Genomic DNA, 72,089 nt, shown 5'->3' with positions numbered 1-72,089 from the left:
CTAAGATCAGATTTTCTTAAAAATATTAAGATGACCAAATTAATCAGAGGGTCCATCCACATGTCCATTTTCTTTGAATTTTATCATGATTCATGCACTTTGAATTTTCACCTGCAAATTCTTTGTCACCTAATGTTGTGCACTTCTTTCAACTACGGCGGCCTACTTTCTTTTGCTCCCTCATCATCACATTCAAATACCCATGAAAGAAATTTTTAATGTACCACTATTCGTTAATTAAAACTAATATAACAACTATTTATTAATAGTCTTATTTATGGTTTTCATGATCAACTCATTCGCAACACTTAGTAAATTACAGTTGAAATATATAGTAGGATATAGAAAATTTAGGTCATAATGGGTGTGAATATACCACTCAGCGCTGCCCACAATAAAAATAACTGATCGATATCTCAAGTCACCTTCAACTAGTACTAACAACGAAACTAACTAATCAGTGAACTTTAAGATACGGAAACATACACAAAACTATCACTCCCTGTTAACATAACAACTATATGCAAAACTAATTCCGACCCAGTTATTAATTCGCAATGGAATCACATCATTTTCACTTGCATATTGTAACACTCCAAAATTCTTATTTTTGAATTGTGAAATTATGATAAGTAAATTAATTTGCTTTGGTGGATTAGAATTCTATTTATGTGCCTAAGGTCTTGTGTTTAAATTTCTTTTCTTGAATTTTTATTAATTTAAGGCTTCAACTTGCCTAGAGGTTTTGTGTTTGAATCTTGTGCAAGTAAAGCAACAATATTTTTGCTAATTCCTCTCTATGCCACTTAGGAGGGTAAAATTAGGTTGAATTTGAATTCTGAGAAATTTGGATAAGTGAGATTTGATCAGATTTTATTTTAAAATTTTTTTATAGTTGACAAAATCCCAAAAATTGCTCCTTGTTTTTCATCCCTCTTTCTCCGTCTTTCATTTTGGTTGATTTTTCAAGACTAATTCTCTTTTTGTTGTCAAAAGTTTCTTCAATTTTTCTTTTACAATTTTCCTTCCTTCCTCTTTTTCTCTTTTTCGAAATTGCTCTTTTTCTCTCTAGTTGATCCTACTTCTGTTGCGATGTCAATCATTCCGTTATTCCTTCTGCTGTGTATTTTGGGTGTGGAGTTAACGGGTTCGTCACTATGTAAGTGTTATTTGTGTTGCCTCTTTCCTATAGTATGTTATTATCTATTAATATCGTGAAAGGTGGGTGTTTAGTGTGGTTGTTAATTTTGTTTTGATCATTATTAGGTCATTGTAGGTCAAGACTGTATAGCAGTCACTTCTCTAGCAAATTGATATACTTGGCCATCTTTGCAATAAAAAGGTGAGTAATCGAATGCCATATTAAGGACTATTTTGGCTGCTAAGGCCGAATGCCCTACTATTTTGGTCGGATTCTTTTTAAAGAAGGGATCGTTTTCTTTTAGTGATTGCTTATCCGATTAAGTTGGATGTCATTTTAGGTTCTGAAATTACTGTTGTTGTGTCAGCATTGAAAAACAATCAGACGTGTAACTTCAATGTCAAAAATCTGTGAATGGCGCGAAGCCGAAAAGATTACTGTCGATGCCAACGGGTTGGGCCAAGTAGACTATGTGGGCCCATTTTCTATAAAATTTAGTTAGGGCCGTGTTTGAAGTGTGTTTCGAGGTTAGGTACTTCGTAGGGTCTGTTATGTGATATATATGACTTCGATATATGAAATCTGTTGTAATGATATTGAATGCGAACATTTGAAAGCATATCTATAGTGTAAATTTTGCATTTGATTTGTAAATTTGAAAATTCTGTTAGTATGTTTCTGGTTTGTTAAAGCATGATTCATTTATGTGCATTTGAGTATGTATTATATTTCAGCATGTGTATTGGGGTGGGATAATTATGTGACGGAGAAAGTGTTGGCAGTTTAATGATTTGTCCTATTTGTTGGCTTAACCACATTTATTTGATTCTGGCGGATTACCACATTATTTTTGGCAGCTTTGATTGCATATTTCTGTACAGTGACATATGATTACTTATTTTAGTGTGTGGGGTTGGATGAGTATTTATTACCTTAATTGGTGTGTAGAGATGGACAAAAATGGTGTGTAGCGGATGGGGGTAGTATTTGTATCTGATATGTGAAATATGTTGCATCGTATGTTATTTCATGTCATCTGTATTTGATATGCTTATAATGTTGCATTGCATAAAATTACCACGTCAACTGTGTCTGTTCAATTATTAAATCTGTATGATATACATTATATGAATGAGGGCTAAGTTGCACATTGAGCTTTGTTACCTCACCCTATATTTATAGTCTTTTTGGGAAATCAGCAAACTTAGGATCGGACGATGTGCAGGAGCTAGGGTTGGATTCTCAGTAATAAAATGGTTTTTAAGAGACTTATTGTTTAATATGGATTTTTGGACTGTTGGTGCTTTTGGACTTGTTTTTTGGTTTATTTCGTTAGACTCTTTGATATAATTAGCATCGTTAAATTGTAAATTACGTGTTTTCACAAGCTAAAACTACAATTTTCAAAATTAACAACTTAGAAATTTTCGTTGCAAAAATAAAATAATCACTTACGTATTTTCTATAAAATAAATAACTTGAATGAGAATTTTTTTAAAAACTTGTAAGAGATTTGCCAAGTTAATATTGTCGAAACTCGCGTCTTTCTAGTTAAAATCTAGAGTTCTAAAAAGAGATTTTGTAATACCTCAAGTTTCGACTATAATGTCTAGGCCGGGTGTGGGGTGTTACATTTAGTGGTATCAGAGCCTGGTTCAAAACTCGGGCTGTGGTTTTTAGGTTTAAAATCTCATGAAAAATTGTTTTAAAAATATACAACCAGATTTTGACTATTTTAATGTTTAAGCTTGTAAAAAGAGAATTCGAGACTCCGATATTGATCTAGTAAGTTACTTTTACATTAGCTATACTAGACAAACTAGTAAAACTGTAGTGCTAATATTACTTTGCTTTAACTAAAGACTGAGATAACTCCGATAAAACCCTAGAATTAGGATTTTTAATAACCTAAGCTAATCCATAAAATTTCTAAATTGTAGATAATTAAAGATATTGAATACATGAGGTGTATGAGGTCACGGTACTCGAGGGCATAGTGGATGTCATCGAGAGACTCGAGTTAAGTCATCTTCTCTAGGTAGCATGCCCAATTTAAAAACTAGTGAGACAATAGAGACATCTACCACAGAGATTGAAATTCAAACTCAGAATGTAGGGGACGACACATTGTCCAAAGCTATGTTAAGGGTTCTGCAGAGGGTCGCTAGGACCTAGTCTAGATCTAAGAGCCGAAGGTCGGTAATGGAGTGACTTCGGTCTAATAGGGCCCAATTGTTTCGGGGTGTCACTGAGATTACCCCCACTATGATCGAGTATTGGTTAAAGGCCACTAAAAGAATTATGGATGATTTGGACTGCACCCTAGAGTAAAAACTAAAAGGTACAGTATCTCTGCTTCGTGATGAGGCGTACTAGTAGTGGTAGTCAGTGGTGCGAGGCACACAGGCTAAACATGTGACCTGGGCATTTTTCTAGAGCGCCTTCCAAAAGAAATATCTGGGGTTGAGGTACATTGAGGTTCGTAAACTAGAGTTTATTGGGCTTAAGCAGGGAGAGATGACTGTGGCTGGTATGAGGCTGAGTTTTTTAGGCTAAGCAAGTACGCTTAGAGTCTGGTTGCAACTAAATACGATAAGAGTGTCCGTTTTTGAGGACAGACTTCAATATAACTTGAAGGATTTGGTAGCTCAGCAATAAGATCGGGTCTTTGAAACGTTAGTGGTGAAGACTAAGATCATTGAATAGATTAAGCACGTGGATCGCGAGAGGAGTGTAACATCTTGCCCAACAAAGTGTGGTACTTGAGTATTGTTAATCGAACTAAGGCTTATAGTGTGACCCTCGAGTAAGGAAAGGGTTAGAAATTTATTAAGTACTTAAGCTTTGCAAATGCGCCATTGGGCGAAGCCTTGATTAAGGTGATGTAATGCCCCAATTTTCGGGAATTCTGTGAATGTTGGCATAGGTTTAATTATGTTAGTGGGCCTCTAGAAGGCCCAAGCCTAAGATAGAACCCGGTAATTTTAGTTAATTTTTGTTCCATAAGAAAAATGGAGTGAAATTATGAAATAAGACCTATGTGAAAATGTTTGAAAATGCTATAGGCTAAATTGAAGTGGCCAAATAAATAGGAGTGCAAAATAGGAGGATTTGCATGACAAACCTCCCATTTTACATGAAGTGGCCAGCCATCATGTTGTTGTAGACAATATGAGCACTTGATATCCATAATTCATGGTACAAATTGATAATGGGTTAGGTAAATGTTCCATGATAATGGATTAGGTAAATATTTCATGATAATGGGTTAGGTAAATGTTCCATGATAATGGTTTAGGTAAATGTTCCATGATGGGCATTTCATGTCTTTTGTATTAAAGAATTAAATGGATGAAATATGAAATTTTATTAAAAGAAAAAGGGGTGAAAAGAACAAAGTTTTGTCCATCTTTGTTCATCATAGCCTAAAGTTAGAGAAGAGAAAGGAGAGGAGAAAACTCTTGAATGTTCGGTCACTTGGGGAAGAAAATTGAAGGTAAGTTCATGGTAGTTTGCTTCTATCTTGATGTTCATGAGTTCTTCTTGATTCCACCTTAACTCTTGAAGCATATTTTGGTTTTTAGTTGTGTTGTGAGCATTTAGTCATGAATTAGAATGAAGGAAATGGTTGTTGTTTCATGTTCTTTTGATGAAAAATGGAAGATAGGTGAAGTTGAGCCAAACAAATGAGCATGCATGTGCCTTAGATGTTAAAGGGAAAAATCAGCTAACATGTTGCGCTTTAAAATGATGAAATGGAGATTATACTTAAGTAAAATCATAGATATGTGATGATTGATTGGTGATATACATGTTTAAATAATAAGCATGCAAGTTAGGTGTGAAAGAGTGATTTGGTAATAAATCTGCTTAGGACAGCAGCAGTAACGTGACTTTGGAAAATCAACATAAATTGTGGGAGATGAGTTAGAAGCTGCATAAATTATGTAATTAAATCTTAATGAGTCTAGTTTCAAATAGAATAAACGAGAACATATTTTGAATTCTGTACAATGAGAAATTTGATTCGTAATGAAGAGTGGTCAGATTAGTCAAATAGTGAAACATGGGAAACTTTGAGAAAAATCTGGTATTGATTGGCTAAACCAAAAATTTTGAAAATTTTATGGATAGAATATATATGAGTCTATTTTCAAGGAAAATTAACGGAACTTGATTTGGAGTTTCGTAGCTCCAGTTATAAATGATTTAGTGACTGTTGCTCAGGAAGACAGCTTGCAGTGAAATTATGATTATGTGGTAAACATTGACAAAAATTTGTTAATGAGTTGCTTATTGTTTTCTTATAAGCTTACTATGATCTGTAGGTGTGGTTGGCCGAATATTGTAAGGGGTTAATACGTAGTTTGTATTTGAATAGTTAGATTAACGTGTTAGTAATCCAATTGTAGGCAGTTCGTGTGTGGATTTCGTCAGCATATCGTCGCAAACAGGTGTGTAACTAACACCCTCTTTCTTAGTCTGGATCGGCAAAAGTCGAAAAGCCGAAATGACGAAAACCGGTATTTTGTAGATTTGCGAGTGTGCGAATGCTCGTGAGGTAAATCGATTAATGTTTTTGGTAAGCTGCAAAATTTGGACTGCAAAGTGCATGATTTTTGTGCCCTCGATATTTTTGGGCTTAATGGGCCAAAATTGGAATGATGGGCCAACGGGCCCAATTTGATAAGAACCCTCGGTACATGATTCTGTAGTACGTGAAAGGTAGGAATATGCATGAAAAACCCTAAAATAGAAAAATTACTGAAATACCTTTAAAAATAGAAAATTTACAGTTTTACCCCTAGTAGATAAATTACCGAAATACCCCTAGGGTTAAATTGACCTAAATGCATGTTTGACTGTTGTTATTTACTGCATGCCATGTTGTTATTATTTGATGCATGGGATTGGGATATTGACGGAGGAAGTACTGAAAGTGGCTTGTCCACGTACTGGAGGCTTTGCCTCAATTTACTGTTAACTGAGCAGCAAGGCTGCAATTGTGGAGTGTTGGGCTGGGTGGGTTGAGCTATTCCCCACATGGAGTGTAGGGCTGGTACGGGTGGAGTGTAGTGGTTGGTGGGTTGAGTAGTCTCCCCAAATGGGCTTGCATATGTTATTGATGTTACATGTATTTTGAAATGGGCCTATGGGCCATACTGTTATCTAAATAAGGGGCTAAGGCCCAGTTTATTGTAATCTGAAAAGGGTTCTGGTCCAGTACCATTGTTACCTGAATGGGCTTAGGCCCAATAGGCTTGAGCTGACTTGGGCTTTGAATGGGTTTTCCTTACACACTGAGTTTCCCCAAACTCACCCCTTTTATTTTCATCCACGCAGGAAATCCCCAACCATAGTGGGCTTGGAGCTGTGAGGGGATTCGGAGTGGCCACCCGTTCTGAAAGTTTGGTTTTCTTCTGGTGAACTAGACATCCTATTATTTACGTTGAGGTTTGGGTTTTTAAATGTAATAAGGCCGCTTAATTATTTTTGATGGTTTTAATATGTATTACTAAGATAGGTATTACTTATTTTAACTGTTGAAATTGGATAGCTTTAGGGCGCGTTTTCAAAAAAAACAACAATTGATTTCAAAATAACACGACAACAAGCAAAGCTTCCGCAATGAAAGTATTTTCCAAAATTAATCACTTTTCCTAAAAATGACTTAATCAAATCGGTTTCCTAGAAATATACATGACGTTAAGGTGTGGCAATGGCGGTGTGCATGTCTAGGATTGGATCCGAAGGGAGCTTGGTACTTAAGTAGTCCGATAGACTCACCTCCTCTTTTCCAGTTTCCTACCTGGTGCACAGCTTCCATTCACTTTAACCTATAATGAAATTATCTTTTAAAACACTAAGTAGGGACGATAAATATATTGCTATCTTATTCTCTGATTAAATTATTTAGTTGGCCTAATAAGGACTAGTTAGGATTGGACAAAGTTTCTGAAAATGAAAGGACATGCATTTAAGATGAGAGAGAAAACTATTAGTCACGGGTACCCAAGGAAAGTTAATGGAGGGAAATAAGTTTGCCCACTAAGTTTTCCTTTTGTGTGCACTTATATAAAGCCAACCTTAGCTTCCTAAACAAATTTTATACTTTCTTTGGCAATTCTTACTTCCTTTCAAAATTCTCTCTGCGTTTTCTGGGAAAGTGTTAGAGCCAAGGTCTGTTTGAAGGATTAGAGTTTGATGTGATCAGCTAACTTCACAATCATGAAACATGGTAAATAATGATAAAACTCTAACTATTTTCGTGATTATTTATGGGACCATAAGGTTTCATACTTTAGGAATAAATTAAAGATTAAGGGATCTGGGAAAGTGTTGGAGCCAAGGCCTGTTTGAAGGATTAGAGTTTTGTTATGATCAACTAACTTCACCATCGTGAAACATGGCAAATAATAATGAAACTCTAACTGTTTTCGTGATTATTTATGGAACCCTAGGATTTCATGCTTTAGGAACAAATTAAAGATTAAGGGAAGAAAACTTCCAGGATTTTGGGTTTCCTGATTAAATGTTCTTGAAAGCTTGTTTAGTTCTTATAAAAAACATGATATGATAAGTTGAATATTTATGTTATAGTTCAAGAAACTCCCGAAAGCTCTCGAGACAACGGCAATGGACCTGTTGCTTAGTCTCTGCTGCATCTTCTAGTGAGTTCCTTCATACCTCTTACCCGGTCCAATCGTCAGACCCGAGTAATAGAATGCTACGGGCAAAACCTAAACAAATCACATGTACTTAATTAAACAAAATCTCATTTAACTATCATTAAATCACTTATAATTAAATTTAATAATTTGTAATCCACAAGGACCTAATTACGAAAAGCAAGTATGAAATATGGTTAAATTATAAAATTTTAAAATTTTATAGTTGGTATCGATATTTAATTATTTGGTATTGATATCATATCGATACTTTATTTGGTATTGATACCAAATTAAGATTCTGTTTGTTTACAAAACAAGGGTATCAATATTTATTTTTTGGTATTGATATTTTATGAAAAAACATCGATATTCATATAAATATCAATACCATTTTGGCATTCTGCTAGTTTTAAAACTGTTCATATGGTCAAGTATCAATACCAAATGCCAAAATATTGACATTTAAGCCCAGAAATGGTAAAATCTCATTTTAAAAATGTTCATTTCATGCCAAAATCACCTAAACTCAAAAGATATTTCTTAAGTAAAATTATAAACATAAAAATCATTGAACAATGACATACCTATTCAAATCCATCATGCTAACACATCATTTTAACAATCAACCTAAGTGTCTAACCAATATGCCTCAATTGGCACCTTAACAATTCAACCAAAAAAAGTACATACATATATCACTTCAATAGACCTTATATGACACTTTCTCTATATTCTAATCAAACATCAAATGACCATTGAAACAATCTCATGTTTAGTCACCAATCTTACCATTCTCATTCCATAACCAAGCATCAATCAAAACATATCACATAACATATCGTTTTCTCCACCATTAAACATTAAACATATGATCTAAGCTACCTAGCAAAATAATAACATGACTATTTTCATCACATACATAAACACTTATAAACATAACTTCCAAAATGCCAACCAAAATTCTTAATGATCATTATAACCATTAGACATCCTAGGTAGATGCCAAATCCAGATGCCAAATCCAAATTAAAAGCATCACCAACACTTGAGTCCAGGATTGCTGTTGGATGCTGGAATGATGATGGAATCCTTAAATATCTAACTTGCGCGTGAAAAACAAGACTGTACATTGAGTTTAAGTCAGTGGTATTTCTATAACCCGAATATTAAAATTTAACCTAACATAATGATGCATAAATTAAAATAAATAATGAGATGCAAGATAACAATTTTTATATACCAATTCCCTTTCTCTTTCTCAATACTATCACATTATTACCAATATTAAAACAAGGCAAAATCATTTCTTGTATCAATTAGTAATTCAAATAATATACTAGCACATTCCATCCCAAATTCAATTTTCGTGATTTCATAGTACATAAGCAATCTATGATCATATCTCATTCCACAATTTCATTTTTCCATTTCTCATCTCAATTCTATTTTCACAATTTACCATTGAATACTTTCAAATTTCATATTCATCTTTAATTCAAATGTTCCACCATCATGGTTCTGATTTTCATTTTTAATTCCCTATTAACATGTTTTAGACTCAAACGGATATTCAGATCCAACCAACACATCAAATTGCACATAGTGCCTGACAGATAAACTCATAATAATAAATGTTGCCTTGCACTAATCAGTAAAGACTGACAAATAAATGTGCCCAGCAGTGGTCGATATAATTGACAAATGGGGTGCCCAGCACTCCCCGAACTCTTTCTATCTTATGGCATGCGAATTATACTCGACCTTACCCGAATAGTTAATAGGGTAACATGTTTCTCAATTAAATTCAACATACTAAATTTTCAATGTCAAAATCATGTTTCCATCAATTCATAATCCATTATCATGCATTTGTCAACATTTTTCATTTCTCATATCAATTCAATTCAACATATAACTCCATATACATTATTTTCAAAACCATCAATTAAGTCTATTTCCACAACTAACCATTCAACCACATCTATTCAATTCAATTAGTATTTCACACATATTTCCAAAAAAAAAAAATTAACTCACCTTATAATCTTACCATATGATGTAATGTTTTTATGCAACAATTGAAATAGTTCAAATTATAGAAATACAAACCGTGAACTTTGAGCTATTTGTTGACAACTTTATCTTTTCCTTTCTTTTTCAAGGGATCCGAGTCGACGTTAGCTATGGATTAAAACAAATAATACACTTCATCAATACACAACTAAATCCACATTCAATTTCTAATTTATGTAACTCCTGGATTTTATTCAATTTAGTCCCTAAAACAGGGACTAACATAACTTTCACAATTAACCTCAAATTTTTATACTAATTTCACTTTAGACCTAATTTAACTCCCTATTTCTCATTTCTACCCCAAAATTTCAAAATTGGTACAATTTATCCCCTATAACAGAAAATTATCAACTAACTTAACAATTTAGTCTTTTTGTCAATTTTAAACTTAAAATATATCAATTTAACCTTGAGAACTTCAACTATCCATCAATGGCAACATCTTCAATCTTTAAAAGTATCGAAAAATAGGACATGAGTCAACTAACTTAAGCTACCGGGATTCCAAAAACATAAAAATTACAAGAAAATGGACTAAATTGACTAGCCAAATTGAAGCTTGAAATTAAAAGCCCTAAATCGTGCATTGCTTGCTTCTTCTCCCCCATTTGGTTCGATTTTGCATAAAGAAATGAATGAATAAATTTTGATGTTTCCACTATCTTTATTTTATTATACTTTATGTTTTGTTTTATTTATTATCTAATATAATTATAATATTTTTAATAATTAACCTACATATTATCGTCCACTATCCATAATCCAAAGGTTTAATTACCTTATAAGCCTCTTAATCATGTTCTACATTATGATTTAATAACAATTCGTACTTTTAACACTTGCGCGATTTAGTCCCTGTATTTAAATTAAACATTGATTCAACGAAATTACCTAAGCGCAATTCAATTCACTTTAATTATAACTCTGTAAATATTTAATAAAAATATTTATGAGTCTAGTTTACAGAATCGAAATCCAAAAATCTTTACAGAATCGAAATCCAAAAATCACACTTTTCGATACCACTAATTTTTGGGTCGTTACAAAAACTTTCTCTTTCCTCCAAGTTATCATCTTATTTATATGTTAGTTAATGATTAATTAAATTATCAAATCTTAATTAATTAACATAATTTAGTTTTGAACTTCAATTAGTGGAGATGGCCATAATCTTAGGACCATTGGTTATGATTTAATAAAGGTTTAATTATCATTTTAGGACCATTGGTTAATTACTATTTCGATCCCCAATCTTTTTGTCGATTAAAATCCATAGCGATCGAACTTTACAATTTAGTCCATAAGCCTTAATTAATCACTTTTTCAACTAAATTATTTAAACGAATTTCAATATATTTTTATAATAACCCCATAAATATTTTTGTTTAATATTTATGGACTCGGTTTACAGAAATGGGGTTCTAAAATTGTATTTTTGACACCACTGTATTTCAAGTCGTTACAATAAATGATGAAACATATGATTTGAAACTAATTAATAATAACACATTAAATATATACGATATTAAAATTTTAAAAAATAGATTAATTTGTTTCTCATTGTTTTGTGATGAATCTTAAGTCGGTGTCGAGTTAACTTGTAACACCAACTCAATCAAATACATTAATATGCACTAGAAATCCTTCACGCGTATGCGTGTGGAAATCATGGACATAGATAGGTGTTTAAAAATAACATACATAAATAATGAAATGTATGATTTGAACTAATTGGTCATAATAACACATGAAATATGTAAGATATTAAAATAATAATAGATTAAATTGTGAGTAAAATGAAATTTAAACACGTAAATACATCAGATAAACAATACTAAATGCACTACTATTATTTACCATGATTTTGTCAACAATTGTAAGTTAGTGTCAAGTTTTCTTTTGACACCAACTCAATTAACAACAATATAGATATATACAGTGATGCAGTTGTAAACCAACTAAAAATCTGACTAAGGCAAGTGTACTTATCAATTAATAGTATAGCTACGATGAGCAAAGATATTGTTCCCACAAAGACTAAAAGTACTAGTAATTATAGTCTTTCTATTATTTAACCAAAAAATTGAAGTGATTGATTCAAACTAAGGTTAATTAAATTAATTAACTAAAGAACACGACAAAGGCTAAATTAGGAAAATAATCGAATAATAACTAAGAAGCGAAATAATACCAATGAAAGAATTCACCTACATTTCATTTGCCACTATTAATACAAATTACGCAATTTCTTCACTTAGTATCTTAATATGTAGAAATCCCTAAATTATGCTAATATCTCTCTTCAAGACTAAGAGCAACTGACTTTAGGTTGATTAATTGAAATTTCTTTCTAATTAAAACCCCTATTATCGCATTAACTCGATCTATGGATTCCCCTATTAGATTTTACTCTAATCCGATATATTTACGTCGTCCTATTTCTAGGATTGCATGCAACTCCACTTAATTACGCTAGATCTACTCTTAAACATTGTCTATTTCTTCTCTTATTTAAGCACATCAAACATGGATTAATAGCCTAAAAATATTAAACCTAGAATTAACCACACATAATTGAGAACAAAATCCAAGTATTTATTGCGTAAAAATAAAAATCAAATAACAAAATCCATCCTAGGGTTTATCTCCCTAGGTATTTGGAAAATTAGTTCATGATAACAAATAAAAACATCCCAAAGGCAGTATAACCACAAGAAATAAAGAAACTCATAATAAACTTTAAAGAAATCAAAAGGAGACCTTCAATCTTGATGGAAATCTGCTTCAGATTTGGCTTCAATGGTGTTTTTTGAGTTGTTTTCTTGAGTATTCTATGACGGTTCATTCCTCTCTTCTTATTTTTGTCATATATAGGTCTTAAAATGCCCCCAAACACCTAGAAAACACATTTTCCCCAGGTTTGGAGTGCGATTTGCTATTTCGACATGGTCTAACACATGGTAATGTGGCAGCCTGTGTGGCTCACATGGCCATATGTACAGCTCATGTAGCTCTTGAAACTTGCTCCGATTTTTGCTTATTTTTCACTCATTTTACTCCAAAATGCTCTCCTACGTATAAAAACTTGAATTTAAAGGATTATGAGCATCAAATTTACCATTAACATCGAATAATCACCCAAAAACACATTAAGAACGATGTTAAAATATGTTACTTTTAGCACCTATCAAATATCTTCACACTTAAGTGTTTGCTTGTCCTCAAGCAAAATCCTCAACCCACACTCAAGTTAACTTCCCATAATTTATTGTTTCCACTGATAATGTCTTAGGATAATCTACAGATAATCATGCATTGGAAATTCACACTAAAATGACACTAAAAAGCACAAGTAGTCCAAGTAGAAAATTTTAAGCTTTAAAAACATTAGGCATCTCTCTTATCTTAATAATTTCCTGAAATTCAAACTCAACAAGAAATAACATCCTTACTAAAGATTCACTAAAAGCACTCAAAATGTTTAAGGTTCAAATAATATGCACTCAATAGTCGATCAAGAAATGTCATTATCATAGGCTTGCTTGAAAATAAAATCTCCACCACTATAGAATGAGATGACACAATCAATAGGTCTTTATAAGGTTGTAATGAGGCTTAGGTTAAGGCTGTCGAAAAGGTCAAAAAAGTTTATTACAATTGAGGTTGAGTTGATAAGTTACCAAACTAGTAAAAAAATTAGTGGCTGAATTAAAAGAAACTACATCAACAAGAATACTCACAAATGGAAACGAGCTTTTCAATAGAATATAAAACTAATTATTCAAGCTCAATAATTTTTTTTCTCTTTTTTATGTTTTCCTTTTCCTTTTTTTTCTTTCTTTTCGATTTTTTATTCTTTTTTTAGAACAAAAAATTAAAATTTAGCAATTCCAAAAAAAAAATGAAACATAGTTAGGCAACTAACCAAATCAAATCTCGACAAAAAGGGAGTCAATAAAAAGGATAAATTTACAACATATATATGGGAATGGGTTAATAAAAATGGTTATAGAAAAAAAATGTGTTACAAACAACGGGGTTCACTAGGTGTTAATAAAACAGGTAAGCTTTTACATGTTAAATGGGTTAAATCCTAAGTGCCTCTATCATCTCTATATATCAAATCAATAATGTGGTCTCAACATGCATAATCAAAGCAAGTTCTAGAATAACAAATCAAGTTGACATACTCACAACCAAAAACAAAATGAGCACAAATAAATATATGCTCTATAGGATCAAAAGCTCACAAAAAATTATGATTTTGATGTTAAACTTGCAAATTTAAAGTTTCAAAATAATATTTCAATTTAGGGAGACAACCTAAAATTATAATTTCTAAAAAACAACTTATCATGCTTAACTCACTCGTGTCTTAAAGTATAAATCACACAATGCACAAAAATCCACAAATTATTCCAAAAATGAATCAATAAAAACTCCAAATTAAAAGAAATTACTTCAAAGTTAGGTTCGAGAAATTTACTTAAACACAAACAATAATTTAAGGACTATATCACATAAACATATAAAATCCTCCCCACACTTAAAATGTGCATTGCCTTCAATGCACAACCAATTAAAATCACAGAATAAGTATAATATCATAAAGAGGAAGAGAATTGAAATTGCCCTGAATTTGGATGAATTCATCGAAATATTGAAAACCAGAATTGTGGGCGATTCTAAATGAAATGCATGTTTTCTAGTAAACTAATAAGAAAATAAATAAGAAGATAAAGCGATAATAAAATAGAAAAACAAACGAAAAAACAATAAAAGAACAGTGCATAATAAAATAGAAACAAAAAAGAAAAAAATAATATAAAAATAAATGAAATCACTTTGGTTAGGGTAGGAAGGAAACAAAAGAAAAAGAAGAAAAAATTAGCTTTAAAAAGGCAAAAAAAGTATACGGTCATGTGTCAAGCCATGTGAGCCACATGGCTGTGCGGCTAGGCCGTGTGGAATCACCCAACCCATGTGTGTAAGAAATAAGTAAAAACAAGCCCAGTAACCACACGACCATGTGGTAGGCCATGTGCGATGCTTCTTCGCTTCTCCGACGCTCGTGTGCAAGCCCTTGTGAGTCACACGGTCTAACACACACCCGTGTGATAGGTCGCCTGTATCACACGACCATGTTTCCAGCTCGTGTAACTCTCTGTGCCTCTGTGGGTCAAATATGGAGAAAATTATTTCAAGTATGCTCATGGCCTGAGCCACGCCCGTGTGTCCAGGCCGTGTGGATCACTCCAAATAATGTGTACCACTTTTTTACTTTTTTTCTTCTTTTTCTTTCTTTTTTTTTAATTTTTTTCAATTTTTTTCATTGTAAAAAACATGAAAGTAAAATAAATAAAAACAGAAACACTTGGGTTGCCTCCCAAGAAGCGCTTATTTAGAGTCTAAGCTCGACTTCCCCTTTTAAGGTCAAAGTTAAGGCACATCTTGGAGTCGAAACTCCTCTCTCTCATTATCAGTATTACCATTGAAATAAATTTTGAGACGATGACTATTTACCTTGAATGTACCGTAATCAGAGTGTGTTACCTCAACGGTTGTAATAGCCCATTTTTAGTGAAGTTGGAACAGTTGTTTTGGGACCACAAATTCGATATCGTAAAATTTATTTTAATATTATTATGTGGTCCACAACATGTTAGAATTATAACATAAAAATTTTGTTAAGAAATTTTACTGTTTGTATGCTCAATTTGTGAAAAAGGATTAAATCGCGTATAGTGCGAAAGTTGTGTTCTATTAGTTAAAGGGATTAAATAGCTATAGAACCTTATTATAAAGGTCCTTATGTGGTAATTATACCATTTAAGGAGATAGTGGATGTACATGGAGTGTAATCATGAAAAGTCAAAGTTGGTGAGGGTTGGTAATTTGATGATAAAAAGTTAAATAAAATAAAATAAAACTAAATGGTCATATTCCTCCTTCATTTTCAACTGAAAATTTCAGTAAACTAAGAGCATAGGAAAGCTATAATTTTCAGCCACAAATTACCTTGCATGTAAGTTATTTTGGTGGTTGTTTTTGTTGATTTTTGTGTTTTTGGAACCCTTGTAGCTTAAGCTAGCTAATTAGAGGACTAAATTTCATTATAAGTGACAGTCTAGCATTTTTCCATGAGACTATTTTGGTTGTTTTTGGAGTTTAATGGAAGAAAATGAATCTTGGTTGTTAAATAGACAACTTTTGTTAAGTGATTTTTAGTGAAATTGTTATTTGGGGGCTAAATTGAAAAATATGAAATTTATGTGACAAATGTGTGAATTTGTGAATTATATGGGCTACTATAAGCACCTATAAAATTTGACTAGGCTTGGGTGTAGAGAAATTTGCATGAATTTCATTTTACGAGCCTAAGGACTAATTTGTAAAAAGGTCAAAACTATAGGGGCAAAATGGTAATTTTACCATAACATGAAATTTGGATGAATTAATTAGAAATATGGTTAAATGGGTTAAATTTGATTATATAGATCAAGAAAACTTTCAGAACTAAATCGAGGAAAAGATAAAGTCGTGGACTAAACAATCGTATTCTCCGTTTGAGTTTGAGGTAAGTTCATGTAATTAAATTACGTATTGATATGCTTTAATTGAAATACATGAATGTGAATAATTTAATACTACGTATAATTATAAAATGCATAATTAACGTTGTACGAAAAATACCAAGCCCTATTTGAACCTTCAAAATTCGTAGGATACAAATGATAATGTGATTAGGGTTACCGATTTGGTTGAGGTCTTGCATGTATTGCGGATTCACCTTAGCTCGCATGAGCTTACTATTATCCAATTTGGAAGAGCTTACCAATATTCAGATCGGATGAGCTTACCAATATTCAGCTCGAATGAGCTTACCGTTTATCGCTCGTATGAGCATACATGTATAAGAATTGACAGATTACCATTAATACACTTCGTGTGTACTAGTCGTGTATCTTACGATATTCTAAGTGGTTCAACGGACATAGTATTATTACGAGATTATACAAGTTCATACGAACTAGTACAGGTATTTACATGAAAATGGTGTATATATGATATACGGATCTATGGTATATATGTTACATGTACATAGAATTTAATAATTGTTAAAATTCATATATAATTCTATTACGATTTCATATGAAATCGATACGATCTAGCACAGGTGTTTATGTAAATTACATGGAAATGGTTTATGTATGATATATGAATACATGGTATAGATGTTACATGTATATGGAATTTAAATAGTTATTGAATTCATACATGATTCTTGGTTTTTATATGAATACATGGCTAATTTGGTAAATGGTTCAATGGGCAATGTTTTGATAGGATATGACATGAGTTTTATACGAACTACTATAGGTATAGATATGAATTACATGGAAAATGGTATTATATGGTATATTGGTATATGAAATAGATGCTACATTTTATGCAACTTGATTAATTGTTGAATTCATCAGTGATTATTGATTCATAGGTGAATTTACATGACTAACATGGTTGGTGTATATGTGCTTAGGCTTTGGCCAAGTTGTGGTTGGATTATACCACGTTAAACTTTTATGTTATGCATTGTAATGGTAAATGCTTAAATTGAAATATACTTGTGATCATGAAAATGTGATTTCTGGTTTATATATGTGTTTATATGGCTAACTTGGTTGATGATTATATGTTAGGATTTTGGGCTAAATTAAATTGTGATATTTAACCTTAAGAGGTTATCGTTGCTTAAGCCAAGGCCAAGACACGTTGGATTGACTTAAATGGATTATGCTTATAAATTGAAGCGATGAACTTTATTTTTTTTTTAGTTACAAACTTACTAAGCCTAATTGTTTACTCTATTTATTTTTTCATGATTTATAGTGCTTTGAAAGCTTGTACGGGTTGGAAGTTTTCGGAGATTTCATCACACTATCTATTGGCTATTTTGGCACTTATGGTTTTAAAATTTTGGTTATAATGACATGTGTAGGTTGTTTGGCTAGTGTAGCCTATTTGATTTGGTGAAGTATTTAGCCATTTGGTTTGGCTTGTTTGATATATATTGTTATGTATATATGTAAGTAAATGGACATGTTACATTGATATATGTATTATGACGGTATGTGATATTATAGCATGTTATAAGCTTGATATTGGTTGGCTTTGAATGCCTAATTATGTCATGGTTATATGCAAATTGTTGTATTTAGGTTGGTACCAATTTGGGTGAGAAATATGGCTAATTATATCACAACACGGGCGTGTGTCTCAGCTGTGAGTGACCCGGCCATGTGTCCCTTGTAACTTCAATAGAAAACAAATCAGTAGTTTCACACGGCATAGCACACGGGCATGTGGCTTGGCCGTTTGGCACAAGTCAGTATACCCTCCAATTTTCACATGGCCTAACACACGTCTTGGCACACAGCCGTGTGAGGCCATTTCGAAGGGTACACGGCCTGGCACATGGGCGTGTGAATGGTTGTGTAACCCAAGTCAACATGCTCACTAGTTTGGACTGGGCTTGTGGGCGTGTCTCTCTCACATGGCTTGGCCACACGGGCGTGTGTCTCTTGCTCCTTTTAAAATTTTCAAAGTTTTCCTAAAAGTTTCTTGAGTACTTGGTTTAGTCCTGAACCTCTTTTAATGTTTACTTTGGTCATTAAGGCTCGTATTAGAGACTATATGATTGACTTGAATGGTTTTTGTTTTGAATGAGAAATGAACACGAAATGTTTGATTGTTTGATTTATAAGTCTGATAATGCTCTGTAACCCTGTTTCGACATCAGATTCGGGTTAAGGGTGTTACATTTATTGGCACCAAAGCTACAGTTTAGTCGATTCCCGAGCTAAACGTAGCGTATAATGGTCTATTTATAGATGCCATTATATAACCCACAATAGTGTGATATCTCCCGACTCTGATGAGTTTTATTTTTTTACTTAGACAGAGATGATATCCAACTGAGCTAATTCCAATAATACTAAAAGCGATACTCAAGTATCTACTAAAAATGTTGTTTATGATGATTCGAAACTCATAAAGGTATGAATAGAAGTTCATAGCATTATGTTGTTGATAAATATTATGTTATATGTGTGTATATATGAGAGTCAAATTTTGAGGCTTTACAATCTTCACCCCCTCACCAGTATAGTATTATACAATGAAATTCACAAGATTTAGATTGCATAAGTTTACAAGTGTGAAACAAAAGAATTCAGTGGTTCAATGATTAATAGTGCGGTCAGAGCTAAAAATGGGTTAGCAAGTAAAGACAGTTCTAGAAGAGATATCAGATTAATTTTTTTTAAGATTATTCAGATTTCATAATGTCACTGTTAAAGAAGCAGTTAATCTCGACTAATCGACTTATTTGGATATAATATCTAAAAAATGTATTACCCATAATTTCTTCTTAATTGATTTTCATTAGTAAATAGAATAATGTGGGATTAATGATGACTGTTATAGTTAGTGGAATAATGTTTAAATTGTAAAGTTATCTGAGAGCAGTAGTTATGGTCGAGTAGCTTATGATGATCTTTACTGGATATTCTATGTGTTTATTTAATTTCAGAGATATATATAGCTGTTCATTTTAGATGTAATCCTTATCGTATGAGAAAGTTAGCTAACCACAATGTTAGATGGAAGCATTAATAGTTTGGTTGGGTTATGATAGACATTGTTCTATTTTTCTTTGGTATTTTGTTCCATTATGTTTGGTAGAAAATTCAGTATGGTTTCATATCTTGAATTTCATTGTCTATCAAACATGGCCTATCTGTAAAGGATATTATTTGGCCGGAGATAATTATATTTATTACGGTTATAATTTCTAGTTTGATATTGGGAATATAATAATACAGAACTTAGTTTTTCTAGTTTATGTGAAAGGATAGACATTAGTAAAAGTGTATACGATGGAAGATACAGACATTACTAAAAGTGTATACGGTGGACGATACTTCTGCTTCAGATGTCATTTATGGTATTTTCTTTCTTATTGATAAACTTGATATGATTATGGAAATGAACTGATTAACTCTGCATGATGCTGTGGTAAATGGTAAACAAAAGCATATTATATTGAAGTATCAGGATGGTGAAATGCTTTGCTTTGAATCAGAAAAGTTGAATGATTTGCCTACTGTGATATCAGTCATATTAGCTCAGAAATGTGTTAGAAAAGGTTATAATATTTACTATGCCTATGTATTGGATATTAAAGAATTTGAGTTAAAGTTTAAAACAGTGGTAGTGGTATGTAAAAGTTCTGATGAATTTCCAGAAGAGTTACCTGGATTACTATTGGTTAGAGAAGTGAAAATTTGTTATAGAATTTTTACCGGAAATAACATTGAAAAATGTATCTGAAGTCAGAGATTTTCTGATACTAACCGGTTGTTACCGAAGATTTGTAAAAGAAGTTTTCAGTGATAGTCACATTGATGATATGGTTATTACAGAAAGAAGTGAAATTTAAAATGGTCTGATAAGTGTCAGCAAAGTTTTGACCAGTTGAAAGCTCTGTTGACTGAAGCATCAGTTCTGGTTCAGCTTGAAATCTGGTAAGGAATTTGTGATTTACAATGATGTGTCAGTAAACAGTTTATGTTGTGTTTTTTTTATGAATTACGAATACTCAGCTGTTATTGTCTGATGATGACTCAATTTTGGCTAAGTTAAAAGCTAAATTAACATTTTACAACAGATCCGTGAAGTTAAAAAATGTGAAAATAAGTTACAAGCTAAACGAGTATAATGTTAAACGACTTTTGATTCAAAATTTTAGATTGGACACAATGATTGTCTATTATTCAGAAATATATTTAGTGTACTGAAAAGTCCAGAGCTGATACAAAAAATTTTGCACGAAGCTCAAAATGGTATTATGTTTGTTCATTTCAGAAGTAATTAATTGTACAATAAATGGAAACAGATGTATCAATGACCCGTAATGAAACATCATATTTCCGACTCTATTATTCAGAAATATATTTAGTGTACTCAAAAGTCCAGAGCTGATACAAAAAATTTTGCACGAAGCTCAAAATGGTATTATGTTTGTTCATTTCAGAAGTAATTAATTGTACAATAAATGGAAACAGATGTATCAATGACCCGTAATGAAACATCATATTTCCGACTCTGTATCCAGATGTTTAATATGTCAGTAGTTTAAAGCTAAACATCAAGTGCCTTCAGGACTGTTACAGGCAGTGATGATACTCTAGTGGAAATGAGATAGAGTTATTATAGATTCTGTACCGAGATTAATCTTATCTCCGAAAAAGAAAGATGCTATCTGGGTTGTTGTTGACTATTTGAAGAAATCTGCACATTTTATTATGGTACATACAGATTTCTCACTTGATAGATTGGCTGAGTTATATGTTTCTGAGATTGTCAAATTACATGGAATGTCAGTCTCCATTTGAGTGCGGAGGTAATTGGGAAAAATATTTAATGTCGATCGAATTCACATATAATGATAGTTTTCAGTCTATTATATTGTACAGAGTTCAGTGTGAAAAAGAGTCACGGATTTAAATTGATTTTGAGGTTTAGAAAAAAATGAAAATGATTCATGAAGACTCGAAAAACAACTTTAGATAGATAAAAATCGTATGCAGACTTCAAATGTAAAGATATTGAATTTCAGATTGATGACAGAATGTCTCTGTAAGTATTGCCTTAAAAGAGAATTCTTCGTTTTTGGTCGAAAAATGGAAGTTGCGTAAGTGATTTATCGGACAGTATGAAATTACCGAAAGAATCGGACTTGTTGTGTACCGATTAAATATATGGTCAGAGCTTGAAAGGATTCATAATTTCTTTCACGTGTCTATGTTACGACAGTATCGATCTGACCCTCCACATGTTATCTATCCAATGGATGTTGAGATTCATCTTGATATAACATACAGTGAAGAACTGATCAGAATTCTAACATGAGAAATAAAAGAGTTGGGAAATAAAAGCATAGCTTTAGTAAAGGTTCTTTAACAACATCACGAGATAGAGAAGTCTACCTGAGAACCCGAGGAAAATATGAGAAAACAGTTCCATAATCTATTTCCTGATAAGATTTTTGGGGACAAAAATTCTTAAGGGGGATAGTTGTAACAACCTGTTTTTAGTGAAATCAGAACAGTGGTCTCAGGACCACAAATCCGATGTCATAAAATTTATTTTAATATTATTATGTGTTTCAAAACATGTTAGAATTATGACATAAAAATTTTGTTAAGAAATTTTACCTTTTGTACGCTCAATTTGTGAAAAATGACTAAATCGCGTAAAGTGCGAAAGTTGTGTTCTATTAGTTAAAGGGATTAAATAGCTATAGAACCTTATTGTAGAGGTCCTTATGTGGTAATCAAACTATTTAAGGAGGTCCTTAGTGTAATCATGAAAAGTCAAAGTTGGTGAGGGTTGGTAATTTGATGAAAAAAAGTTAAATTAAATAAAATAAAACTAAATGGTCATCTTCCTCCTTCTTTTTCAACCAAAAATTTCAAAAAACTAATAGCATAGGAAAGTTAGAATTTCAGCCACAAAGTCTCGTGCATGTAAGTTATTTTGGTGGTTGTTTTTGTTGATTTTTGTGTTTTTGGAACCCTTGCGGCTTCAGCTAGCTAATTAGGGGACTAAATTTCATTATAAGTGAAAGTCTAGGGTTTTTCCATGAGACTATATTGGTTGTTTTTGGATTTTAATGGAAGAAAATGAATCTTAGTTGTTAAATAAACAACATTTGTTAAGTGATTTTTAGTGAAATTGTATTTGGGGGCCAAATCGACAAATGTGAAATTTATGTGATAAATGTGTGTATTTTTGAATTATATGGGCTTCTATAAGCACCTATAAAATTCGACTAGGCTTGGGTGTAGAGAAATTTGCATGAATTTCATTTTACGAGCCTAAGGACTAATTTGTAAAAAGGTCAAAACTAAAGGGGCAGAATGATAATTTTGCCATAACATGAAATTTGGATCGAATTAATTAGAAATATTATTAAATGAGTTAAATTTGATTATATAGATCAAGAAAAGAAACTTTCAGAACTAAATCGAGGAAAAGACAAAGTCGTGGAATAAACGATCGTATTCTCCGTTTGAGTTTGAGGTAAGTTCGTGCAATTAAATTGCTTATTTATATGATTTAATTGAAATACATGAATGTGAATGATTTAATACTATGGATAATTAGCGAATGCATAATCGATGTTGTACAAAAAATACTGAGCCCTGTTTGAACCTTAAGAATTCGTAGTATAGAAATGACAATGTCATTAGGATTACCGATTTGGTTGAGGTCCTGCATATGTTGTGGACTCACCTCAGCTTGCATAAGCTTACCGTTATCCAGCTCGGAGGAGCTTACCGATATTCAGCTCGGATGAGCTTACCGTTTGTCTCTCGTATGAACATACATGTATAAGAATTGACAGATTACTGTTCAGTACACTTCGTGTGTACTACCCGTGTATCCAACGATATTCTAAGTGGTTCAACGGGCATAGTATTATTACGATATTATACAAGTTCGATATGAACTAGTATAGGTATTTACATGGAAATGGTATATATATGATATACGGATATATGGTATGTATGTTACATGTACATAGAATTTAATAATTGTTAAAATTCATACATAATTCTATTATGAGTTTATATGAAATCGTTACGAACTAGCACAGGTATTTATGTAAATTACACGGAAATGGTTTATGTATGATATAGTAATACATGGTATAGATGTTACATGTATATGGAATTTAAATAGTTATTGAGTTCATACATAATTCTTGGTTTTTATATGAATACATGGCTAATTTGGTAAATGGTTCAATGGGCAATGTTCTAATAGGATATGACATAAGTTTGATATGAACTACTATAGGTATAGGTATGAATTACATGAAAATTGGTATTATATGGTATATTGGTATATGAAATAGATGCTACATGTTTATGTAACTTGATTAATTGTTGAGTTCATCCGTGATTATTGATTCATAGGTGAATTTACATGACTCACATGGTTGGTGTATATGTGCTTAGGATTTGGCCAAGTTGTGGTTGGATTATACCACGTTAAACTTTTATGTTATACATTGTAATGGTAAATGCTTAAATGGAAATATACTTGTGATCATAAAAATGTGATTTTTGGTTTATATATGTGTTTATATGGCTAACTTAGTTGATGATTATATGTTAGACTTTTGGGCTAAATTAAATTGTGATATTTAACTTAAGAGGTTATCGTTGCTTAAGCTAAGGCCAAGACACTTTGGATTGACTTAAATGGATTATGCTTATAAATTGAAGCGGTGAACTTTATTTTTTTTAGTTACAAACTTACTAAGCCTAATTGTTTACTCTATTTATTTTTCCGTGATTTATAGTGCTTTGGAAGCTCGTTCGGGTTGGAAGTTGTCAGAGATTTCATCACACTATCTATTGGCTATTTTGGTACTTATGGTCTTAAAATTTTGTTTATAATGGCATGTATAGGTTGTTTGGCTAATGTAGCTTATTTGATTTGGTAAAGTATTTAGCCATTTGATTTGGCTTGTTTGATACATATTGTTACGTATATATATAAGTAAATGGCCTTGTCACATTGATATATGTATTATGATGGTATGTGATATTATAACATGTTATAAGCTTGATATTGGTTGGCTTTGAATGCCTAATTATGTCATGGTTATATGCAAATTGTTGTATTTAGGTTGGTACCAATTTGGGTGAGAAATATGGCTAAGAAAATGTCTTATTTTTGTCCACACGGGCGTGTGTCTCAGCTGTGTGTGACATACGACCAGGTGACTCGGCCATGTGTCCCCTGTAACTTCAATAGAAAACAAATCAGTAGTTTCACAAGGCTTAGCACACAAGCGTGTGGCTTGGCTATGTGGCACAAGTCAGTATACCCTCTAGTTTTCAAATGGCCTAACACACGGCTTGGCACACGGGCATGTGAGGCCACGTTGAAGGGTACACGACGTGGTACATGGGTGTTTGAATGGTCATGTGACCCAAGTCAGTATGCTCACTAGTTTGGACATGCCCTGAGACACAATGGCATGGCCACACGGGTGTGTGTCTCCTGCACCTTTGAAAAATTTCAAAGTTTACCTAAAAATTTCTTGAGTTCTCGATTTTGTCCCGAACCTCTTTTAATGTTTATTTTGGGCCTCGAGGGCTCATATTAGAGACTATATGATTGACTTGAATGGTTTTTGTTTTGAATGAGAAATGAACATGAAATGTTTGATTGTTTGATTTATAAGTTTGGTAATGCTCTATAACCCTGTTTCGACATCAGATTCGGGTTAGGGGTATTACAATGGTTCCATATGGAAATACGATTTTTACCATACATGGGTCGGACCCTCTTAACTTAAACCTTGAATTAAAAATTCATGGATCCAATTTGCCTAACAACACTTTCTCCCCAACTTTGAATCGGTTCATTCTCTTCACATGCACAGCATGGGGGTTGCTTTGTTTCTTCATTGTGTTTTCTCGATTTCTCATCAATCTTCATTCTCTATTCATCTAGTTCGTCAAGCTGCACCATTTGCTTTTCACTTGTCCCTTGAGTTCTATCACTTTGAATAAAGTATGGCTCCAACATGTTTTTATGAGGGGTTTCCTGCAAAGAACGTTAAGCCACATGATTATTAACATTAACAGAACAATTAGTTTCATCTCGATCACTAGGGACTCTTACAAAATCACTTTTTTGAAGAGTAATCTTTTCATCACCTACACGAATCACAAGTTCACCAGTACCCACATCAATAACAGTTCTAGCAGTGGCTAAAAAGGGTCGACCTAAGATTATAGGTACCTCAATATCCTCATCCATGTCCAATACAACAAAACAATATGGAATATAAATTTATCGACTTTCACAGGTACATCCTCAATAATACCCTTAAGATATCTAATTAATCTATCCGCTAATTGAATGCTCATCCTAGTGGGTCTGGGTTCCTCGAGGCCAAGTTGTTTGAACATTTTATATGGCATGACATTTATATTACCCCCAAATCATCCAAAACTTTTTAAAATTTAAACTACCAATGAGACAAGGAATAGTAAAACTCCCTATATCTTTAAGTTTTTTGGGTCATTTGTTTTGAAGAATGGCCGAGCAAACTGCATTGAGCTCTATAATCGACAAGTTGTCTAACTTCCTTTTATTTGTTAACAACTCCTTTAAAAATTTTACATACTTTGGCATCTATGAAAGGGCTTCATCAAACAATAAGTTAATGTGCAATTTTTTTAAGAGTTCAAGAAATTTACCATATTATTCTTTTATGTGATCTCTCTTCAATGCTACTGGATATGGAACTCATTTTTTGTAGTCTTTGATTACCAGCTTATGCTCTTTCTTATTTTCCTGAATCTCATCACTTTTATAGCAACTTCTAACTTTGGCTTTTGTTCAGGCTCGACTAACCCTTCCACGCTTCAAAAAGTGATTGCGTGGATTTGCTCCTTTGGATTAGTTTCAGTGTTAAGCTACCTTGTGGTCTTCATGAAACAAGTTTGACAAGATGTCCAATTTGACTTTCAAGAATATGAAATGATGCTTGCTAATTTTTTAGTATTGTTTCAATGTTTTGAAATTGAGTTTCTGACACCGAAATAAATTAACTTCTTCGGTTTCTTCTCTTGCTGATAAGGCTGCTTAAAACCTGAAGGGGGTTGTAACCTTTGATTATTTTGACCACTCTAAGAGAAATTTGGATAGTTCGTCCAACCTGCATTATAACTATTACTATAGGGGTTATTATGAGATCTAGAATTATTACCTATAAATTCGACTTGCTCATGCTCCATGTTAGACTTGAAGGGTGAATATTCTGAATTAATCGTCCCCACTCCATTTGAATCACACTGTAATGCTAGATTCACCTGCTTAGAAAAATTCAAACCATCAATTTTCTTACCTAGAGCTTCAACCTAATTTGCCAACATAAAAACTGCATCAATATAAAAACTCCTGCTGCTTTGACAGGTTTTACTCTTGTAACTTGCCACTTATAATTATTCAGTACCATCCCTTCAATAAAATTTTGAGCTACCTCAGGTGTTTTGTTATTCAATGTTCCACCAGTTACTGCATCAATCATCTATCTAGTCGAATGATTCAAACAATTGTAAAAAGTTTGCACTTGGAGCCACAAAGGTAGGTCATAGTGAGAACACCTTCTCAAAAAATCCTTAAATCTCTCCCGTGTATCATAAAGAATATTAAACTAAACAAAAAGAAGATATGTCATTCCTCAACTTAGCTATGTTAGCTGGTGGAAAATATTTTAACAAAAACTTCTCAGTAATTTGAGTCTAAGTCATGATAGAACCACATAGTAATGAATTTAACCACTGTTTTTCCTTACTTCTTAAAAAGAATGGAAACAACCGTAAGCGTATGGGGTCATCAGTAGTGCCATTAATCTTAAATTTCTTGCAAATCTCTAGAAAGTTAGCCAAATGAGTATTCAAATCTTCATCTTACAAACCATCAAACTAAACATATTGTTGTACCATTTGAATTGTGTTCAACTTCAGCTCAAAATTATTTGTAACAATAGTCGGTCTCACTGTAATGGCCTAAATTCAAGGTTATCGAAATAGTGGTTTCGTAACCACAAATTCGATTTAAAGAGAAATTTATTGCAATATTTTTGCATGAAAATTGATATGATAGGAAAATCGTATGAAAATATTGATAGAAAAATTTTACCGATTTAGTGGTTAGTTAGAAAAAAAAATTATTGAAGAAATTGGGTAAAATAAGGTATCGAGACCTCTATCTCGTAAAACTGAGTTGAAAATAATTTTATAAATATTTATGAAATGTTAGTAATGTGGTATTAAAATTTCGTAAGGAAATTTTTAATGTTTGGATAGTTAATTAAATGAAAAGGACTAAATTGTAAAAGATGTAAAAGTGGATGGGATGATTAAATAGCTTAAGTGTCTAATGAGAGAGGATTTAAAAAGAATTAGACCCAAAATTTATTTGGGCTGGACGGCAAGGGCATGAAATCAGCAGGAAAATTGATAAATTAAGGGCAAAATTGGAATTTTGCAAAATTAACTAAATAAAATTAGGACTAAATAGGAAATATCTAAATTTCTCTTCATTTCTCTTCAATTCCAGTAGCTAAAAACGCCATAGGAGGGTTCTTTAAGCTGGTATTCCATAATTTTTGCACCAAGTGAGTTAATCCTTGCCTTTTTCTTGTAATTTTTGTGTTTCTAAGACTTTTACAACTACGTCCTACTATTAAATTCATTAGTTTTTGATTTCATGGATGAAATTGAAAGTCACCATGGCTGAGTGTTGTAAGTTTATGATGAAATAGAATGAAATTAAAGCTTTAATTTGTTTATGAGATGATTTTATTAGGTAAGTTCAATAGAAATTTATTTTTAGGACTTAATTGTGAAAATGTTTGGAATTAAAGTCTATTGCTGAATTTTTTATTCCTAAAGGTTGTAAACTAGTTTAAGGTGATAGAATAAAGTGTTAATTGAAAAAAATCAGCTCAATTGAGAGGCTAATTGAGTAGGGATGAAATTGTTATTTATTAAAAGCTTAGGGGAAATCGAATTAGAAGATGAAAAAAATATGAAATTAAAGCTTATTGAGTCTAGTTTCTCATAAAAGAAATGGTGTAAGCAATGGATCTGTAAATCATGAGATATAATGAATTTTGTGAGACAAGGTCAGAATGAATTCTAGTTCCCCTGTTCTGACTTTGAAAAATAATAAAAAATTGAATAAAAATAATTAGGGGCTTAAATTTATATGCATAGAATCTTGAATGAGTCTATTTTCAATAGAAACAAACGAAAACATCATTCGAATTTTTTATGAAGAGATAATTAATTTCTATAATTTCATTATTATTTATATGCATAGGATCTTGAATGAGTCTATTTTCAATAGAAACAAACGAAAACATCATTCGAATTTTTTATGAAGAGATAATTAATTTTTAGTGAAGAAGGGTCAGAACTATCAAACAGCAGAACAGGGGTGACTTTAAAGAATAAACTGTACTTATTGGATAAACCAAAAATTCTGAAAATTTTATGGTAAGAAGATATATGAGTATAGTTTTAGGGAAAATTAACGGATCTTAATTTGGAGTTCCGTAGCTCAAGTTATAAATAATTTAGTGACTATGACTCAAATAGACAGCTTTGAATAAACTATAAATAATAATGATGAAATTATAGAAATTGTTGCATATGAACATGAAATGTATTAAATTGATAATTAAATTTATTTATTTAGATCCAGAAGATTCAAATACGAAGCTAGATCGAGGAAAGGAAAAAGTTCAGGATTAGTAGATTTTTGTACACGAACAAGTATCAAGGTAAGTTCGTGTAACTTGAATTATATTCTTAAATGCTTGAAATGTATGTTATTGATGCGAATATGATTTGAAAGTTCATTGTATGAAAATTTATGAAACATTGATATATTTGATAAAAAGGGGAAGAAATCTCGGTTGAATGAAAGGAAATTTCGATGGATCTCTGAAAAGGAATTGACGGTAAAAAGGATCTAGCCCGGACGGGTGATCCTATCCTGATATAGCCCTCCCGAAGAATATGTGGAAAATGGATTTAGGCCGGACGAGTAATCCGAAGTGGGGTCTGAATTTAGCCTGGACTGGTAATTCAGATCCAAGCTCATTAGAGTAATTGTCGTTGCAGAGGATTTAGCCTGGACTGGTAATCCCGCTGTAAGGATGAGGTTCGCGGGAGTGTGCTCTCTGAAATGGAAATGTGTGCACATACGAATTGACGGACCCGAAAATTGTACACTAAAAGTGTACCTCTGAAAAATCCATCGAAATTCTGATAAATTCAATGGGATAAATATGGAAAAATAATAAGGGAATGAAAACCATGGTATTGATGAGTTCATCAATCATAGTATATATTATTGGTACTTGGAAATTATTGTACTAACTTGAATGTTGAGTTTGTGCATGTTAGGGTAATAATGCATTGAATGGATATAGGAATGTTTATTGTATTGTATTGAAAATATTAGGTAAGTATAATTCTTGTTACATGAGCTTACTAAGCACAAAGTGCTTACCCTGTTTCCTTTTCCCCTGTTTTGTAGTGTTAAGAGCTCGGAGGTCGGATTTGGTCGGAGACACATCACACTATCAACCTCAGGATTTCAGTATATAAAGAAACTTTATTTTGGAAATCAATGGCATGTATAAGCTAATAAAGAAAATGTTAACGTGAAATGAATGTAAAGTTAGCCATTAGTATGGTTAACAAACCTGGTTTTGGGTATGTGATGACGTTATCTTATAAATATGCATGAATTTATCTTGAAAATATGTTGAATTGGTTTGGTTGATGTGGATTGGTCTCGATTTAATATTGTAGGGAAGGTTAGATATTTATAAAGGGGCTATATTAAATATATAAAAAAATCGTAAACTCCGATAATACCTCGTACCCTATTCCGACAATGAATACAGGTAGGGGATATTACACTCACAATACTCGATTCAGCTCCAATCAGAATGGACTTAGCATAGTCAAACATAGTACGATGAGTAGGAGGTGCAGAAAGCTACTGATTATTTTGACTATCATTCATCTCCACAGTGATATCCTTTTCCTCTTGATCTTCTATTATATTCTGTTGATTTTTCCTTGTTTCTCTAACATTTCTACGATTTCTATAAGCAGTTTTTTCAACTTCACTATAAAAAATTAATGGTTCCAACTGGTTTCCTCTAGTCATAAACTAAAAGAACCTGTAAGAATCAAACAAAAGAAAAAAATTAGAATGTAAAAATTAAATTAAAAACAAAAATACTAAAATAAAATAAAAATATTAAATTAATAAAAATAAAGTTTTCCTAATATTTTAGCCTATTGTAACGACGCCAAAAAATTGATTGCAATTATAAACCAACTAAAAATCTGACTAAGGCAAGTGCACATATCAATTAATAATCTAGCTATGGTAAGCAAAGATATCGCTCCCACGAAGACTAAAAGTACTAGTGATTACTGTCTTTCTATTATTTAACCAAAAAATTGGAGTGATTGATTAAAACTATAATTAACTAAATTAATTATCTAAAGAACACGACAAAGAACAAATCAAGAAAATAATCAAATAATAACCAAAAAGCAAAACAATACCCAAAAAAGAATTCACGTAGACTTCATCTGTCACTATCAATCTAAATTACACAATTTCTTCACTTAGTATCTTGATCCGTAGAAATCCCTATATTATACTAATATCTCTCTTCAAGACTAAGAGCAACTAGCTCTAGGTTGATTAATTAAAAAAAATTTCTAATTAAAACACATATTATCGCATTAACTCGATCTATAGATTCCCCTATTAGATTTGACTCCAATTGAATAGATTTATGTCGTCCTATTTCTAGGATTGCATGCAACCCCACTCAATTACGTTAGATCTACTCTTAAATAGGGTCTATTCCTCCTCTAATTTAAGCACATCAAACATGGATTAATAGCCTAGAAATATTAAACCAAGAATTAAGCACACATAATTTAGAACAAGATCCAAATATTTATTGCGTAAAAATAAAAATCAAATAACAGAATCCATCTTAGGGTTCATCTCCCTAGATATTTGAAAAATTAGTTCATGATAGCAAATAAAAACATCCCAAAGGCAGTATAACCACAAGAAACAAAGAAACTCATAATAAACTTTAAAGAAATCAAAAGGAGATATTTAATCTTGGTGGAAATCTACTTTAGATTCGGTTTTAGTGGTATTTTTCGAGTTATTTTCTTGAGTATTCTATGATGGCTTACTCCTTTCTTCTTATCTTTGTCATATATAGGTATTAAAATACTTAAAAAGCCTAAAAAAACACGTTTTCCTATAGGTTTGAAGTAAGTTTCGCAATTTCCACATGGTTTGGCACATGGTCGTGTGGTAGCTTGTGTGGCTCACACGGCCGTGTGTCTAGCCTGTGTGGAATGGCCCAGCCCGTATGGAATGGCCCAGCCCGTATGGCTCCTGAAACTTGCTCCGATTTTCGCTCATTTTTCACTCATTTTTCTCCGAAATGCTCTCCTAAGTATAAAAACATGAATTTAAAGGATTATAAGCATAAAATTCATCATTAACATCGAATAATCACCCAAAAATGCATTAAGGATTATGTTGAAATATGTTACCTTTAGCACCTATCATACAACTAATAGAGATAATAACTTGTGCATATTAAAATAAAAATGATAAAATATGTCAAAAATAAAAATTTGGTTTAGTGATAAATTTAATATTTTACTAATCTAATTTGCGCGGATTCAAATCCCACCATATTCATATTTTAATTAGTTTTTGTTAAAATGAAAAGACTAAAATACCTTCGAATAGTATAGCTTTTTTAATGAGGGAAGGATATTTCCATAATTTCCTAACCGAGTTGGTCACTCGATTGAGGATGACACCAACTCAATAAAACACTTAATAAATAGTAAGTATTGATATACAATTGATGAAGATATTAACTTGCGCATATTAAAATAAAAATGTCTAAAATATATTAAAATGAAGCTTTGGTTGAATGGTAAATTTAAGGATTTTTTTCTAATTGGCGCGGATTTAAATCCTACCATCTGCATATTTTAATTGTTTTTTCTTAAAATGAAAAGATTAAACTACCCTCAAATAATATAACTTATTTTAATTATGGAATGACATTTTCGTAATTTCCTAGCCGAGTTGGTGACTTGGTTGAGGGAGCCACCAACTCAATAAAACACTTAATAAATAGTAAGTATTGATATACAATTGATGTAAGTAATAAAATGTGAATAATAAAATTAAAATATATTAAAATATTAAAATAAAGTTTTAGTTAAGTCATAAATTAAACATTTTGTTAATGTAATTGGTTTAGGTTCAAATCCCATTGTATACGAATGTTTATTTGTCTTTTTTAAATAAAAGGATTAAAGTACCATTGAATAATATAACTTATTTTAATTATGAAAATTTCCCTAACCATAACTTTATTGAGGGTGACATCAACTCAGTTAAGAGCTTAAATAATAATATAGATATACATTTAATAGAAGTAATAAAATGTGCATAATTAAAATTAAAATATATAAAAAAATATTAAAATAAACTTTTAGTTGAGTGGTAAATTAAAAACTTTATTAATGTAAGTGATTTCGGGTTTAAATCCCATCATATGCATATTTTTATTCTTTTTTTAAATAAAAAAACTAAAATACCCTTGAATAATAAACTTATTTAAAATGAAAAAGACTAAAGTATCCTCAAATAATATAATTTATTTTAATTATAAAAAAAATTATAATTTAATATCTGAGTTGGTGATGCAATTACAGGTGAAAATTAATTCAGTAAAACATTTAAATACAACCGAATATAAAAAATGACGGGTAAGATTGGCCTTTTCTTCTCTATTAGAAAAAAAAATATCAATTATCAAGTTATTTGCTATGACTAGAATTTGTCGGTAGTAATAAAAATATTATTTCACATATGGGTGAAGTCACAAAATTTTTTATGGGCATCGAAATTAAATAGTATATTTTTATGATAGTAAAAATATAGTTTTATTATTTTAATATATAATTTTTAAAAGATTAACTCAAATTTTTATTATTTTTGGAAGATAAAAATATAATATTATTATTATTTAAAATTTTATAAAATTGTAAAGAGCTTAAATGAAATTTTTTTTATTAATATTGTAATATATATTTTATATTTTCAAAAACAAAAATGAAAAATTTTAAAATGTTTTTAAATAATGATAATTTAATTAGGATTTGTAAGTGGATAATTCGTTTGGATAATTTTAATAAAATATTATATAAAAAGTTGCAACTTGACTGACGTGGAACTAAGTCGGAAGATATATTACATTTTGCTATATTCTTTTTTATATTCCTTGTGCTAAAATTTTGTTTGATATATTTAAAAATGAAAATTCCTACTCCAACCTTTTAAAGTTTTTAGATAAAATTAATATAGTATTTAATATTTAAATTTAACTTTAATATTTAATTTAATACTTAAACCAAATAACACAATAAATATTTAATACATATATTCTAATAAAAAATTACGATATTAAACATTAAAAATAAAAATTCATATATTAAATTTATAAAGCTTAAATACTAAAATAAAGCTTAAAGCAAAATTGACATAAAAAAAAAAAACCTTTTATAAATTTTGGAACTGCCCCTTCATATAGTAACTGTTCGATTATCCTCCGCCCAAATAACGCCTCATTACAGCTGTCTTTTCCCTATATATATATACCCACCCCTTGTGTGTCTCTTGGGAAAGGCAGTCTTTTATTTTTCCTTCTCTTTCTCATTCTTTCTTCAATTAATAACCAATCAAAGTGCTCTCTTTGCTTTTCCCTGTTTTATAAGTCATCGAACTGTTGTTTTTCTTGATCTCTCCTTCATTCCCGTTTCTGGTTTTTTTTTCTTTTTTTTGAGTTTTTAGTAGGTAGCCATGAATGCTCTTGCTGCAACCAACCGCAATTTCCGACTAGCGTCTCGTTTACTTGGGTTAGACTCTAAGCTTGAAAAGAGTCTTCTGATCCCTTTTAGAGAAATCAAGGTATTTGCTAGAAAATTTTCTCTATTTTGGTCATGAGTTGTTATGTTCTGATTGGTGTTTTCATTTTTGTGATCAGGTGGAGTGCACGATTCCCAAGGACGATGGAACCTTGGCGACTTACGTTGGATTTAGGATCCAACATGATAATGCTCGTGGCCCAATGAAAGGTGGAATCAGATATCATCCTGAGGTGATCACTTTCTTCTGTCGGTTTTTTTTTTGTCTTTTATGTTTTTTGTTTTATGATCTTGTTTGTTTCTTTATCCTTGGCGACGGCCATTCGCTCTACTTTAGTTTGTTTGTAGGCTGTAGCCATACTTATTATAGAAACAAAAGACAATCCTTTGTTTAATGATTTTTTCAATTTTGTTGATTGACATTTCATTGTTTGTTAAATCAACTTTACACCTTTTTTTAAAAATAATTTAATGTCGGTGGAGTTACAGTGCTGTGATATTTAATTTCCTGTTAGAGCTTTTTCTGATAAGATTCTTCTGCGCCCTTTAAAAGGTAATCTTTTAAGGCCAGTAATGATAATAATGGAAAATCTAAACCTTGGCATCTTAGGAATTAGAGGAGAATATCATCTTAGGCCCTGATGCTGTTAATGAAATTTAGTCATTGAGTGATACATAATTAAACATTCGATTTGTTTCCTCTGTTTTAAATTTCAACATGGAGTTTCAGTTGTGTGTATCTGTGATTGATCTTACATCATACGTGGGATTCACAATCTATGTGTGTTGATTTTGCTTAAGGTCGAGCCCGATGAAGTAAATGCTCTGGCTCAACTAATGACATGGAAGACGGCTGTAGCAGCCATTCCTTACGGCGGTGCAAAAGGTGGCATTGGATGCAATCCTAGGGATTTAAGTAAGAGTGAATTGGAACGTCTAACTCGCGTCTTCACTCAGAAGATCCATGATCTTATCGGTATACATACAGATGTTCCTGCACCAGATATGGGGACTAATGCACAGGTTATACAGTCCTCCCTTTTATGTTTCGTTTTTTCGTGTACTTCCTTTTTGTTTCTAAATCACAAATTTATTAAATAAGCATACTAAGAATAAATATGTACAGACCATGGCATGGATTCTGGATGAATACTCTAAGTTCCATGGACACTCACCAGCTGTTGTCACAGGAAAGCCAATAGTAAGTGCAAAAGACAGATTTTATACTTGTAATATGATGTTTGATTAGCAATAATTGGGTAGAATAACAAAATCTAGATACGCTTATACTGGGAATTGTAGGATCTAGGTGGATCACTAGGCAGGGAGGCTGCAACTGGCCGTGGTGTTGTATATGCAACTGAAGCGTTACTTGCTGAATATGAGAAGTCAATTAAGGGAATGACCTTTGTTATCCAGGTATAGTTCGACATGAATCATTACATGTTTAAAATACCTTTCCCTTTGAGGTGCTTCAGAACTTCCTTTCTTAATGTTTATATTATTCGCAGGGTTTTGGTAATGTTGGGTCTTGGGCATCAAGGCTCATACATGAGAAGGGTGGTAAGGTTATTGCAGTGAGTGACATAACTGGCGCTCTTAAGAACCCAAACGGAATTGATATACCAGAACTGCTAAAGCATAAAGAAGCTACTGGAAGTTTGAAAAGCTTCAATGGTGGAGATTCCATGGATCCAAATGAACTGCTTGTACATGAATGTGACGTTCTCATCCCGTGTGCCTTAGGTGGAGTCCTTAACAGGTTAGGATCCATTGCTGAGCATCTTGGTCCTATAAACTATTGTGAGGTCTGCTGTATGTTACCATATTTTGATTTCATCTAATTAGACTTTTCTTCTAATTTGTCCTTAATTGGTATCATCTTATACCCCATGAATTGCTTTGCATTGGGGTTGTCTTGCATATTTACTTATTATCTACTCTTTTAAAGGGAAAATGCTGCAGATGTGAAGGCAAAGTTTATAATAGAGGCAGCAAACCATCCTACAGATCCAGAAGCAGATGAGGTAAATAATCCCCCCCCCCCGCCCCCGGTTTTCTGGTATACTATAGGTGGAAGCAAAATCTGATCCAAAATTTCGATATTGCAGATTCTATCAAAGAAAGGAGTAATAATACTACCCGATATATATGCAAATGCAGGAGGGGTGACTGTCAGCTACTTTGAGTGGGTTCAGGTAATGGACTACTACTAAAGAATTCATCAGAATGTACGATTACCGTTTTGTTTAAGAAAATGTTACTTTTGCACTGCTTACTTGATCTCCGATGGTTAATGGACTGCTGACGTTGGGACAATTGGTTAATGGGGGAGGATAGTATAGTATGTCATTAATTTTTCATCTGATTTGGCAGAACATTCAAGGTTTCATGTGGGATGAAGAGAAAGTGAACCAGGAGCTGAAGAAATACATGACTAAAGCTTTTCATAACATCAAGAACATGTGCCAGTCGCACGACTGCAATCTCCGGATGGGCGCATTTACACTTGGGGTGAACCGTGTTGCCCGTGCAACTATCCTGAGAGGATGGGAAGCATAAACGCCTCCCTTCTGGCTTTTATTTCTCTTAGTTTGTAGTCTCCTTTGAAAAGCACAAGCAATTACTTTCAAGAATTCATAGCTTACCCCACCAAAGCGTTTTTTAACTTTTTATGGTTCTCCCATTTATCCTTGATGAAACTTTATACAAACTCCAAATTTATACTTATATATTCTTTCAACTTTGGGATTGGATTATTATTATTATTATTATTATTATTATTTTCCATGCAATTGTAAGTTCCGTTTCGTTTCAAGTGACGTGTTCATGTTATCAAATTAAATATAATTTTACTTTACCATTGTTATTTTATCTTTTGGCACAAATTAGTAAATCCTTTAATAAAATATATCATATAGTTGTCACAAAAGACACTTTTATACACCTATTGATTTAGCCTCAGTGAAAATTGAGAATTATTATTATTTTTTTTTGAAAAAGGGAATCGTCTTTAATAAAAGCTCGGCTGAATAATTTTTTATTTTGGAAAAGGGAATGATCTTTAATAAAAGTTGAACTAAAGCCAAATATATAATTGACCCTGGCATCATCTAGAAGTAGACGAATTAAGTTACCAAGAAGATTAGAGCAAATACTAACTAAGTTATTGAAAGAATTATTATCTGAAAGAGGAAAGGTTGAAAATTATTCCTCAAACGATCTAATGCATCCGTTGATTTGTTCCTTTTACAAAAGACATGTGTCATCGAGATAGAACTCATGGAACGAAGGAGTGTCCTGTAATCATCAATCAAAGGGATAGAACGGAAGAGTGTCCTGCAATCATCAATCAAAGGAAATGGCAAAATATTACAATTAGAGACTCTCTTCATAAAGTAAATCAGTAGTAGCATCCACTTCAATTTCAAGACTTGGAATATAAGTTCTTAGGCCAAGAAGAGTCCATCTTGCAAAGCCCAAAGTTCTCCTACTGTGCTGGTTGCTTTAAGGATATAATAGAAAGAATTTGTAACACCCTGTACCCTGTTCGGTCATTGGACTTGAGCTACAGGATGCTACAGAAGATAACGAAACAAATACATGTAAATCTGACATTTAGCAATCAAAACAATCATTAAAACATTCATAACTCAAGTATGCAATGATTTACACATCAATCCGACTCCTATTTATGCATGTAGTGGTATGCCTTGTAAGTGATGAAATTTACTTGAGATGGATGCTTGGAATGGTTGGATTGTATTTGGTATGTTTAGTGCTGGAACATGGTAAATTTGGGTGACAAATGAGGCTAGGAAATGACTTGTTTTTGTCCACAAGGGCAAGCACACAGGCATGTGTCTTGGCCGTGTATGACACACGGCCTGTCCCATGGGCATGTGGTCTGGCCGTATGTCCCATGCATCTTAAGAATGAGAAGCAGAATGCTCAGAATTGGGCACACAGGCAGAGACACGGGCGTGTGACTCAGCCGTGTGGTTGACACGGCCTTGAACACGAGCGTGTTACACGGCCGTGTGAAAACTATACCTAAATTTCAAAAATAAAAATTCGCCACACGGCCTAGCACACGGGCGTGTGACTTGGCCGTGTGACTTCAATTTCTTCATGCTTTAAAAGTCAAAAAGTTACACAGGTTAGAGACACTGGTGTGTGTAGTACACGGCCTAACTACACAGGCGTGTCCCTAGACCACATGGGTGTGTGAGCCCTGCACCTAGGAAAAATTTTGAAATTTTGCGAAAAATTTCCTGAGTTCCCAATTTAGGCTCCATTTGTTTGCCATTAAAATGTTTTCCGGAAAATGATTTCTGAAAAATGATTTACTTTTCTGGAAATGATTACTTTTCTGGTGTTTGAATGAATCTATGTAAAATATTTTATGTTGTTTGGCAGATTACCTGAAAATATTTTCTTGAAAAGCTATTTTTACATATAATAATAAATTTATATTTTAAATTGTTTTTACATATATTGCAATGATTTATTTATAAATAAATAAATCAAATTAAATATATAATAATACTCAATTATTAAGCTATAATATACATTAAATTAAACAAATATATATTTAAGAAATTATTATCTTTTCATGAAGATATTTGGTTTTCTTGGCATACATACTGAATTAGTAATTGGTGGTTTCAAAGATATAAACTTAGATAATTGTTTTATTTGAGCTTGCCACATATACTCCTAAGTTGAATATATCTTTTATCTTGGTTTTACAATCCATAAAGATTATAATCTTTTTGAGATTCGTAACTGTCTCTCTTAACAATATCATTTCGCATTTTAAACCTGAATTTTTTTCTTAAAAGTATAATATAACTTACCATTACACTCAATATTTGTTGATATTATCTTTTAACCAAAGTATAAGAGTATAGGCTTCTCCAATTCACCCCTTTCTCTAGGCCAATGACATCTATTATATATATATCCCTTAAATATGGTAAACAACAACAGAAGAATATTTTTCGCGGAATTATCCTACAAGAAAAATGTTAGCTTCTCCAAAATATAAAACCATTTTTCTTGAACAAACAATATAAATTGCAAAGCTTTATAAGAATTTTGGTTTCTTAGGTTTTAAATAATCATCTTCATATAAATCAATCCAGAAGCTTCTATTTTTCTCTAAATAGGTTACCCTACATACTCGAGAATCTATATATAATGCCAACATGGTCAATTATATATATACATATCTTTATTATATATGCATGATTCAGAATCTCAGAAACATCCGAATAATACATGCAGAGAAGTTTTGTCAACTGAATTAATGCATTTTACACCATAAATATACTACAAAACGACCTGCCAAATTACTCATCAGTGCATAGGCAAGCATCAATATATATACATCTAACAGAACAATGATTTCCTGCAGCCATTTCTTCTTCAAAATACAATCAAAAGTTTTGAACATTAAATCTAAAACCAGTAGATGGGCCAATCTGATACATAAAGATCTGATCTTCCTAATAAGAATCAAGCATTCTCCTCTATAACAAAATCACCAAAGTTTAAGCCATAGATGTTGCTTGTTTCGTCTATTCCTTTAACATTTTGTCAACAGCAATGTACTGGTTGGCCATATCTGCCAATGAAGTGCTAAACAAATTCCCATTTTTGATCTATGATTTCCTGCAGCTATCAAGACTGAAGGCGAGTCAAGAAGGAAGAGAGAGTTTACAATTCAAAACCTGGAGTGGAATAGTCTGGAGCTAACGAACCCAGCATCCCACACAGAATACTATTTTTTTTTAATAGAAGACTTTCTTTTTTTCGAAGGAATGAAAGTACTTTGATATTATTCTCTCAATGAAATTTTGGTTTTGATTTCTCTTAAGTAAGATGTATATGTACCGGAAACAGTTCGGAAAATTCATCGGTAAAGTCGAATTTCATCATATAAACAGTTTGGCTTATTACAATGACATAGTTTCACATTCCTATAAATAAAAGCTAACATGCTTAAAATTTATCAAAAAGTCGAATAACATATATCTGAAACACGATCGAACCTGTGACTTCGTATGCGGTGGCACCTTCGATTTCGGCCCGAGTAACTGTAATTGTTTCTCGGACAGTCAAGGAATGACCTGAAGCCGATTTGTCCCTGTAGCAATTCATTCATAAACTTATAAATCAGAGCAAATTATCAAACGCAATATAGCTAATTTAATTAGAAAATTCAATAATCTTAAACAACATGTCCAAATTAATGATTTAAAAAAAAAACTAAAGGAGCAGAATATAGCCAATTAAAAAAATTAAAATATATCAAATATTGGAGATGACCCAACGAGAAAATGCAGAAATTCTGAAGAAACAAACAAGAGATAAGAAAAACAGAGAAAATCAGTAATCATAAACAAATAAATCAGAGTAAATTATCAAACGCAATGTAGCTACCCAACGAGAAAATGCAGAAATTCCAAGGAAACAAACAAGAGATAAAAAAAACAGAGAAAATCAGTTTCCCATAAATTATGGATCCTAATCACGGAAGAGGAAACTGATGTATAAAATGGGGGAAAGTTTCTACAATCTAACTTTTAGGTTCCAGTTGGAGAAAATAAAGAAAGAAGCAGTTGAAAGATGCAAAACCCAAACAAATTAAACAAATAGATGCAAAATCCAAACAGATTCTTCAACAAAAAAAAAGGAAGAAGAAGATTTGAATGAAAGAGGCGACAAACATGAAATGCAGATTAAATAAGCATAAAAATGTTACCGGGATGAAGAAGGAAAAGGAAGATGAAGAACGGGAGGAGGAGGAAAGAATTTGGTGAAAGTTTTGGAGGATGGAAAATGTCTTATAAAAATAAAATCGGTAAGATATTTTCCGTAAAATCCATCTCTTTTTACCTGTGCTTTGTAAAACATTTTTCAAATGTAATTGATTTTAAATCAAACAAACACCGTAAAACTAGGAAAACATTTTCCGGAAAATGTATGATCTCGTTTTGGGCCTCGAGGGTCCATATATGGGACGATATGTATGATCTTGGAAAATGAATAGTAATTTACGTAAATTAATTGAAATTTTTTTTGAATGTTTTGGTAATACTCTGAAACCCTGTTTCGATGACAGATATGGGTTAAGGGTGTTACAGTTAAACTCTAATTATGCTCATATGAAATGAAGATGTGTATGACTAGCTCGAATGTGTGCTAAGTGATTTAGAATGTGATAGTTGGATGAATGCATAATTAATAGGTGAATGGATTGAAATAGTTTAGTTGATTACGGTGCCAATTGTGTCATATTTGTTAGACATTTAGGAATGCTTTATAAGTTATAATTTGGGCATAAAATATGCCTATTTGAGTAGGTGTTGATGTTAGTAAAGGAATGCATTATAGGTCTTTGCGTAAGGTTCAACCAAATTTGTACATTAGGTGCTTTTTCCTGCACACATGGTTTGACACACGACCGTGTGTCTCACACGGTTGGTTGACACGGCTGTGTGCCATTGGTAATTTAGATGAATGAATGTTGACATGGTCTCAATCTCTCACATGGCCCAGCCACATGGCCGTGACAATGTTCGTAAAGTTTTACAATTAGGTCGACACGACCATAGTTTGTTACATGGCCTGACAACACAGTTGTGTGACCCTTATTTACTGAATTTTTCATATGTTAAACTTACTAAAAACAATAAATTAATATATATATATATATATATATATATATATATATAAAGCTAGCATAGCATGACATTACAAGTATATCAAACAACCTATAATAGCTAGTTTTTAGTCAAATCAGAACAGTAGCTTCGGGGCAACAAATTCAAAATTTAAATATTTATTTTATTATTATTTTAATGTTTACAGCATGATATCATATATGTGGGAAAATTTTGTTAAGAAATTTTATCGTTTAATTGGTCAATTTGAGAAAAAGGACTAAATCGCGTAAAGTGCAAAAGTAGAGTTCTATTAGCTAAAAGTATCTAATAGCTATGAAATTTAATTGTGGAGGTCCTTAAGTGTTAAATGGACCATTATTAAGGTAAGTGGACATTAATAGACATGTATAAATGAATTTTAATGTTACATACTTAAGGTTAAATTAGTAATTCATTAAATAACAAAGTAAAATAATAACATAATGCATAAGGCTATCTTCTTTCTTAGTTTCTTCCACCAAAATTTCAAATATTAAAAGACATGGGAATGAGCTAGGTTTTAGCTACTTTCAAAGCTCAATTGGTGAGTAAATTTTCTCAGTTTTTAATGATTTCTATTTTTTTGTGATTGTTGCATCTAGTACTAACTAGCCCGAGGACTATTTTGCAAAACTATTAAAGGATTTGATGTTGCTATCGATGAATACATGAGTATTTTGATGTTTGATGATAGATTTTGAATAGTTGTTGATAGTTAAACAAGTTTTGTTAAGTGATTTTCAGTGAAAATGCAAAATAGGGATTAAATTGAGAAATGTGTAAATTTAGTGGTTAAAATGTGAAATAAATGAGAAATATGGGCTGCTAGGGGCATAATGATAATTCAGCTAGCTTGGGTATATTTGGAATTTCATTGATTTGGGATTTTATGAAATAAGGACTAAATTAGGAAAAATGTGAAATATGTGGGGAAAAAGTGAAAATGTGTTTTAAAGCATGTTTTGGACTAAATTGAATGAATAATTTATTGAATAAGTTAATTTTGAATATATTTAAATCAAGAAAAACGGAATTCGGATCAGGATCGGGGAAAATGAAAGTTATCAACTAAACGTTTTATTTCATCGTTTACACATCCGAGGTAAGTTCGTATTTGAAAAGCATTGTTAAAATTATGCTTTAAATTCTTTAATATTGCATAAATTGTGTATATGAGATTATAGGCATGTTTGACGACGATTCGAGATAGCTTTGGCTATATAGGGCACTTAGTGTGTGAAACCGAGATAGCTTCGGCTATGTAAGGCACTTAGTGTGCGAGATTATAATAGCTTCAACTATGTATTGGCACTTAGTGTGCGAGATATCGAGTATTCGACAGTATCCCGAAAAGGTATGAGTTTGTTACAAAATTATACAGGTATGTACATCTAAAGTATTAGATTCAAATAGAATAAGTTATGAATTTACATATAAGCAAATGATTAAGCATATGGAAGGTTTGTTGTTATCATCAATTATATGTTATATAGTTCAAATTGATGATTTTTGTATTATGATTTGTTGAGTGTATTTCGTACAAACTTACTAAGCTTTATAGCTTACTTTGCTTATTTTTTCCCGTGTTTTATAGTGATTTCAAAGCTAGCTAGGATTTGGGGATCATTGGAGACTACGTCACACTATCCAACCATCACTTTGGTACTTTTGACCCCATGGTTTGGTCATATGGCATGTATAGGATTATGGTTGTTTTTTATATGTATTTTGGTAGTGAGTTTTGACATTTGAAATGGCTTGTGAATAATCATATTTTGGTTTGTATATATAGCCATGTGATTTGGCTTAATTTGGTATATTTGGTTATGTGCATATATGTGCATATATGGTGGATAGTTGAGTTCATGAATGACTTGTATTATGAGGTTTGTGAAATTCATATCATGCTTGTGAATTGGTGCAAAATGATGCATGTTAAGTAAAGGTTTAACTAGTTGATTTGTATATATATTTTGGTATGTTTTGATAGAGTAAGATTTGAAGTTATGAGCATGTTGAAATATTGGTATTGGATATGGTATGAACTAGTCTTGATTGTGGCTAAATTGGATTTTTTTTAGGTATATGCAAATTTGGGTGGCAAATTGGCTTGGTAAATAGCCTATTTTTTTCCACACGGGTAGAGACACGAGCGTGTCTCAGCCATATGTGACACAGTCATGTTGCACGGCCGTGTGTCCTCTGGTGTTGAAATTAAAATCAAGTCAGTATGCTCCACACGGCCTTACACACGGGCATGTGACTTGACCGTGTGGTATAAGTCAATATACCCTATAGGTTTGGCACGGCCTAGCACACGGCCTGGCACACGGGCATGTGTGGCCATTTTTAGGGTACACGGGTTAGCCACACGGGTGTGTATGTTGGTCATGTAACCCAAGTCAGAGAGCTACACGGGGTAGGGCATGGGTTAGGACACGACCATGTTCTCTCATTTTGAATATTCACACGGCCTATGACACGGGCATGTCTGATGGCCGTGTGAGACACATGGCCTGACCACATGGGCATGTGTTCTCTGTTTTGAGAAAAATTTTACTAAGTGTTGAAAAATTTTTCGAGTATCCGGTTTAGTCCCGAACCACTCTCAATGTATGTTTAAGGCCTCTTAGGCTCGTTTAAGGGACACTATAATTGTTTATGATTTTGTTGTATTTGAATTGATAATTGTTTATGAAATGTATGTTTAAAAGTATTGTAAGTCTGGTAATGCTCCGAACTCTATTCCGGCGTTGAATACGGGTGAAGGGTGTTACACAACCATTACTAGCCATTCCAATGGTTAGATTACAAATATCACCATCAAGCCATAATTGGCCAATTAAGCTTATACATGCCATTATACCAAAATGAAATTTCTATTTATACCAAAATGAGATAGTGGATAGTGTGATAACTACTCCGACCGACTTCCAACCTTCGTGAGCTTTGAGCACTATAAGATAGGGAAAAATAAACGGAGTAAGCATTTTATGCTTAGTAAGTTTGTATAATGGAAAATAAACTTACTGGTCTTATTTAACACAAGCACACATAAATATATATTCCTTCAAATTTGGGTAAGTTACCTAAACAAATACACTTATTCAAACAAGTTAGTCACATAATCTCATATGAATATCAAGTAAACATAGATGAGCTCATCACATTACAAGTTCCATAAAATTTTCACCTTTCCTTGATTCAAGATTCCTTTTTCTATTGAACTATTGAAATGCTGATGGACTTCTGGTTAGTATACTCAAAAGTACCCCTTTGGGCACAAACTTAACAAACACACTCTCAAGCCACATGTTATATTATAGGATTAACAGTCTAGGCTAAATCCTTTTTAGGGCATATGCTCTAAAGAGCTTAATTTGAATTGCCCGTTTGGGCTAAATCCAATCTATAGCATAGGCTCGAGCGGCTTATATCAGGATTACCCGTCCGGGCTAAATCCTTCTAACAACATGTGAAATATTATTCTTGTTCAAGCATATCACCTTCATCCATCGAATTCCAACGTTCAATCGAAACATGGCAATTCGTCCACATTTCACAACTTATGATTATTTCATACTGTATGTTATCTCATTCACATAAACACAATCATACAATTAAATTCAAGCATTTAACATATGTAGTTAAGTTACACGAACTTATCTTGAAAATGGTTCGTTTTTAAATTTCAACTAATTCGAAACCTTTTGCTTTGCTTGATCTAGTTCCGTAGTTGGTCTTTCCGAATCTATATGGATAAATTTAACTATTAATCCATCACATTTCATATACATTTTCATTCTATTGCATCCTAGGCAAAATTACTATTTTGCCCCTATCCTTTTAAAAAATTCTGATTTCGTCCTTAGGCTCAGAAAATGAAATTCATGAAATTTAACCCTCTTTCCAAGCTTAGCCAAAATTTATAAACAACATTTACAACACACATTTTTCACAAATTTCAGAATTTTCCATGGGTTTTTACCATTTTTCATTTTAGTCACTAAATCAAGTTTTCATAAAAAATTACTTCGTAAAAATTGTTTATCTATTAACAAACTTTCATTTTCTACCATAAATTTCTAATTTTCAGCATATTCATCCATGACCCAAATTTCATACATTGATAACTTTTCAAATTAATCCCCTAAATAGAGAGATTAGACTATCCTGGTTTCAAAAATATAAAAATCGTTAAAAACGAGACTTAATTTCATACCTTTTCAAGCTTGGTAAGTTGTCTTCCTCTCTCCTAGGGTTTCCATGGAAATTTTGGGGAAGATGATATGAAATTAGATGAATATTTCTTTTTATTTAATTATCATCTTTTTATTTTAGTGATTTCCAATTTAGTCCCTTGCCTTTTCTAATTTTTCCATGGATGAGTCATTAAAATATCTACTAACTACCCTTCAATGGTCTATAGGGACCTTAATTTTTGAATTCTATAGCTATTTGATACCTTTAACTACTAGAATCCAACTTTTTCATTTTATGCAATTTAGTCCTTTACCTAATTAACCACACAATCGATAAAATTTTCATATCAAAATTTTCATGTGACCTTCCTATCATGATGCCAACCATAAAATAAAATAAAATTAGTTTTATTTTTAACTCGAATTTATGGTCTCGAAACCACTGTTCCGACCTTACCAAAATTGGGTTGTTACAACTCTCTCCCTTTAGAAATTTTTGTCCTCGAAAATTCTTACCAGAAAAGAGGTTAGGGTATTGCTTCCTCATAGTATCCTCAGGCTCTCAGGTAGCTTCCTCTAATCCATGCCGTTTCCAGAGGACTTTTACAAAGGCCACCTTTTTATTTCTCAGCTCTTTCGTCTCATAAGCCAGTATCTTAATCGGTTCCTCATTGTAAGTCATATCAGGCTGAATCTCAACTTTTGTTGGAGTAATAATGTGTGAAAGATCCGATCGATATCGTCGTAGCATGGATACGTGAAGCACATTATGAGTTTTTATCAAGCTTCGGTGGTAATCCTAACCGATATGCAATAGGCCCGACGCTTTCAATGATCTCATATGGCCCGATAAATCGTGGACTCAGTTTTCCTTTACGGCCAAATCGGAGAACTCTCTTCCATGGTGACACTTTCAAGAATACTTTATCACCAACCTGAAATTCTATCTCTTTCAGCTTTAAATCAGCATAAGACTTTTGACGGTCTGAGGCCCCTTTCAAACTGTCCCTAATTATCTTCACCTTTTCTTCAGTTTCCCGGATCAAGTCAACTCCATGTATCATTCTCTCACTTAATTCTGTCTAATACAATGGGGTTCTACATATACTGGACTGATAATTGTTATTATAAGCAAATTCAATCAAAGGCAAGTATTTTTCCCAATTACCTCCAAATTAAAGTATACAACACCGAAGCATGTCTTCTAAAATCTGTATCACACATTCAGACTATCTATCTATTTGAGGATGGAATGCAGTACTAAAGTGTAAATGAGTGCCCAAAGCTTCATGCAACTTACTCCAAAATCGAGATGAAAACCGAGGATCTCTATCTGAAATAATGGAGACAGGCACTCCATACGATCTGACAATCTCAGAGACATATAATTCAGAAAATCTATCCAACGAAAAATCCATACGTACCGGATAAAGTGTGCCGACTTTGTTAAATAATCGACAATTACCCAGACAACATCTTTCTTTTTCGGTGATAAAGGTAATCCTGTTACAAAATCCATGGTAACTCTTTTACATTTCCATTCTGGTATTGTGATTGGCTGAAATAATCCCGAAAGTACTTGGTGTTCAACCTTCACTTGTTGACATATCAAACACTTCGATACAAATTCAGAAGTATCCCGTTTCATTCCTGGCCACCTGTACATCTTTTTCAAATCATTATACAATTTATTACTACCAGGATGTATAGACATGTTACCATTATGAGCTTCATTCAAAATCTTCTGTGTCAGTTCTGAACTTTTCGGTGCACATACTCTGTCTCTGAATAATAAACAACCATTGGTCTCGATCTAAAATTCTGAGTTAGGAGTTGATTCACTTTGTATTCGTTTCGCTTGCAACTTACCATCTTTTTTTTGAGCTTTAGAGATCTGTTGCATAAACCTCGGTCTAACTTTTAACTCAGCTATGAGTGAACCATAATCAGATAAAGAAAACTGGGATTTCAATGACCGTAAAGCAAACAAGGATTTTCGGCTCAAGGCATCTGCCACTACATTAGCTTTCCCCGGATGGTAATCAATAACGAGATCATAATCTTTCAATAATTCCAACCATATACGTTGTTTCAAATTCAGTTCTTTTTGTGTAATTAAATACTTCAGACTTTTATGATCTGTAAAGATGTGACATTTTTCACTAAAAAGATAATGCCACCATATTTTTAATGCAAAAATAATATATGCTAATTTAAGATCGTGTACCGGGTAATTTCTTTCATGCGATTTTAACTGCCTAGATGCATATGCCACTACTTTACCATATTGTATCAATACACATCCTAAACCATTCAATGAGGCATCGCTGTAAACTTTAAATTCCTTATTTAGTTCAGGTAGGACTAATACAGGTGCTTCCATCAATAAAGCTTTCAATCTATCAAAACTCTGCTGGTATCAATTAGTCCACTCGAATTTCACCTCTTTTTGCAACAATTGAGTCATCGAAGAAGCTATCATTGAGAACCCTTGAACAAATCTCTGATAGTATCCTGCTAGTCCTACAAAACTTCTGACTTTTGAAACATTCTTCGGTGGCTTCCAGCTTACGATAGCTAAAATTTTGTTCGGGTCTACCTGAATACCCTCTACAGATACAACATGTCCAAGGAAACTAACTTCCCGTAGCCAGAATTCACGTTTACTGAATTTAGCATATAATTGTTTCTCATGCAGAGTTTGCAAAACAATTCTCAAATTTCGAGCATGCTCATTCACTTCCTGAGAATTCTATTCATTAAATTCATAAATATCATTGGGGAATTTGTTAATCTACATGGCATCACCAAAAACTCATAATGCCCATATCTGGTTCTGAAAGCTGTCTTTAGCACATGTAAATCTTTTACACGCAGCTGATAATAACCAGATTGTAAATAAATTTTTGAAAATACAGTGGCACCTTTTAATTGATCAAACAAGTCATCTATACGAGGCAACGGGTATTTATTCTTAACTGCGACTTTATTAAGCTGTCTGTAATCGATGCATAATCTCAATGATCTATCTTTGTTCTTTACAAACAATATTAGTGCACCCTATGGTGAAAAACTGGGTCGGGCAAATCCTCTATCAATCAACTCTTGCAACTGTACCTTCAACTTGTTCAATTCAGCAGGAGCCATTCTATAAGGTGCTATAGATATCGGCGTCGTCCCTGGCACAAGGTCTATGGAAAATTCCACCTCTCTAGCTGGAGGTAAACTAGGTAGTTCTTTTGGAAATACTTCAGGAAACTCACAAAAAATTGGCATTGACTGGATTTTCAACTCTGACACTTTGGTGTCCAATACAATAGCAAGGTAAGCCTCATACCCCTTTTTAATATATCTCTGTGCTGATATTGTTGAAATCATGTTAGACAATCCATCCAATTTCTCAGATTCAACCCGAAGTAACTCACCATTCTGACACTTTAATACAATGTATTTATGCTTACAATTTACCACTACATCATGTTAGGTTAACCAATCCATTCCCAATATTACATCAAATTCATCAAAGGGTAACATCAAATTAGCTGGAAAACAATAACCCTCTATCATCAATGGGCAATTTTTACAAAATTTATCCACCATAACAATGCTAACCCAAGGGGTTTGAAACTTTAACCACAAATTCAATGAATTCAATAATTATATTTTTATCAGATACAAATTTTGTACATATGTATGAGTGCGTGAAACTAGGATCAATCAAAGCAACAATATAAGTATCAAGTAGAGAGGATGTATCAGTGGTACCATCTGGTGTTGAAGCATCTTCCTTTGTACGTATTACATAGGTTCTTGTCAGAGCTCGAGCCTTAGATTTAGCTATTAAATCCTTTGCAGTACTACAACTACCACCAACATTTCCAGAGTACCGTGATGGTCTACCTCTCGTGGTGGGATTACTCAGTTTCGAGGTCTATTCAACTTCTTTTTTAACCCTTTCCAAGCAATCTTCAAGAAAATGGTCGAGAGAACCACACCTGAAGCAAGCCTCACTTCTCATCCGACACTCTCCGAAATGTAATTTATTACAGACATTGCATCATGGTTTGGGGTTTCTAATACTCCCAACATTGGTGGTTAAAGGAGACGAAGACCTTGGGTTGGTGCATTTAGAGCTTCGTTTCTTTCCTGAATACTCCATTGAGGTAGCAAAATGCTCATGATAATTCTTTCATTTCTTTGAAGTAGATGATTGAGCCTTGCTTACAAATCTTCTACTTGAAACCCAAGCTTTCCTTTTTGCTTGCTTCTTTTCTTTGCTTAATTCATCGCCTTGTATGCCTGTTCAGCCAACACTGCGGATTCTCTTAATTCCATAATTCAAATTAATAGCTTGATATCTTCATTTAGCCTTTATTCAAATCGTTTGAAAATTTTGGCTTCAGCCTGAACCCATTCACTAGCATACTTGCTCAATCTAACAAATTCTCGTTCATACTTGAGCTCTAGAAATTCCTTCTTTTTCTATTCCAGGAATCTCTGACTAATATACTTTTTTTAAACTCTGTTTGGAAAAATTCCCATGTAATATTTTCCTTAGGTACTACAGAAGATATGGTTTTCCACCAATGATAAGCCGTGTCTTTCAACAAAGATACCACACATTTCAGACATTCAGCTAGTATACATGATAACTAATCAAGAACCCGAATAGTATTTTCCAGCCAGAACTCGACCCTTTTTGGCTCGTCATCGGTCGTAGCCCTAAATTCTTCAGCCTCATGTTTTCTGATTTTGTCAACTGGAGCCTTACCAATTCTAACAAATCTAGCATCCTGTGGCGTTTCATCATTTTGTGAAGTAGGTGGGGGAGGTCGTTGAACAGTGGGATTTGTTCTCATATATTCACTAAACTATTTATCCATCAATTCAAAGAAGGCTACTTTTGCCGTCTCACTTCAGCCCTCAAATACGGGCCTTTTACTACCACTAGATGCAGCTTGCTACACGAAAGCTTGAGCAGCACTCTCAGCTTCTTTAGTCTCGGCTCTAGCTTGGTTGGAAGGCATTACTATATGAAAACACACTTAAAATCAGTCAGGAGATATCACACTTCATAATTTATATAATGGCATGTATACCTAGACTAGTACTTGCCATGTTAGTCTGAGAATCGACTAAATCATAGCTCTAATACCACTAAATGTAATACCCCTAACCCGTATTCGTCGTTGAAATAGTGTTTCAGAGTATTACAGAAACATTCAGAATATTTTTCAATTAATTTACGTAAATTACTATTTATTTTCTGAGATCATACATATCGTCCCATATATGGACCCTCGAGGCCCAAAACGAGCGGTGGAATCAAATCGGGACTAAATCAGGAACTCAAGTAATTTTTTGCGAAATTCTAAAATTTTTCCTAGGTGCAGGGCTCACATACTCGTATGGTCTAGGGACACGCCCGTGTGGTCAGGCTTGTACTACACGCGCTAGTGTCCCTAACCCGTGTAACTCTCTGACTTTTAAAGTATGAAGGAACTACCAAGTCATACGTCCGTGAGCTAGACCGTGTGAAAAATTTTTATTTTCGAAATTTAGGTGCAGTTTTTACACACCGTGTAACACGCATGTGTTCAAGACCGTGTCAACCACACGGCTGAGACACACACCCGTGTCTCTACTTGTGTGTCCAATTCTGAGCATTCTGCTTCTCATTCTTAAGATGCAAGGGACACACGGCCGGACCACATGCCCATGGGATAGGCCGTGTGTGACTCATGGCCAAGACACACGCCTATGTGCCTGCCCGTGTGGACAAAAATAAATCATTTCCTTGCCTCATTTGTCACCCAAATTTACCATGTTCCTGCATTAAACATACCAAATACAGTCCAACCATTCCAAGGATCCATCTCAAGTAAATTTCATCATTTACAAGGCATACCACTACATGCACACATGTTCAAAATTTTACCTTGGTTTAATCTATATGTTAGACTTACTAAAAACAATCACTTAATATATATATATATATATATATATATATAAAGCTAGCATAGCATAACATTACAACTATATCAAACAACCATTACTAGCCATTCCAAGGGCTAGATTACAAACATCATCATCAAGCCAGAATTGGCCAATTAGTCTTATACATGCCATTATACCAAAATGAAATTTCTATTTGTACCAAAATGAGATAGTGGATAGTGTTGTGACTGCTCCGACTGACTTCCAACCTTCGCGAGCTTAGAGTAATATAAGACAGGGAAAAATAAACGGAGTATGCATTTTATGCTTAGTAAGTTCGTATAACGGAAAATAAACTTACTAGTTTTATTTATTAACACAAGCACACATAAATATATATTCCATCAATTTTGGGTAAGTTACCTAAACAAATAAACTTATTCAAACAAGTTAGTCACATAATCTCATATGAATATCAAGTAAACATAGATTAGCTCATCACATTATAAGTTCCATAAATTTTTCATCTTTCCTTGATTCAAGATTCCTTTTTCTGTTGAACTATTGAAATGCCGATGGAATTCCCGTTAGTATACTCAAAAGTACCCCTTTGGGCACAAACTTATCAAGCACACTCTCGAGCCACATGTTATGTTATAGGATTACCAATCCAGGCTAAATCCTTTTTAGGGCATATGCTCTAAAGAGCTTAATTTGGATTGCCCGTCCGGGCTAAATCCAATCTATAGCATAGGCTCGAGCGGTTTATATCAGGATTACCCTTCTAGGCTAAATCCTTCTAACAACATGTGGAATATTATTCTTGTTCAAGCATATCATCTTAATCCATCGAATTTCAACGTTCAATTGAAATATGGCAATTCGTCCACATTTCACAACTTATGATTATTTCATAATGTATGTTATCTTGTTCACATCAACACAATCATACAATTAAATTCAAGCATTTAACATACATAGTTAAGTTACACGAACTTACCTTGAAAATGGTTCGTTTTTAAATTTCAACTAATCCGAAAACTTTTGCTTTCCTTGATCTAGTTCCATAGTTGGTCTTTCCGAATTTATATGGATAAATTTAACTATTAATTTATCACATTTCATATACATTTGCATTCTATTGCATCCTAGGCAAAATTACCATTTCGCCCTTATCCTTTTCAAAAATTCTAATTTCATCCCTAGGCTCGAAAAAAGAAATTCTTGAAATTTAACCTTCTTTTCAAGCCTAGCTGAAATTTATAAACAACATTTACAACATACATTTTGCAACACCCCTTACTCATATCTGACGCCGGGACAGGGCACGAGGCATTACCAGACTTAAACACAAGCATTCGTACAAAATCGAGACATGGATTTCAGTCCAAATTTAAAAATTTTAATTCACATGCATATCGTCCCTTATATGGGTCCTCGAAACCCAAAACATACATTGGGTGTGGTTCGGCACTAAACCGAGAACTTTCGGAACTTTCATATCACTTAAAATTTTTTTTCCTCAAAACAGGAGTCACACACCTATGTGGGTAGGTCGTGTGGTCACACACGCCCGTGTGGCTTGGGACAAACTCGTGTCATCAGCCCGTGTAACTATCTATTTATGACGTCATCAATCGAAATAGTGTAATACCCCAAAAAATTTTACAGTAAAATATTATCCGTGATATAGTAAAATAAGGAAATAAAGTGACAAAAAGGGGAATTTTGAGTTATGTCAATATTGGGAAGTATATTATGATATATTAATTCAAGAAAGGACTAAATTGTAAAAGTGAGAAAAGTTTTATTGCACAAGAGTAAATACTCAAAATTTGAGGGGTTAAAGTGTAAATATAAAAAATTTGAAGGACCAATAGTGTAAATATTTTAAGGGTGGAATGATCTAGAAACTAAGGAAAATGGATGAATTAGGACCAAATTGAATAGATAAAGAACTATAAGGGACTAAATTACAATTTTGCCAAATTAAATGATGACTCAAGGATGGAATTTTAAAAGATAATAAAGGGCAAAATGGTCAACTGGAAGAGAGAGAAATCTAGAAAGTAATAATGATGCTAGAGATATTTTGATATTTTATAATTATTTAATTAGATAAATATTATTTTATTAATATTTTAATAAGATATTTTTTTATTATTTTATTAGTATATAAAGAAAGAAAGATGAGGAATTCTCATCCATCTTTCCATGCATGCAAACGTTAGAAGAGAAGAAAGGAAAGAAAGTTTTCTTTTCTTTACAATTTGGTCCTTCCACCAAAAATTCAATATTTTCACCCAAAAATCAAAAGAATTTCCATAGCTACCAAGAGAGAGAAATGTTAAGGAGACTATAGGAAGTTAGAATATCAAGTTGGATTCAAGAAATGGAAGCTGAAGGAGAGACAAAATCAAGATGAAGATTGAAATCAATAGAACAAGGTAAGAACATCATGGTTTCAATATAGTTTTAAGTTTGTTATTATTGAAAAAGCATGGGATTAATGTTAATGTAGAGTTTCCTTACATATGGTCCTATGTTATTGATATGTTAGTGAAGAGAAAACAAGAGAAAGTGATGAGAAATAGTGTAGAGAAAGAAAAAAAGGGTGCTATAAACATGGTAAATAATATCTTGCACTAAAACAGTTTTGGACAGCAGCAGTAGTCTAACTTTGAAAAATCACCAAAAATTTTAGAAATCGAATTATAGGATGAATAAAATATGAAATTAAATATTATTGAGTCAATCTTCTTATATAAGAAATTATGCAAGCAATGGAATTGTAAATCATGAGATATAATAAATTTTGTGAGACAAGGTCAGAAAGATTTTCGGGTTCCCTTGTTCTGACTTTGGAAAATAATAAAAAATTGGATAAAAATAATTATGGGATTAAATTTATATTTTTAGAATCCTGAATGAGTCTATTTACAAAAGAAACAAACAAGAACATATTTGAATTCTGTACGAGGAGATAATTAATTTTTAGTGAAGAAGGGTCAGAACTGTCAGACAGCAGAACAAGGGTAACTTTAAAGAATAAAATGTACTTATTGGATAAACCAAAAATTCTTAAAATTTTATGGAAATAATATATATGAGTCTAGTTTCAGGGAAAATTAGTGGATATTAATTTGGAGTTTTATAGCTCCAGATATAAATAATTTAGTGACTATGACACAGATGGACAGCTTGAATATTCATAAAAGTAAATAATAAAAATTATCGATAATGTTACTTACAAGTGTGTTATATACATTAAGGATGTGGAATGGAGAGGAGGAAGAGGAAAATATGTATGAATATTCATCTAGCATGGCTAATTTGCATATTTTAGGCTCAGGGACTAAATTGAATAAAAGTAAAACTTTATGGGCAATTTTGTAAAAATGTCAGAAATGACCAAATTGCATGAAGTAGATTATTTTATTATTTAAATTAAAAATTGAATGAAACTATTAATTTAGTTCAAGATCGGGGGAAAACATGTAGGGATTAAGTTGAAAAGTGTTGAAATTATGGAAAATTCTGATATTTTATAGAATTCATGAATTGTTATCAATATATATGAGAATAATAGCTGGAAATAACGATTAATTTGCAAGAATTTTATTTTCTTGACCCTAAGGATGAAATTGTCATTAAAAGTTTAGGGGCAAAATGGTAATTTTACCTAGAGTATTAATTAAATGCATTAGAATATGAAATGAATGAAAATGATGATCAAATTTATTTATAAAGATCTGGACGACTCAAATATGAGACTTGATCGTGGAAAAGAAAAGATATCGGATTAATGAAATTATAAACACAAACAAGCAATGAGGTAAGTTCGTGTAACTTGAATTGTGTTTTAAATACTTGAAATATGTGGTTATGTGATGAAAATATGATTTGAATGTTCAATTCATGATAATTGATGAAATATTGCTAAGACTCGATATAAATTGAAAATAAATCCCGGTTGAATGAAAGAAAAATTCGATGGATCTCTGAAAAGGAATTGACGGTAAAAAGGAGCTAGCCCGGACGGGTGATCCTATTCTAATATAGCCCTCCCGAAGAATACGTGTAAAAAGGATTTAGCCCGGACGGGTAATCCGAATTAGGGTCTGAATTTAGCCTGGACTGGTAATTCAGACCAAGCTCATTAGAGTAATTGTCGTTGCAGGGGATTTAGCTGGACTGGTAATCCCACTGTAAGGGTGAGGTTCGCGGGAGTGTGCTCTCTGATATGAAATGTGTAAGACCATGGTTGAAAGATACCATGGCAACCTGATATGAATTGTTTAAGACCATGGTTGAAATATACCATGGCAACCTGATATGAAATTTGTAAGACCATGGTTGAAAGATACCATGGCAACGTGATATAAAATGAATAAGACCATGGTTGAAAGATACCATGGGAACGTGATATGAAATGAATAATACCATGGTTGAAAGATACCATGGCAACATGGCAGAAAATGAGTAAGACCATAGTTGAAAGACACTATGGCATCATGTCAAAGATAAATAAGACCGTGGATGGGAGACGCTATGACATCTATTGAACAATTGATATTCAGGTAATATGTATCAGACGACGAATGGTTAAATGAAATGGTTGTGTGATATATTTACAAGAACTGGTCATATGGAAATATATGTACAAAATAGTTGTATGAAATAATTATGAAGATAGATAAACGAAATAAGTATAAGTACATGGAACATAATTTATATTAAGTTTGATATAAACTTTTACCGGAATAAATATACAAAATATATGGAAATGATGGAACATGGGACATTGATATAATGAAATGATTAATATATACTTATGAAGAAACGGTAAGAGAATGATATATTTCATGTGCATATATGATTATCTCTGATATGTTGATACAAGGAAATTATGTAAGTAAAGACAATTATTAAACTCAAGTATGACATGTCGAGAAAATAAGTATATCAATATTGAATTTATATGAAATATGTGCAAGTATACTAACAATGATGTTGTTTGACGCTTAGACAAGTGCCAAGCTATTGATTGAATGGTAATATGTTTAATTATAAGGAGCATTGAAATGGTAAGTACTTAGATGAAAATATAATTTAATATTTTGAAAAAAAATTCTATGATCCCGATTTAATTCCAGTTGGTTTCTAATGTATGTTTGGGGCCTCAAGGGCCCAATAGAGAGACGTTATGATTATTTTCAAAATATGAATAATAAATGACTTAGAATTATCTGAAAATGTTCAGTAAACTCCGGTAATGCCTAGTACCCTATTCCGGCAATGGATACGGGTAGGGGGTGTTACATTTAGTGGTATCAGAGCTACGGTTTAGTCGGTTCTCGGATCAAACGTAGTATATGTGACGTCTAAAAACACATGTCATTATAATATGTGATAGTGTGATATCTCTCGACTCTGATGAGATTTGTTTTACTTATAGAAAGATATGTTTTTCAACCAAGCTAATTCCGATAATGCTAAAAGCGATACTCAAGTATATGAGTAGAAAGTTGATTATGATGAATATTATGTTATATGTATTATTAAAAGCAAATTATATTACTACATGAAATATTGTGCTGATGACTAAATTACAAAATATATAAAAGTGATATATGAAGTACATGATAAGGACTATTAGAGAATTATGAATGAATAGTAGATTTTGAAATACATTACATGTATTGAAGGTACAGAAGATATAAGTATATGAATTATTGGTACAAGGATTAAATTGTAAAGCATGTAAAAGTATTATGCGAAAGGTGTAAAAGTGATACACGTGCATGAAATAATTTGCCCAAGTAGACAAGATTAGAACTACTAGGATATTAAGGGACCTCAGCATGCTCTCTGATTACTAGCACGTTAGTGCTCTCTGATTATTAGCACATTCAGCACATTCGTACTCTCTGTATAGCACTTCAGTGTTCTCTATTTAATAGTGCATAATAATGCACCTCTGTATAAGTCTCGTATATTCGAAGTGTTCTATCTAGTCTACTGGGCCTTTGCTAAGTGAAAAGTAAAAAATTTTCTTTACGAGGTAAAGGATTATCTCTGAGCAAAAAATGTTAGTTATGATGAAGCAGAACTCGTAAAAGTACGGATAAATGTTTTATAGTACTTGAGAATGATAAATGTTATATGAATAAATATATGAAAATTAAATTATGAGACTTTACGATCTATACCCCTTTACTAGTACAGTTATATACAATGAAATTCATGAGATTTATATTGATTAAGTTCAAAAGTGGAAAGTGAAAAGTTCAATGGTTGAACAATTGATAATACAGTCGGAATTGAGAATAAGTTAATAGGTAAAGATGAGTTCTGAATAGAGACATCAATTTTTTTTCTGAAAACTAGCTGGGATATACAGTACCACTGTTAAATAAAGAAGTTATTTATAGGAAAGTAGATTTGTTCAAATATGGTATTTACAGAATGGTTAACTGAAAGTTCCTTCCGAATTAGTTTCTTGAGTGAACTGAATGATGTGAAATTATTGATGACTATACTAGTCAATGGATTGGTAAGTAAATTGAAAAAATATTTGAATATAGCTGTTATAAATAGGTATATTACAGTAAAATTTTTGGGAATTTTATACGGGTATTTTATATGTACTGATATTTTTAAAGGTATCTGCAACTGTTCATATTTGGATGCTATAATCAATATATGGAAAGGTTGCATAAATATGCTAATAGACAGAAATTATCGCAAGTCTGATTGATTCACAAGTGGTACTACTCTATCTTTCTTTGGTTTTCCAAGCCAATATGTGTGATAAAACACTTGATAATAAGATTCATATGATATTATCTTCTATTTTTGTTGGTAAAAGCTCTGAGAGGCAAATGTGAAATGAAATGATAGAGAATGGATATAAATGATAAACTAGGTGAATATGTGCAGAAAAAAAACTATAGAATTATAGAAATAATGAAATTCATGATCAAAAGAAAACAAGGAAATTTCGAGGACGAATTTTATTTTAAGGGGGAGAGAAATGTAATACCCTGAAAATTTTTACAGTAAAATATTATCTGTGATATAGTAAAATGAGGAAATAAAGTGACAAAAAGGGGAATTTTGAGTTATGTCAATATTGGGAAGTATATTATGATATATTAATTCAAGAAAGGACTAAATTGTAAAAGTGAGAAAAGTTTTATTACACAAGAGTAAATACTCAAAATTTGAGGGGTTAAAGTGTAAATATGAAAAAGTTGAAGGACCAATAGTGTAAATATTTTAAGGGTGGAATGATCTAGAAACTAAGGAAAATGGATGAATTAGGACCAAATTGAATAGATAAAGAACTATGAGGGACTAAATTGCAATTTTACCAAATTAAATGATGACTCAAGGATGAAATTTTAAAAGATAATAAAGGGCAAAATGGTTAATTGAAAGAGAGAGAAATCTAGAAAGTAATAATGATGCTAGAGATATTTTGATATTTTATAATTATTTAATTAGATAAATATTATTTTATTAATATTTTAATAAGATATTTTATTATTATTTTATTATTATTTTATTAGTATATAAAGAAAGAAAGATGAAGAATTCTCATCCATCTTTCCATGCATGCAAACGTTAGAAGAGAAGAAAGGAAATAAAGTTTTCTTTTCTTTACAATTTGGTCCTTTCTTAAATTAATATATCATAATATACTTCCCAATATTGACATAGCTCAAAATTCCCCTTTTTGTCACTTTATTTCCTTATTTTACTATATCACGGATAATATTTTACTGTAAAAATTTTTGGGGTATTACAAATAGGGTTACATGGCCAAGTCACACGTCCGTGTGCTAAGGCCATGCCATTCACACGGTTGAGACACACAGCCGTGTCTTTGCCCGTGTGTTTAGTACTGAGCATTCTGTTTTACCTAATTAGGGTGCAGGGGACACACGGTCGGAACACACGCCCATGGGAGACCGTGTGTCACACACGGCCTAAACACATGCCCATGTGTCTACCTGTGTGGACAACTTTGAGGCTATTTTCCAAGCCAATTGCCACCCTTATTTCCTCAAACACATACATGACTTCAAAGGCAATTAACATGGCATAATCGAGAACTTAAACATACATAAACAAGACATGATCATGATCATTTCATCTTTACTGATACATGCATAAGATTTCATACTTTGTCAAGCCAAATTTATAAATTTGCATGCACTAAGGCTCGTAGTTTACTTCTATTTAACATACTCATGTCTCAGATGCCATCATGTCATTCATCCATAATTCCATCATCAAACATCCATAGCCACAACACATTTCGCCATATACACACAACAACCAACCACATTACAACTGCATAGGCACATGCATGCATAAATGAATAGGTTTACAACCCAATACACAATATGAGCCACATCTCATGGCCATATACAAAATGAATCACTAAATCATTAGAAGCCAACACAATTGGCCAAATTAATAATGACATAATTAATAAATAGACAAAGTCTCTATACATGACATAAATTTAAAACACTTGTGTTAACTTATACCCAAATGATAGCTTCATAGTGTAATGGCATCTCTGGCGGTCTCGAACCTGAGCTAGCTAAATTAACCTATAAGAGATGGGAAAGGAAGGGGAGTAAGGTTCAAAGCTTATAAACAACTATTAACATTAATTTATTTTACCCATTCATAAGAATGTTATTAATACAATTTGTATTAAATCTCATGATTACCACTTACTCATTCATAATGCTTACTCTTTATCTTACAAACACTAGTTGCATGTCTAGGCATTAAACTAACGACCATGATCTCCTAATTATAGCATATCACATTATTTAACAAGTTATTTCAACTCTCTTAACAACATGCACATAATTTGAATAATCATAATTTCCACATATAGCTTAACAATCCTTTACACATCTATTGAATCACAAGTTAAGTATATACATCGTACTACTTCACAATTCAATTAAGCTCATATGCTTATCACATGATTGTTATCAAATCTTAACATGCATCCATTCATCATAAATGTAAATCATTTGTCACAAGGTTATCAATGTTTCACAAGCATAACTTGTTCGTGTACATACCTGTACCTCACGTAATATAGTCACATACTTTCTCGTATGCATTATTACCACATTTTCATAATATACTGAATCATTTACTCATGAATTATAAGTACATACATGTACTAACTCGTAGCACATTCTCATGTTTCCTCATCATTGACTTACTTGTCAAATAACTCACTGATTTACTATTTGCACACTTGGAATACTATTGGATACGCAGAAAGCTCGCACATAAGTGCCACATTCGTAGCTAAAACTACCTCATATTACGTATAAAATATTGCTCGCTTTCGAGCTACTCACGGGTCTACTCACTTGAGATGTCGGTCAGGATGTAGCTACACGGGCTGCTCACACAAGCTGTCAGGTATCAGTAACACATGCCGGACTACCCAACCACCGGTAGAACATACAAGACCAGCACCCGGAACCCCATAACATGTGTTACACATATCATGAGCTCAGACCACATAACTCATGAGCTCAGATCGCATAGTCCCTAGTGACATGTCACTTGTATCCTAAACTATTCCTAAGGTTCAAACGAGATTTTCTTGATAATACATCTTCGTCGAACTCGTTCACAAAGTCATTCTCATTTACCATAATATTATTCATACACTCTTTACAATAATTAAACGTGGAAATTCATACATTAATAAAGCATTAAAACAGGATACAACATTTCATTATTTACACATGAACTTACCTCGACTCCAAAATGGCAAAAAGGGACCTAATCGTCAATTTCTCGTTTTTCTCCCGTTCTAGGTCCAAACCTCGTTATCTATAATATCACATTTAGTCTATTTATTAGTCATATTAGTCAATGTGATCCAAAAATCATACTATGGAAAAGTTACGTTTTTGCCCCTAAACTTTGTTATATTTACACTTTTGCCTCTAGGCTCGTAAATGATTTTTTATTCAATTTATTTAACATAAAAGCTTAGACGAATCATTTTCATAACTATAGCAGCCTACAATTTAGACTAAATCACACTTTTATGACAAATTTTATAACTTTTACAAATTAGTCCATTTTAGCATTTTCACCGAAAACTACTTAGTAAAAGTCGTTTAATATACAACAAACATTCATATTCCTCCATTAAACATCAAAATACACACATGTCACACATGGGTAAATTTTTAAACATAAACCCTACTTCAAATCAAGGGTAGAAATAGGTAAATCTTGTTACGAGGATTTCAAAAACGTGAAAATCATTAAAAACGGGGCGAGAACGAACTTACTATAGAGCTTGGAAAGCTTGAACAAAACCCTAGCCATGGTGGTCTTAAAAATTTCAGCCAAGGGGCTGAAGATGACCAAAATTTGGCTTTTATTTTGTTTATTTAATCATTTAATTACTAAATGACCAAAATGCCCCTAACTTAAAATATTATATTTCACCTATTTCATGTCCATTTTTGTCCAAAAAATTAACCAATGGTCTAAGTACCATTTAAGGACCACCAATTTAAAATTCATAACAATTAGGAACCTCTAGCATATAGAACTCAAGTTTTTCACTTTTTACAATTTAGTCCTTTTGACTAAATTGAGTGCCCGAACGTCAAAATTTTCAAACAAAATTTTCACGAAATCATTTCGTGAAATCGTATACCATAAAAATATAATAAAAATAAATTTTCTTACGTCGGATTTGTGGTCTCGAATCCACTGTTCTGACTAGGCCCAAAATCGGGCTGTTACACATTTTTCACAAATTTTAGAATTTTCCATGGGTTTTTACCATTTTTCATTTTAGTCCCTAAATCAAGTTTTAATCAAAAATTTATTTGTAAAAGTTGTTTATCTAGGAAAAAACTTTCATTTTCTACCATAAATTTCTAATTTTTAGCATATTCATCCATGACCCAAATTTCATACCTTGATAACTTTTCAAATTAATCCCCTAAATAGAGAGATTAGACTATCTTGGTTTCAAAAATATAAAAATAGTTAAAAACGGGACTTAATTTCATACCTTTTCCAACTTGGTAAGTTATCTTCCTCTCTCCTAGGGTTTCCATGGAAATTTTGGGGAAGATGATATGAAATTAGATGAATATTTCTTTTTATTTAATTATCATCTTTTAATTTTAGTGATTTCCAATTTAGTCCCTTGTCTTTTCTAATTTTTCCATTGATGAGTCATTAAAATATCTACTAACTACCCTTCAATGGTCTAATTACCATATAAGGATCTTAAGTTTTGAATTCTATAGCTATTTGATACCTATAGCTACTAGAATCCAACTTTTTTCATTTTATGCAATTTAGTCCTTTACCTAATTAACCACACAATCGATAGCATTTTGTATCAAAATTTTCATATGACCTTCGTATCATGATGCCAACCATAAAATAAAATAAAATAAAATAATTTTTATTTTAAACTCAGATTTGTGGTTTGAAACCACTGTTCCGACCTCACAAAAATTGGGCAGTTACATCAACTTACCGAAACAGTCCCATAAACTTGCTTTAATACAATACCTAAATAAACATACAAAATGGGCAAATTCATAAATTTGAACACCAAACACACACACACACACACACACACACACACACACATATATATGTTACACCTATTAAATGTCACTTATAACCGAACCAATATGAACCAAAGATTACCAACAGAGATGTTGGATAGTGTAAGCCTCTGGAAATGATCCGATAGCCAAGTTCTAGAAGATAGGAAAATAAAATAGGGTAAGCATTGACATGCTTAGTAAGTTCTTATGTACATAAACAATAATCTTACCTTAGATTCACATTTAAGTAAATAGAATTAACTAGTTTAAGTCACTTTCCTGTCAAAACATTTTACAACAATAAGTTGAGCATATCACGAATTAAATCATATAATCTTCCCAAATCCATTCAATACGATACATAATAGTATCACTCAGTCAAACTATAAAACCTGTGAATCAAGTTAATCAATTGATGAAATCCATTTTTAAATACGTTCTTTTCAACTTGTTATATACATAATCATATATCTTTTTCTTTAAAACATGTAACACTGTCACCACATGTAACAAGTACAAAGTGAGTGTTTCATACATGTAAACTATAAACATTCCAGTCATTTTATCGTTTCCAAACAACTTTTAAGCACACACTTATCGTTCATTCAATTTCATTAGCTAACATTTCAATAGTCGTACAAACATATCATTTCCAAGCAACTCATGAAATCAATCAATATACTTTCTTTTAACAGGTAACTCAATGAACTGTAGCAAAATAATTTGGATACTCGGTTATCCACCCAAAACATGCCAGAATGCTCAAATGAGCTAAACCAACCAAGAACACGAATGGGCCAAGCCCAACAGCTAACATCCCTCTAGAAGCACACCTGGGCACTAAGTGCTAAGCCCGAAGGCTAAACATCCTCTCCTAGAAACACACCTGAATCGCTATAAATACAACTCGACAATCCGCAACAAATGTTAGATATTGACATATTTAGTGAACATATAAACATATCATTTGTCATCATCTCATCTCAAATCAAACCCGTACAACATGTGATATAACTCAATTGACATGTCAATTGTATCCTAATCGTTTACTACATTCAAATAGGCATTTAAACAAGATTCATAATATTTATAAATCAGGGGAACTTCCATGTTCTCAGTACACATGCTGTCAACAAGTCGCATTCATTCTGAGTCCATTTAAATCAAGTTTCATAAGTATTCAACAGTTTTCAAATAAGTATTTTCTCACCTTGGTATTAGTTTATAGCATTTCAAGTTTCAAGAAATATAAATAAATATAAATGCACAATTCACCAACAATCGATACATAAATGTACATTTCTATACACTATGAACTTGCCTAATGTATTTGGATACCAAGTTGATTTGTAGGGACTGTTCTGCAATTTTTCCTTTTTTCTAATTTTCCTCTATACGATTCAATTCTTTATCTATATAACAATTCATTTCACATTATCAGCTTTTATCACTTTAAAGAATCTCAGTTCATGAATATAATATCATTTATTCATTTTGCACCATTTTCTTAAAATTTTGCATTTTATTCAATTTAGTCCCTAAATTCAAAACTATTATTCTTTTAAATTCAAGCTTTGATTTTCAATCCAATTACAAATTCATCATTGTAAAACCTTCTAAAAACATAATTTTCAGAAACTACATGAAAAATTTTACATTGTTACAATTTGGTCCTTATACACAAAACTAACCAAATTAACTTAACAAATTAGTCTTTTAAACATATCTAAGCTTATAATCAAACTACTAGACAACAAAAAAAATTCAATTTTCATTAATAAAAAATCTGGAAATCTTTAACAAATTTGAAAATGAAGATACGAGTTAGCTGAACTTTGTTGCAATAATCTCAAAAATATAAAAATTACTTGAATCTTACCAACAATGGAGGACCGAAAGTTGATATTCAAAATCCTCTTTTGCTTCTTTGGTTTCGGTGAATGGATGAGTTGAAGAAGAAAGGAGAATATAGTTCGTTTTATTTTAGTTTACTAGCTTTATACTTTAGTTAAATTAATCTAACTATAATTAATTAAGTAAAACCTTGATTAGATTAATATTAGCCTTTTTTTAATCAAAGTTGGTGGATTCAAATCTTCACCCACCACAGTTTGGCCATAAACTAATGGTCTATTTACATAATTAATCCTTCAATAATTAAAAATCTATAACGTTTAACTTTTATCAATTTTATGATTTAGTCCTTTTTCCTTAATTAATTATCAAATCATCAAAGTTTCTATACCAAACTTTAATTCACTTATATAACAACTCCGTAAGTATCTAATAAAAATATTTAGGGGCTTCATTTATAGAAATGAGGTCTTAATACCTCATTTTTTAAAAATCAGTTGACTTTCGGTATGTACCACTCGTACCTTAACTAACTGACCAATTAATAAGATCTCTTAAATCACGATTCACTATTATAATATATTTAATCTCATAATTATTAATTAAATATATCTACGAACACTCTTGTCAGAATTGTGGTTTCGAAACTACTATTTTCAACAACACTGAAAAATAAACTATTACAGAACCAATAACTCAATTACCGAAATGGTCTTGAATATTACTTTATAAAAGAAAAAAAAAGATGTATAAATATAAACCTAAATGTTTGCCTCTATCCCTCTTAGATTTATGCTCGTGCACATATATCTATACTATTTATTAAGTGTTTTACTGAGTTGGTGTTAATCTTAACCAAATCGCCAATATGGTTAGGGAAATTATAAAAATACCTTTCTGTAATTAAAATAAATTATATTATTAGAAGGTAATTTAGTATTTTTATTTAAAAAACAATAAAATTATGTATATGGTGAAATTTGAGCCCGAACCAATTATTTTAGTAAAATTTTTAATTTACCACTTAATTAAAATTTTATTTTAATATTTTTATACATTTTAATTTTTGCTATGCAAACTTTATTACCTCATACAATCATGTGTAAATATATTAAATATTGATTGAGTTGGTATCACAAGTTAGTTGCAACACCCTAAACCCGGCTCAAACGTTATGCCGAATCTGGCAATGTCACATGATAGGGTGCTTGAAAACTAAGTTTCTACAATAAATCCATTTCCGTTTAGTTACTTTTCTTATCTCTTATTAATTCCAAAATCCTTACTCGTTTAATCGATTGTTTTAAACATAATTCATTACAGAAGCTTTTAAAACCTTTTTGAGTAAATCGTATGTTTAGAGAAAACTTTGCCTTTTCGAAAACCGAGTTTTCCTACCTCTAGCAGTTATAAATCCATGAAAATAAACAAAAACCAAATTCAAGCAGAAGTCCCAAAAAGTCTCCAAATTACATCCAAATAAACCACAGTAACTAAAACCATAAATCATAAATTATAAATAGAAAAAGTCCAAAAACTATGGTCACCGTCGAGTCCTCCGCCGTACCGATCCTGCTAGGTTTGGGGATTACTTGTGCACATTAAATAGAGAGGGGGTGAGTTTACGTAAACTTAGTGTGTAATCCCACAGAAAACAAACAGCAATAAACACAATGCACAGTCAAAAACAATCTTGGGCCTAAGCCCCTTTCAGTATCAATAACGGTTAGGCCTTAGCCCAACTCAGTATCAGTGTCAGTATGCATAAGGGCCTTAGCCTATCACAGTATTAGTAACAGATATATAGTATGTAGTAACCAAGTCCTACCCAAACAGCCTCTACACACTATCTCCGTTCAACCTTACACTCTATGTGGGGATTAAATCAACCCACCAATCCCTAGACTCCAGGTAGTACCGAATGCAGCACAAAATAGTAGTTTGCAATTGAGCTGCCAGTATATTAGGCTTAAGATCCTTTCAGTATACTTCCTCCAAATAAAATCAACCCAACCGCATGCAATGCAACATACAATAAATGACATGCTATCTCATGATATAAGTACATATAATCAGTAAATGCATACATGCATACTATCATCATACTCAATATATATATCCATCCATCAATCAGTCGTTTCACATAATTAGGGGTCTAAATAATGCTTACCGACCCTACAGTAGGTTCACAGTCAACTTGGGCGACCCGTGCAACCTTAGCAATCATTTCAGTGAAAATGGGCTCACACGCCCATGTGGCCTGCCTGTGTGGGACCTCATGCCTGTGTGGATCACATGGCCCAAATTTGCCTTGGCCGTGTGGATCACACTTCCTGGCCCAAAATCCCACATGCCCGTGTGGCCCACACAGCCCAAATCAGTCCAGCCAGTGTGTCGCACAGGACCTGCCTGGCCATTACATGACCGTCCCTTACGAGCATGGCTTGGCCTCATTGATCACATGCCAGTGTTAGGGCACACAACCTACCACACGGATGACCAGATGCCCGTGTGGCATCGATAGTGGGGTTTTTTAGCTTTTCGTCGAACCCCATTTTCTGCGTTATGGGTACACATCTGGTATCGTTTGATGCTAAAATGTCCCCCGAGCACTCTGGAACCTAAAATTGACCAGTAACTCATCAATTACTCATTCAACCCGATTCCTCAACGAAAACACAAGATGAAAACCAACTCCTAAACCAACGAAAAGAGTTACCTTCCCTCGAATAATGGAAATTCCACGCACCTACATCGATGATTCCAGACCCTCAGCCCCTCGAATATCTCTTAAACACCAAAAGAGACCCTTAGCAAAACGATTCGTCAAACAAATGAAAACCAAACCTACCAAAACTTACCTATTAGACGCGAATGGAGAGTGGAAGAAAGATAGAGTTTCGGCAACCGAAAGGAGGAAAATGAAAAAAGAAGAAAAAGGAAAAAGGGAGATGATCTGTTTTTCTGCAGAGAGAATTTTGGGAAATTGATAACTTAAATCCCACTACCTACTCTATCTTAACCACCCGCTACTCAGATTTTCAATACAACTCAAACTCCGAGCCATCAAACCAAGCAAAATATTTTCCTTTGCCCACACAGGGATTCGAACACCAAACCTCCAACATACTAATACTCCACTTAACCACCAGATCAGCGAGTCCATTCTGACCTGTACTTACAAATACTTAAACTTAAGCCTACTCAGCAGGGTTTAAGCTTTATTCAAAAAAATCCCAAAATTTTGCCAAAGACATGGCTTCAACTTGGGACCTCTCACACACACCCAAACACTTAACCACTGAAGTAGATGCGTATTTGTGTCATATTTTCACAATAAAAAAATAAAAATTTGGGGCGTTACATTAGCTCAATACTGACTCAAGATTGATGACAATACCATGATAAAAAAATTTAATCTATTTTTTTATTATTTTAAGATCGTTTATATTTCATTTGTTATTATTAATTAGTTTTAAATTATACATTTCATTATTTATTGTATGTAATTTTTAACATATATTTATATTTTTAAATTTGAGATTTCTATATATATACACATGTGATAGAATTTCTAACTTGTTTGGAAATGAGATTTTATTCAAAATATTTCTTTTTCCGTTAGAGGAACCATTTCCCTTTTTAGTGTTAATTTTTTATTTACTGTTAGGAAAATTGAAGGTAAATGTGAGTTCATATTATTTATATTATGTAAGGCTACAATTATCGAGGTAAGAATATATAAAAATTTAGTTATTTGATTATATAAATTAGAGGGTAAGAAAGTTATATAATTTTCATAGTTTCTTTTGTACAATCAAAAGATTAACGTCGCCACGGCTTCTTTCCGCTTTTCTAATTCATGGATTGTTCACTTTTTTTTTACTTACAAAACTTCTAACCATTATTTTTATTTTAAATAATAAATAATTTCTTCCACGTTTTACTTACAACAAATTCATAACATAAAAATGAACAAAGGAAAAAACGATATGTATGCCTAAATTAATTTAAAAAATGAGCAAAAGGCTAGCAAAATAAGGTTTATAGGATTTTTTTTAATTAATTAGGTTTTTAGGCTAGTTTTAAAATTAATTAGGGAAATAAGTTAATTTTAGGAGAAAGAAAGGAAAGCATGTCTAACTGGGTGCATTTCCTGCACAGATGGCAAAAAAGCATGCCCATCCTTTCTCTTTCTAGGGTTAGGGTTTTTTTTTTATTTTTTTAGGGTTACGATTTTTTTATTAAGGTTAGGTTTAAGGTTTTTAGGGTTTAGGATATTTTAAAAGTGTTTAGGGATGTGATATCGCGCCTCGGCACACATACATTTCATATGTAATAGCGGGATAGGACAATCACCTAAGAAACCTATCGTGGGGAAATCCAATTTTGGGGTAATAATACTTGATACGATCAGGGATCGAAGTTTATGTGAAGGTCTAGTCAGGGACCATGATGCAGCCACGGGTTCAAGTATAGCTGGGGGGCCAGGTGATGGTAGTTATGCGGTCAGGAGTTCAAGATTTTTGGATACCCCTAAACAATGCCCTATATATACTATACATAATATTGATGCCATAATCATACGTAAAAACTCTGGGAACTTCTGGTGTAATCAACGTAATTTTTTTCTCTACTTCCAAGCAGTCGATATCTTGAACCTATCATTCTTGCCCGAAAGCTGACACCGAGGTGGATACAAGAGGGCTCTCAGAAGGAGAGTGGATGTTCTAGCATATTAAAGGTCAAACTCGGGTCAACGTGACAACAGTTGTAATTATTAATGGGTTTTTTAATAACAATATTTGTTGATACGAGTATGGTTACATCATGTGACTCGATAAGAAGGACTCGAGATTGGCTTAAGATCGAAGGGCCCAAATGCAAGATGAAATCATTCAAAACCCATGCAACGTTTGCATGTGGGCTTTTGGAGGCCAAACCATCCATCTCATTTTATTTATATTTTTATAGTTTTATTAATTCTTATTTATTATGAGTCATTAATATGTGTCTTAAGTGTTTTTAATGTTATTGGCTTTTAGTTATGTTAGTTGTTATTTTTAATTGCGTTGTAAATGTATCTTGAGAACTAGTTATTAAGTAATGTCTTGCATTATTTATCTGCATCTTTAAATTGTGACATGCATTATGTGTTTTGTATTTAATTAAGTCATGCATTAAAACAGCTCATATGGCAATAGAGTTTGTGTTTTAATTATGTTATGCATTATGTAACTCATTTGTTTATTTAATTTTGATTATAGTAGGCAGCCAAAGAGTTATGTCTTGTCATTTGATTCATGTGTAGTTGAAAAGTCATGTCTCCTTATTTTGATGAAAGCATAATGTTTCTTAATTGTGTTGTTTTGTAGTCCCTTCATCTCCTTTAAAACAGAATGCCTTAATGTTTGGGTATTCATCTCTTTTATTGGCGCCATGATTGAGCTTTAAGTGCACTATTGGTTCATTTGAACAACCACCATAATGAACTTTGAGTGCTTGAAACCGAAATATACTTGAAGAGTCATTCTTGATCCATATGAATAGCCACCTACAAGACAATTAATTAGTTATTAAGCATTGAAAACTTTTCATATTCTTATTCAAATTAAAACACCTTATTTATAATGAAAAACTAACATACTCTAACTTATGCATAAAAAGTAACAACCAAAATAAATGACACACTTCACACACTTATAAAACTAACTCATGCTTAAACTAAATGAACAAATAAGATGCTTAAATGCAAGGCTTAATGAAGATGCTAATTAAATAAACAAATGAGTTAGATAACGCATGACATAATTAAAAAACAAACTCTATTACCATGTAAGATATTTTTATGCATGACTTAATTAAATACAAAACACATAATGCAAGTCACAATTTAAAAATGCAGATAAATAATGCAAGACATTACTTAGTAACTAGTTCTCAAGATACATTTAACACGCAATTAAAACTAACAACTAGCTTAACTAAAAGCCAATAACATTAAAAACACTTAAGACACATATTAATGACTCATAATAAATAAGAATTAATAAAAACTATAAAAATATAAATAAAATGAGATGGATGGTTTGGTCTCAAAAAGCCCACATGCAAATGTTGTATGGGTTTTGAACGATTTCATCTTGCATTTGGGCCCTTCGAGTTTAGACCAAT

General features: G+C 32.4%; 2 protein-coding genes and 1 non-coding gene across 5 annotated transcripts; 2 read left to right on the top strand and 1 right to left on the bottom strand.

The window, feature by feature from the left end:
* The first annotated feature begins 27,128 nt into the window (after positions 1-27,128).
* LOC121225380 (small nucleolar RNA R71) lies at positions 27,129-27,230 on the top strand. The gene has a single exon (XR_005923239.1). It is a non-coding gene; the product is annotated as a small nucleolar RNA R71 (small nucleolar RNA).
* Positions 27,231-34,185: 6,955 nt separating this feature from the next.
* Positions 34,186-37,305, top strand: LOC107886252 (glutamate dehydrogenase 2). Its single transcript, XM_016810135.2, has 9 exons — positions 34,186-34,605; positions 34,682-34,795; positions 35,364-35,585; positions 35,689-35,763; positions 35,865-35,981; positions 36,074-36,324; positions 36,514-36,589; positions 36,674-36,760; positions 36,939-37,305. The coding sequence occupies exons 1-9, from the start codon at positions 34,498-34,500 to the stop codon at positions 37,122-37,124; spliced, it is 1,236 nt and encodes a 411-aa protein (XP_016665624.1). The 5' UTR covers positions 34,186-34,497; the 3' UTR covers positions 37,125-37,305.
* Positions 37,306-39,846: 2,541 nt separating this feature from the next.
* Positions 39,847-41,498, bottom strand: LOC121225090 (uncharacterized). Of its 3 annotated transcripts, none has more exons than XM_041108986.1 (3): positions 41,332-41,498; positions 40,619-40,713; positions 39,847-40,253 (listed from the first exon to the last, which is right to left on the bottom strand). In XM_041108986.1, exons 1-3 carry the CDS (start codon positions 41,481-41,483, stop codon positions 40,153-40,155), a joined length of 348 nt encoding a protein of 115 aa, XP_040964920.1. In that variant the 5' UTR covers positions 41,484-41,498; the 3' UTR covers positions 39,847-40,152. The 3 variants fall into 3 exon arrangements, with proteins under 3 accessions (XP_040964920.1, XP_040964921.1, XP_040964928.1); XM_041108987.1 differs by having other exon boundaries at positions 39,847-40,244; XM_041108994.1 differs by having other exon boundaries at positions 39,847-40,238.
* Between the last annotated feature and the right edge of the window lie 30,591 nt (positions 41,499-72,089).

This window comes from Gossypium hirsutum, chromosome A03 (genome assembly GCF_007990345.1).
Source record: "Gossypium hirsutum isolate 1008001.06 chromosome A03, Gossypium_hirsutum_v2.1, whole genome shotgun sequence".
Lineage (NCBI taxonomy): Eukaryota > Viridiplantae > Streptophyta > Magnoliopsida > Malvales > Malvaceae > Gossypium > Gossypium hirsutum.
The sequence above is the reverse complement of the archived record's forward strand: the minus strand, read 5'-3'. Positions and strand labels throughout refer to the sequence as shown.

Coding starts and splice junctions, on each gene's coding strand:
- LOC107886252 (XM_016810135.2), top strand. CDS start 34,498: ATGAATGCTCTTGCTGCAACCAACCGCAATTTCCGACTAGCGTCTCGT. Junction 34,796..35,363: donor GAATCAGATATCATCCTGAG/GTGATCACTTTC, acceptor ATTTTGCTTAAG/GTCGAGCCCGATGAAGTAAA. Junction 35,586..35,688: donor ATATGGGGACTAATGCACAG/GTTATACAGTCC, acceptor AAATATGTACAG/ACCATGGCATGGATTCTGGA.
- LOC121225090 (XM_041108986.1), bottom strand. CDS start 41,483: ATGTTTTACAAAGCACAGGTAAAAAGAGATGGATTTTACGGAAAATAT. Junction 40,714..41,331: donor CCTTTTCCTTCTTCATCCCG/GTAACATTTTTA, acceptor GAATTGCTACAG/GGACAAATCGGCTTCAGGTC. Junction 40,254..40,618: donor CACCGCATACGAAGTCACAG/GTTCGATCGTGT, acceptor ACTCGCCTTCAG/TCTTGATAGCTGCAGGAAAT.